The following is a 72,089-nucleotide window of genomic DNA, read 5'->3' on the forward strand; positions in this document are numbered from 1 at the left end:
TGTTTTTTTACAATAAATATTTTATGAATTTTTACGTTCTGGTGATACTTGGCTGCTTCGTTGTTATTACTACTTGCTTCTACACTAAACTTACAATGCTCAGAGTTTTTGCCAATAAAAACATGAAAGTAAAAACTTCTGAGGCTTCAGATTTTTACCAAATCTTCTCCAGCTTTATCTGTGTAGATTAGCACTTTCATCAAGCAGACTTCATCGGATATTAATTTTTAGGCTTGCAAATCTCATCTTTATACAATTTGTAACTTAGCCCCAAGGGGCTAGGAGGCACTACAGCAGCAATTTGGAGGAGGGTGTGAATTTGAACCAGCAGGAGTAAACAGTGGTTGAGCCCAAGCTGATTAGGGATGGGGGGGGGCAGGATCATCCTTGTTTGCCTAATTAAATTGGATAGGTGAAGAGTTGATGTAAAATCAAAACTATAAAATAGCTGCTGCTGCAGTCTTCCAATCCCCATGGTACAAAATGATCTCCAATAACTCACAAAAGTGTAAGACCAAAGTTATAAATCTCATTTTTGTACAAATCCAACAAATAGCTGGGTCCCTATTAGATTATCGAAAAGACTGTTTAGCGTACGGCATTTTCAGTGCTCTTACATCAAACATGTCATTCACCAAACTGTTTATAGTGAGATCGTGCTTCAGGGAAGATTGGGAAATTTGCGTTTTCCTCACTCTAGTACGATCTCAGAGTCGGTATATGTAATTATTGGGGGGTGTGGAGCAGAAATCCATGAACGACGTATTCGATAAAATGCCATTCGTTAACGGGAGCATTCGATAATTTAATATAGACCTCAAATAGCTGCAGTGCCACACAATGTATTTTTTGAAAATATATATATATATATATATATATATATATATATATATATATATATATATACTTGAGTGTAACCATCTAAATGATTCCTCTATGGAGTCCTTAGAAGTGCCACAGAAAGTATAAAAATGACCTTAAAAGATTTTATGGAACTCTAATGAAAAATATGTATACAGTATTAAAAACTGCATTTGTTTAAAACGTTTTAATTTGGAGCCCACTTTCATGGGCTGTGTATACTAAGGCATAATCTTTGATCTTACATCCACCAAATAAGCAAATTCCTCATGATTATTTCTGCTGAATACCTGAATATTTGAGCCGTTTGGTTAGCTGTTATATACCTACATCAACTTTATTACAAGCTGAGATAAGTGCAAACTTGCAGTGTTATAAGATAGTACTGCATTTTATTTTTTCTGTTTATTTGTTTCGTTGAATATTGTGTTAAAGGTAGTACTGCATTTTACTTTTCTGTGTATTTATTTGCTTCACTGAATATTGTGATCTCTCTCTCTTTCTCTCTGCAGTAAGTTGGGGGGTTATTATTCTCACATCATTGATATTCAGTGTTGAACTCTTAGACTAAAGGGTTTCTCTGTGCTTATAAGTCTTAGTCACTTATCTCTCAATTTGTTTCTGCTGAATAGCTAAATATTTGATCTGTTTGGTTAGCTGTTATATACCTACATCAGCTTTATTACAGCTAAGTACAAACTTGCAGTGTTATAAGATAGTACTGCATTTTATTTTTTCTGCTTATTTATTTTTCATTGAATATTGTGTTTAAAGATAGTACTGCATTTTATTTTTCTGTGTATTTGCTTCACTGAATATTGTGATCTCTCTGTCTCTCTGTAGTTAGTTTCCCGCTGTCCCTCCCTGTTCTTGTTGTGGTATTAATATTGGTGGCTTTGGAATTGCCTGCTTCTCCTATAAATTTGTGTTCAAACACTCCTCCTGGGTCCATATAATTTGCTCATTTAGCCGAGTACAATTAAATGAAATTTTGATTTCAGACACTCCTACCAGTCCCATCTGTTCAGCTCTATCCCAACTCTATCCCAGTCTAGCGTCATTAGCTCATTCTACCTAATACAGAGAGAACATTTGAGTAGGCCAACCCACCTAGGCCCTTAACCTTGAATTATCTTCTGTTTCTCCTTTCTCCCTTTCCACTTTACTTTGTGTTCTGACTGATTGTGCTTCTCAGCTGATAAGTATATTTTTTGGCACTTTTTAACTGTTCAGGGTTGCATTAAACAATAATTAAATTTAGTTCAGAATACAGTTTGAATAAATTGCTTTAATATTGCTACACACTCAAGTGTGCTAGCTTGCACTGCACTTGAATTGTTTTTAGTGTTGTTTTAGCTGCTTTTCTGTAACCAACAATAAATAAATAAATAAATAATTCTAAGCTTGTTTCTCACCGTTCCTGTAACTAGTCTAGTCCAGTTACAGATTTGCTATATCCAGGACTGTTTGCAAGCTTCTGAGCCCCACAAGCCTTTCTGTGTTGGAGGGAAGCCTTCTAGCCTATCAGTGGGAGTGGTAAGCAAAAGGTAGCCTGTCTACCACAAGAGTGGTTTCTGGCCCAGAAATTGTAGTTTATTGACCGTTTGGGCAGTTTTTCAATCTCTTTCAACTTTCTGGTCTAAAAGCCTGCGTTTGCGCTTGTTTACCGCCTTTCCTGTAGCTAGTCTAGTCGAGATACAGTTTTGCTGGATCCAGGACTGTTTGTAAACTTCTGAGACCCCAAGCCTTTCTGTATTGAGGGAAGCCTTCTAGCGTATCAGTGGGAGGGGTAAGCACTAGGTAGCCTATCTACCACAACAGAAGTGGTTTATGGCCCAGAAATTGTAGTTTATAGGCCATTTGACCACTTTTTCCATCTCCTTCAACTATCTGGTTTAAAAGCCCGCATTTGCACTTGTTTCCCACCTTTTCTATAACTAGTCTAGTCCAGTCCAGATACAAGTTTGCTGTATCCAAGACTGTTTGTAAGCTTCTTAGCCCCCCAAGTGTCTGTGTTGGAGGGAAGCCTTCTAGCTTGTCAGTGGGAGTGATAAGCACTAGATAGCCTATCTACCACAAGAGGAGTGGTTTCTGGTCCAGAACTTTTAGTTTATTGGCCATTTGGGCAGTTTTTTCCATCTCTGTCTACTTTCTGGTCTAATAGCCCATGTTTGCACTTTTCCCACCTTTCCTGTAACTAGTCTAGTCCAGATACAGACTTGCTGTATCCAGGACTGCATATAAGCTTCTGAGCCCCCCAAGTCTTTCTGTGATGAGGGAAGCCTTCTAGCTTATCAGTGGGAGTGGTAAGCACTAAGTAGCCTATCTACTACAAGAGGAGTGGTTTCTGGCCCAGAAATTATAGTTTACTGGCTGTTTGAGCACTTTTTTGCATCTCCTTCAACTTTCTGGCTTAAAAGCCCGCATGTGCGCTTGTTTCCCACCTTTCCTATAACTAGTCTATTCCAGATACAGATTTTCTGTATCCAAGACTCTTTGCAAGCTTCTGAGCCCCCCAAGCCTTTCTGTGTTGAAGGGAAGCCTTCTAGCTTGTCAGTGGGAGTGGTAAGCACTAGATAGCCTATCTACCACAAGAAGAGCAGTTTCTGGCCCAGATATTGTAGTTTATTGGCCGTTTGGGCAGTTTTTTTCCATCTCCTTCAACTTTCTGGTCTAAAAGCCGGTGTTTGTGCTTTTACCACCTTTCCTGTAACTAGTCTAGTCTAGATACAGATTTGCTGTATCCAGGACTGTATGTAAGCTTCTGAGCCCCTGCAAGACTGTCTGTATTGGAAGGAAGCCTTCTAGCTTATTAGTGTTAGTGGTAAGCACTAGGTAGCCTATCTACCACAAGAGGAGTGGTTTCTGGCCCAGAATTTGTAGTTTATTAGCCATTTGGGAATTTTTCCATCTCTTTCAACTTTCTGGTTTTAAAGCCCACTTTGCGCTTGTTTCCCGACTTTCCTGTAACTAGTCTAGTCCAGATACGGATTTTCTGTATCCATGACTGTTTGTAAGCTTCTGAGAGATGGCAAAATCTGCTCTTCAATTTTTCCCTTAGATCTGCTCATTCTCTCCTCTCCTACACATTTACTAGCTTATTAGTCTAGCACTTTACCATACTAGACTTCTTGTAGCAATTATTGTAGCACACAAAAGTGCTAAAAGCACTAAACGTTCTACAAGGAAACAGCTCCAGTACTTATTATTAATGCCCACCCCTCCAGGCATGTCTAAAGGTCAGTTTCCTGTGCATTCTCCTGTTAGCCTGGTGAACTTGGGCATCCTGAGGCAATGTAGCAACTGCCTCATGTACACTGACAACCCTCTCCTCTTTCCTCTCAACACTGAGAGATGCACTTATATATCCAAATTGGAAACCATGCACTCTCCAGCCAAGACGGGAATAGCTGGTCAAGATGAGAAGGTCAACACTTGCACCAAACCACATGGAACACATAGCCCTCCAGAACACACACCAGCACTGCTTTCACATAAAAACACAAACCACACACCCATCTTCATGGAGGCTCTCAATAAAAATCTACCCAAACAGCAGAGACCTCCAAGGCAGAAATGCACTCGACCACCACAACACAACACTAATCATAAGACACATAACTCTCTTAAACAGTATGACACTCAACCAAAGCCCCTAAGGCAAAATAGCATGCCCAGCACACTACTCATAGGTGACTCGATAGTGAGGCACACTGATGTCCCACTCACTATTATAAATAGGGAGAAAGTAAAAGTCAGCTGCCTGTCAGGTGCCAAGATCCACCATATAACACATGCACTCAGGTCCCTCAACAACAGGTACAAATATGATTCATTGTATATGTGGGTGCGAATGACGTGAGATGTACCTTCCTGGACTACATGAAAAGAGACAAGGAGGAGCTCTCGGATTATGTAGCCCAGGTGGGTAAGATCCTAGCCCTGAGCAGCATCCTACCATCACCCAGTATGATACCACAGTACAAGCAGAAAATGATTGATTTCAACAATTGGCTAAGTTTCTGGTGTCATTCTAAGGGGATCCAATATCTGTATGCCTGATGTGACATGACTGACAGACCTCGATGCTTTGCCAGAGATGGCCTGCATCTGTCATTCCTGCACTTTTGGATACTGGCCAAGGCTCTTGCCACCCCATATAGTGCCTTTTTTAGGTGGTGTCCCAAAGGCCAAATTACCATGGTGACAGCTACAAACAAATGCAATATGAGGGTCATGTTGCTCAATGCTAGAAGTCTAAATCTCAAAATGCACTCGTTCGAATCACTCCTTAAAATGGAGAACACTGACATTTGTGCTGTAACAGAGACCTGGTTCAAGGCAGCAGAATGCACCCCTGCACTACCAGGCTATAACTCATTCGACACCTTTCGGCCACAGAACTTGGACCAAAGCTCCAAAGGTGGTGGTGTTTCCATATTCATAAAGGATGTGCACACCTCCAGACTGGTAGCCCAACTTAATGCATCAGAGATACTTCAGGTGCAGCTAACATTGGATGAGACAGAGATTCAGGCCATAGCCTGTTACAGGTCCCCAACCATGTCCCAAGACACTCACTCCACATTCCTAAGCACCCTGGAGAATATTAGGGTCCAAACTAATACACTCATACTGGGTGACTTCAACTGCCCCTCCATTAACTGGGAAAACTACTCATATACCAATAGACTTGCCCAACATTTCCTGGAATTCATTAATTCCAATGCCCTGGACCAGCTCATTCTTACCCCCACTAGAGGTAGCAACATCCTTGACCTGGTCATTACTAACATGGGTGACTCTTGCTCTACACCAATAGTCAACTCCTCCCTGGTTAGATCCAACCACAAACTAATCACCTTGGAAATCCACATCCCTCCCACCCCCTGGAAAGGTAACCACCATAAAAAAGCTTCTCCAAAGCTAACTTTGGGCTCCTATGAACCGAGGTGGCTAACTTCACGGCACCCATGCAAATGGAGAATAGTTGCATGGCTGCCGAATCATACACCAATGCACTATACAAACACGTACACAAATACATGGATCTCGCCATACCCAATAGAACCAAGACGCTCTCCTCCAAAAAAAGGAAGCCAGTCTGGTGATCCCCTGCCATAAACAAACTCTACAACAGAAGGAGAAAAGTGATGCGGAATAAGGTGAGGTCCCAGGACCGAAAAAACTCTCTTCTCAGCCTCAACAAAAAGTTGAGATCCCTCATCATATCCTCTAAAGCTAACTATGAAAACAGAATTGCAGCAGATAGTAAAGACAACCACAAGGCCTTCTATAGTTATGTAAAGAACCTCCACGGCAATACCCAGATTTGCTCTGAGCTACTGCACAATGGTACCTCCTATACCAAGCCAACAGATATTGCCAATATACTGGGCGACAGATTCAGTGCCAGTTCTCCCCCCAAAGGACCAATCACAATACCAGTAGATTGCCAGGCACCTAGTATTACTGCTGCACAGGTTAAAACAGCACTGTCCAAGGCCAAGAATACAGCTTCTATGGGACCTGACAATATCCCTGGCTGTGTTCTACATGAACTACAGAGTGAACTGGTACCTCACCTGTGTGCCCTGTTCAATCACAGCCTCACCTCAGGCTTTGTCCCTACCCCAGGGTGCACTGCTATAGTCAACCCTTTCCACAAAGGAGGAGCGACTACAGACCCTGGGAACTATCGCCCTATTAGCCTGATATGTCTGATATGCAAACCTATGGAAAGCATCATCATGGAGCTAATAAACAAGGATATAGGGAATCTCCAAACTTTGGATCCTACACAGTTTGATTTTGTGAAAGGTAGATCATGCCTTCTCAACTTGATTGACTTCTTTGAGTCAGTCACCCAGGGTGTGGATGAAGGCAAGGTGGTTCATACAGCCTACCTTGATCTGGCCAAGGCCTTTGATACCATTCCCCACTCAGGCATCATAGAAAAACTCACTAAGCTAGGCATCAACCCCTATATCACTAGGTGCGTTGCAAACTGGCTCACAGATAGAACCCACAGTGTGATAGTAGCTGACTCCAAGTCAGACTGTCGACCAGTCATGAGTGGAGTCCCACAGGTATCTGTCCTGGGTCCTCCCCTGTTTGGTATCTACTTCTCAGAAGTCCAGTCCAGCATGAAGGGACTCTGGCTGACAAGGTTCGCAGACGATTGCAAGTTGGGAGCCATTATTAACTCCCCAAGTGATGTTGACATCCTACAGAAAGGCCTCACTGAGACCAACGACTGGTGTCAGAACCATGGCCTTAAACTCAATGCCAAAAAATGTGCCGTCATCCCCTTTGGGAAAAACCCAGTTCCCATGAACTACCACATGGATGGTAGTCCACTGAACAGTGAAGGCGTTATAAGAGATCTGGGAACACAGGTTGACAGCAACCTCTCTTTTGACCACCACACTGCCATTGTGTTCAGAAGGTCCTTCTGTGTGACACATCTCATTACTAAGGCTTTTGCATCCAGGAAGAAAGAGGTCATTGTCGCCTTCTACTCTTCCCTCATCAGGCCAGTCATCAAGTACAATGCCCTATTTGGCATGTAGTTCACTAGACACCTGCAACAACTGGAGAGGCTGCAAAAGCACCTCACAAAGAGGATCCTAGGCCTTAAACACTTGTCCTATAGGGACAGACTCAAAAACCTCCAACTATTCTCTGTCTCATATCACCTACTTAGAGGCAATCTCTGCTTGACTTATAAAGCCATGTCTGACCCAGCTCTGTTAGAAATGCTACATCTAAAAAAATCCCAATCCCTCCACACCACGCGGGCCAGAGACCTCAACCTCCTTACCACAATCAACAGAATGTGCTGGAGGGACAGGTTCATAACCCAGAGATTGCCCATGCTATGGAATAGGTTCATGGGTAGTTTCATAGGTAGGTACTAGGCTATTGGCCCTAGGGCTTATATAAGCCTAGCAAAACAGTACCCTGACTTTTGCCACCCAAAAAAATGATTCTCCTGTGCCCCTGTCAAGCAGAGCCACAGAAGTGATCCCCGGGGTGAATTTCCTATCTCCCATCCAATCATCAAGATTTTTCTTGAAGAGTGCTAATGAGGAGCTTTGTTTGATATAGATAGGTAGTTTGTTCCAGAGTATGGGAAGTCTCTGGGACAGGAATCTATCCCCCCAGCATGTTCTGTTTATTGTAGTGACAAGGTTTAGGTCCCTAGAGCATGTAGCCTGGAGGGATTGGGATTTCTTTAAGTGGAGCATGTCCAACAGCTCTGGGTTTGACATAGCTTTGTATGTTAGGTAGAGATCGCCTCTAAGTCGGTGATATGTGACAGATTAAAGCTGAAGTTTTTTGAGACAGTCTGCATAGGGCATCTGTTTGCGGCCGGTAATCCTCTTTGTGAGGTATTTCTGTGGCCTTTCCAGTTGTTGTAGATGTCTTGTGAGGTACATACCAAAAGGGGCATTGTACTCTGTAATGGGTCTAATGATTGATGAGTAGAGGGGAACAATGACCTCTTTTTTACTGGATGAGAAACCTTTTGTGATGAGATGTGCCATGTAGAAGGACTTCCTGACTACTGTGGTGATGTGATTATCAAAGGAGAGACTACTGTCCACCTGTGTCCCAAGGTCTCTTATCACAATTTCGGTGTTAAGTAGACTACCACCTATGGGGTAGTTCATGGGTACAGAGTTTTTACCAAAAGGGATGACAATGCACTTTTTGGCATTGAGCTTGAGGCCATGGCATTGACACCAGGCATCTGCCTCAGTGAGGCCCTTTTGTAGGATGTCCACATCATTAGGAGTTTCGGTTATGGTTCCTAGTTGCTATGATTGAACATGGTACTTAGGTGGGGTGCCATTCGTTTTGTAGTTCATGTAGAACGCAGCCTGGGATGTTGTCAGGTCCCATGGATGCTGTGTTCTTGGCTTTGGAGAGTGTGTTTTTTACCTGTGCAGCTGTGATTACAGGAACTTTGCATTCTTCCGGTATAGAGATGGGCCCTTTAGGGGATGAGAGAGGGGTAAAGTTAGCACTGAACCTATCTGCCAGGATGTTGGCAATATCAGTTGGTTCTGTATATTTTGTGCCATTGTGCTGTAACTCAGAGCAGATCTGAGTGTTGCCATTGAGACTCTTGACATAGCTATAGAATGCTTTGTGGTTGTCTTTAGAATCTGTGGCTATTTTGTTTTCGTAACTAGCTTTGGAGGATTTTATGAGGCATCTCAGCTTCTTACTGAGGCTGACCATGGAGTTCCTCCAATCATGGGATTTTACTCTTTTTTGCAACAGTTTCTTTCTTCTGTTGTAGAATTTGTTTATGGCAGGGGACCACCAGATTGGCTTCCTTTTTTGGAGGATAGCATCTTGGTTCTGTTAGGGATTGCATGATCCATGCACTCATTTAAGTGCTTATAAAGTGCAATTGTATAGGATACAGCAGTCGTACCTCTATTGTCCATCAGCATGGGTGTCCTGAAGTTTGCCACTTCTGTCTTAAGAAGTGCGAAGTTGACTTTGGAGAAATTTTTTTTATGGTGGTTTCCCCACTGGGGGGTGTGATGTGGATGTCTAGAGTGATTTGCTTGTGGTTAGATCTGACCAACGAGGAAATGACCTCTGGTGTGGAACACCAGTTGCCCATGTTGGTAATGACCAGGTCTAGGATATTGCTGCCCCTGGTGGGGGTGTGGATAAGTTGATCCAAGGCATTGGAATTTATGAATTCCAGAAAATGTTGAGCACAAGAGTTGGTACATGAGTAGTTTTCCCAGTTAATGGTGGGGTAGTTGAAATCACCCATTATTAGGGTGTTAGGTTGTACCCTAATATTTTCCAGTGTATCAAGAAATGAGGAGTGGGAATCCTGGGGCATGGTGGGGGATCTGTAGCAAGCTACAATTTGAACTGCGGTCTTGCCCAGAGTTAGTTGCACTTGGATAATCTCGGATGCATTATGCTGAGCAATAGACTTCCCATACACGTCAAACAGAGCACCTCACTGGCCCTCTTCAAGAGAACTCTTGATGAGTGGATGGGAAATAGAAAGTTCACCCCAGGGATCACTCCAGTGGCCCTACTCGACAGAGACACTGGAAACTAAGGTCGGGTGGCATGTTGCCAGGGTAATCCTATGGGCTAAGCTTGTAAAGGCTCCCTGGCCATTAGCCTAGTACACACCTATGAACCTATGAACCTATATCTGTGAAACTCAACTTTAGCAGCCATAAACTGACTGCTCAGTGCCACCTTGTGGCCCGCTTTTACAGGGTTACTTAGGACTAACCATACTTAATGAAGCAGGCATGTTAGTAATTATCTTTTTTTTTTTTTTTGAATTGCAAACCCCTCTAAATGGTGTGGTACTATAAATAAGAGGCAAGTCCAGACGTTGTTGGTCAGCATCATATATGCCCATATCCAGAACATGTTGTGGGCTAGAAATCACTCTAATCATGACATCCTTTCATCAAATTTTATATGCAGTCATTGTATTTTCCAGGGTGACATTCACAAAGATAAGGCATATAGCACAATGCTAATTACCGTGTGGGTCAAATTTTCTTCTTTTGTAGTGTACAGGAATGTAACTATATAAACATCTAAAATAAATCTTTCTACACTAACATTCATTTGAGATGTATATACAGCCACATTTCTTTAGACTACTTGTTGTTGTTGTTGTTTTGTCTTTCGGCTTTTCCCGGTTAGGGGTCTAAAGAAGAAAAAATAGCATGTTGAACACTACACCATGTAAAATTGTAGAAAATCTAAACAAAATTCATCCTCAGACCCAAATTCTCAGCATCCTAAGTAGTTACATGGACTGGGCAAATCTAATTGAAGGAAGTTAAGAAGGCCCTAAATTAAGTCCTCATGGGTAAAGCTCCTGGCACTCCCAGCACTGACTGCGTATCTCCCAAACTGAGCGAGGCTGTACATGGTTTAGATTTGTATCTACTGATCACATGTGTAAATAGGATTTGTTATGGACTATTGACAGTCTTTTGAGTGAAGCCAATATAATCTCTGGCTATAGTATAATGGAGCTTTTAGAGACTACTAGTATGATTCACAATTGAGATGTCTGGTAGGTTTACAGCAGGGCATCTTTGTGAATTGCACTACTACCTGATGTTTTGCACTACAGTAACACAGTGGGGCAGATTTCAAAAGACTTGCTGTCAGTGTAAGTGACCACTTATACTGAGACCAGGCTGAGAGCAGCTGTTTTGGAATCTGGTCCCTGATGTAAATCATTTTATAGGTAGGCGTTACACGAAAGTAGGCCACTTACACTGAGAGTAAGCCTTTCAAATCAGGCAGACTTACACTGAGTGCAACTCTTTTGGAATCTGGCCCAATATATTTTTATTAATATTGTTACATGCTAGCCTGCTTAAGAGACACATTATGCACAACCCATTTATAGGTTTGCATAGCATGTTTGTGATTCTGCTAGTGCTACTTCAAAATGCTTAATAAGTAACATATATCTATTAGGCAAGGTCTAAACTCCACAATGGTTGCAAAGTGAATTCTCTGAAAACTCTGTGTGCCACACAAAGTACTAATCACTATAGATATCTCATTAGCAGTTAAAAGTATTTGATCCTTACCTACATTAAGCATGACATATATAGCTAGTTCATATGTTAGTAAAATTAATAGGAATGTACAGGCAAGTTTTTAGTGAGAACAGCACACATAAACATGAGTGATGTAAGTGGTATATAAGCTTGAGAGACCTACACAAGATTAAAAGAGTGCTTCTAGTGCATAAGTGATACAAATTAAATTGCATTACTAAAATAAAGTATTGTAGCTTGTCTGAGTGTTTATCTAGGCATATGGATGGTTAATCAGAGATTCACTCGTTGTCTGGCTCCTATGTCTCTGATGGACAGAGGCAGTCAGTAAATCATTCTCTATAAATCAAATATGAATCAAATTTGCGGGTCATATTTGGGTTGCACGGCTAGGCTTTTAAGGGCCTAGTGGTCATTAGCCAAGTTTACACCTATGAACCATATACATATATATATATATATATATATATATATATATATATATATATATATATATATATATATATATATATATATATATATATATCGTATTGGTTGAACAAACAAAAGATAAAAAAGCAGCTATACCAAGACGCTTGCTGCCTCCTCTCACAGCACAGTTCAGCTAAAAGAAACGGAGTCCTTTAGTAAAATCCACAGATTTATTAAACCACAGTTGAGCGCTTTAAATACTAAAAATGGCGCCAAATTACAGCTATTATCCAATTACTATATTTAAACAAACACTGCTTGTTCGCATTACATAGATATACACTATTCATAAGTCACAATACATGTTATATTAAAATATTAAAATACATTTAAATTGAAAAAATGCATACACCATTTTATTCTAAAAGAAGAAGTGGTTTGATAGACAGAAAATCATTTATCCCAGGATATGTGGTCGCATCTGTGTAAATTTGCCACCACAATTCTCTGTATGCCAGATAGTTCTTAAAATTTCCTCCCCTGGGATTAATCCTAACTGTTTCTAAAATTGAAAACTTAAAAGAATGATCTGTGCCATAGTCTAAGATGTGTCTGCAAAGGGCATTTTTTGTGTCCTTCCTTCTTATACTGTATATATGTGAATATATTCTTTGTCTTAATTTTCTCTCTGTTTTCCCTATATAATAGGCCTGACAGAGAGAACAGACCGCTATATATACTATATATATGTTTAAATATAGTAATTGGATAATAGCTGTAATTATTTGAATTTGGCGCCATTTTTAGTATTTAAACTTTGTCACATTATGAATAGTTTGTTCTGAAGAAGCTCAACTGTGGTTTAATAAATCTGTGGATTTTACTAAAGGACTCCGTTTCTTTTAGCTGAACTGTGCTGTGAGAGGAGGCAGCAAGCGTCTTGGTATAGCTGCTTTTTTATCTTTTATATATATATATATATGGGTGTCCATCAGTGTTCATCAGTGTCATCAGTGTGCCAAATAACAATTTGCTTGACAATGGTTCGGATTTATAAACTTACCATGACAATGTTTTTGTATTCAGGAAGCACCCCTACATAGTGCTCCATGGTCCTCCAATATGAAGACATGCAGCACTGCTAAGGGCTTGCCTGTGGCCATGTGGAATGTTAATGAGGAATTCCAAGGGGAAAGGTATATGCAATTAGCCATGTGTTCCCTCCGTGGAACTACTCACAGGAAGCCATCTGCATGCTGAGCAATTCAAGAAAGTGCTCAGCTGTGTAAGCAGCATGGCCATCCCAACCATGTCACACTAGTGAACACAGGCAAGTGGCCATGTTTAACCATGAACACAAATGCAGTAGGGTTGAACCACTAGACATCAGGGCTTACTGTAAATTTGCTATAACAGCACAATCATCAAAAGGGGATCAGGTTGGGGGGCCACCATACACTAGAAAGAATAATATGGAAAAGTGCCTTACTGGCACCACTGTTACTGCAAGGAGAGGGGGTTTGGGGGATACACACTCTACAGTGTTGTATCAGCACCACCTTTACTATGGGGATGGTAGGATACACTGGACAACAGGGAAGAGTACCCTAAGGCAGAGAACAGCAGGTTAGGGATGGGAAAGGAACACCAGACACACTCTTAAGTGGGTTAATGGCACTGACTGCAGTATGGAGCTCAGGGGTGGGGGGCATTGAACACGATGGATTAGTCTGTAAAGTACCATAATGGAACCAACATTACCATGGGGAAAGGGATTGGGGGATACACTAGACATCAGGGAATGCTCCTTAAATTCCGTTGAAGCACCAGTGTTATTTACAGGCATTGGGTGGTGGATAACTCACCGGACACCATGGCTAACACCTAAGTGCCATAATGGTACCAACATCAGTATGAGGATGGGGGGGTAACTACCGGGGCTGATTCTTTAAAGTGCCGTAATGGCATTTACATTGTAATGGAGATCAGAGAGTAGGGGATACACTAGACCACCAGTGCTGAGTGTTGTAAAGTGCTATAAAGGCATTAAAGTATTACAGGGGGTGGGAGAGACCATGGGACAGTAGGGATGGGTACAGGGCCTATAGTGTGTGTGTGTGTGTGTGTGTGTGTGTGTGTGTGTGTGTGTGTGTGTGTGTGTGTGTGTGTGTGTGTGTGTGTGTGTGTGTGTGTGTGTGTGTGTGTGTGTGTGTGTGTGTGTGTGTGTGTGTGTGCTTGTGTGTGTGTGTGTGTGTGTGTGTGTGTGTGTGTGTGTGTGTGTGTGTGTGTGTGTGTGTGTCTGCATGCATGCATGTGCTTTGAAATGTGTATGTGAGTTTTTGCTAGTTAGGATTAGAGTAAGGACTAAGTTATGTGATAAATGTCATGTTTTGCATGTGTAGTGGGACATTTTTTTCTAGAAATGTGAGATTTTGCAGGACAGTCCATACCCACAGCTAGTGCAAAGGACAGAACTTAATTTTTTTTTGTCAAAATAAAATTTTATTCTTGTAGGATTTGAGTTGCTTATGTTGTTTCATATAACATTTAGGTGTTTAAGATACAAAATAATTGTTCATAGGTTCATAGGTAGGTACTAGGCTATCGGCCCTAGGGCCCATACAAGCCTAGCCAAAAAATATACCCTGGCTTTCGCCACCTAAGAAAATTATTTTCCTGTGCCCCTGTCGAGCAGAGCCACAGAAGTGATCCCCGGGGTGAATTTCCCATTTCCCATCCAATCATCAAGATTTTTCTTGAAGAGTGCTAATGAGGAGCTCTGTTTGACATAGATAGGTAGTCTGTTTCAGAGTATGGGAAGTCTCTGGGACAGGAATCTATCCCGCCAGCATGTTCTGTTTATTGTGGTGACAAGGTTAAGGTCCCTAGAGCATGTAGCTCGGAGGGATTGGGATTTCTTTAAGTGGAGCATGTCCAACAGCTCTGGGTTTGACATAGCTTTGTATGTTAGGCAGAGATCGCCCCTGAGTAGGCAATATGCGATGGAGTAAAGCTGTAGTTTTTTGAGACAGTCTGCAAAGGGCATCTGTTTGAGGCCAGTAATCCTCTTTGTGAGGTATTTCTGTGGTCTTTCCAGTTGTTGTAGATGTCTTGTGTGGTACATACCAAAAGGGGCGTTGTACTCTATAATGGGTCTAATGAGTGATGAGTAGAGGGGAACAATGACTTCTTTTTTTCTGGAAGAAAATCCTTTTGTGATGAGATGAGCCATGTAGAAGGATTTCCTGACCACTGTGGCGATGTGATTATCAAAGGAGAGACTACTGTCCACCTGTGTCCCAAGGTCTCTTATCACATTTTCGGCATTAAGTAGACTACCAACTATGTGGTAGTTCATGGGTACAGAGTTTTTACCAAAGGGGATGACAATACACTTTTTGGCATTGAGCTTCAGGCCATGGTTTTGACACCAGGTATCTGTCTCAGTGAGGCCCTTTTGTAGTTTGTCCACATCGTTAGGAGTTTATGGCTCCTAGTTTGTTTTTTATACATCTATTAAAGAAAACTTAGCAAATATTTTTTGTCCTAAAATCTCAGGACATTTGCCATTTTTTACTTTTTTTTCTCAGAACACAACTGCCCAAACAGGGGCTGTCCTGTGCAAAGAGGGGCAGATGGTAAGTGTAGTGTACAGTGCTGTATGTGATATGTGTCTTAGTGTATTCTTTACTGGCAGTGCTAGGGAAAGAATTTTTTATTAGGTAAGGTGTAGGGCTGTATGTGATATATGTCTTAGTGTATTCTTTAGTGGCAGTGCTAGGGAAAGGACTTTTTATTAGATAAGCTGTATGGCTGTATGTGATATGTGTCTTAGTGTATTCTTTAGTGGCAGTGCTAGGGAAAGAATTTTTTATTAGGTAAGGTGTAGGGCTGTATGTGATATGTGTCTTAGTGTATTCTTTACTGGCAGTGTTAGGGAAAGAATTTTTTATTAGGTAAGGTGTAGGGCTGTATGTGATATGTGTCTTAGTGTATTCTTTAGTGGCAGTGCTAGGGAAAGGACTTTTTATTAGATAAGCTGTATGGCTGTATGTGATATGTGTCTTAGTGTATTCTTTAGTGACAGTGCTAGGGAAAGGACTTTTTATTAGATAAGGTGTATGGCTGTATGTGATATGTGTCTTGGTGTATTCTTTAGTGGCAGTGCTGGGGAAAGGACTTTTTATTAGATAAGGTGTATGGCTGTATGTGATATGTGTCTTAGTGTATTCTTTAGTGGCAGTGCTAGGGAAAGGAGTTTTTATTAGATAAGGTGTATGGCTGTATGTGATATGTGTCTTAGTGTATTCTTTAGTGACAGTGCTAGGGAAAGGACTTTTTATTAGATAAGGTGTATGGCTGTATGTGATATGTGTCTTAGTGTATTCTTTAGTGGCAGTGCTGGGGAAAGGACTTTTATTAGATAAGCTGTATGGCTGTATGTGATATATGTCTTAGTGTATTCTTTAGTGGCAGTGCTAGGGAAAGGAGTTTTTATTAGATAAGCTGTATGGCTGTATGTGATATGTGTCTTAGTGTATTGTTTAGTGACAGTGCTAGGGAAAGGACTTTTTATTAGATAAGGTGTAGGGCTGGGGTTGGGGTACAGCAGAGTTAAGGTTAGGCTTAGCACACATTACATTAGTAAGGCTGGGCAGAGGTGTAATAGCCCTGTTCCAAGTCTGTAGCACTGCATCATGAATTATATCATGATGAATATCCTAGCTGTGCTTTCTACTCTCACTGCATCAAAGTTAGCCTGCTGTACCACCTTTTTGTAGTTCACCTAAAAAAATACCTGACAACATGGATGGGCACTTCCCCAATTTGTCAGTCATCAGCTTGGTAGGTATGGGAATCCTGAGACAATTTAGGAATTACCTCATGCTCACTAACTGAAGCCTTAAAGAAAGGGATACAGTATGTGAGAGATGTAATGACACACTGGAGGTATGTTTTTCACACAAAAACACTCAAAATAACAATCAAGTTGTCATTAACTTAAGCATTACACCCACCACACATAGTACTGACCCAACACATAGGCCAACAAATGCTGAGGCACTTAAAATAAGCCTTTCTAAACCCCCAAACCTCCTAGAGATTCATCCTACAAAAAGAATCGTTAGCAACTCCAAAAGCACTCCACTAAAACAACATCCAACAAAACCCATACAGCTACACCCTTTGGAGCCTCAATTGCAAATCCCATAAGGCAAGCAAACACATTACTCAATATTTTAATCATAGGAGAATTCATTATGAGACATACAGATGTCCCGCTCACCAGGCTGAATAAGGAGAAAAATCTTGGTCAGTTGTCTGTCTGGTGCCAGGATCCATCAAATCACCCAAGCACTCAAGTTATTAGACCACAAGTATTAGTATGATTCAGTCAAAGTCCATGTGGGTGTAAATGACCTGAGACATACCTCCCTGTACTATTTGAAAAGAGCCATTATGGAGTTCAAGGACTATCTGTCCCAGGCTGTTATCTGTCTAATATTGAACATAATTCTACCTTCTGGTAAAACATAAAATCCAAGAGGCACCAAAACCAAAACAAATCCAAGGCAGAAGGTCATGAGCAACAACTGCTTTATTTGGTAAAACCACATAAAACCAAAACAAAAAAATTACATATATATTAAGTGCTGTCGTCCCTTATCAGAGCTTCATCAGAATTATACTTCTGGAGGATCTGCACAAATGTCAGTGCATCGACATGGCCAAAAAGATTTCCAGCGATCCAACGCATCCTGCCAGTGGTCTATACACTCACCTGTCCTCAGGCAGGAGATAGAGAAGCCTGCATTGTAAGACCACCAGACTAAAAAACAGTTCCTTTCCACTCTCCATTAGACTGTTGAACTCGGGAAAAATGAACCATGACATCTGTTACATAACTAGCCTATCAAGAGGCTTATTTTATGGATCTGTAATAACTAAGTGCAATGCTAAGGTAGCTCACCTACACGCTGAAGGACTGTAAAGTGCAATATACAACCTGTGCAATAATTCAGTCTAATGATAGATATGCTGCTATTATTTCAATTTTACTTTGACAATATTACCTTCATAGTGTTCCTTGTCTTCCTTGTCTCCTGTTCTGAGATGGGTGTGGGTCACAGCTGTCCTACTTTACTCACTAATTGCTACTTATTAAAATTCTACTGAGATATTTTATTAATTTTTCTCTGTCTATATGTGCAACTGTTTCCTGCATTGAGAATGAAGCATTGCAATTTTGTTCAGCTACACTGCTGTGTAGTTCTGAATGACAATAAAGTTTTCTTTGACTTTGACTTTAAAAAACAGTTAAGTTACAAAACGTTTATACACATCCATAAGCAATAACAGCACTTCATTTGATGTTTCAATTACCTGTTTAACTGTTGTAGACTACATACTCAAGTGTGATAGCCATCTCTGTGCATTTAAAGTGTTTTTTGACTGTATCTGCTTTATTTTCTGAAAAAAAAAAACAAAACAAAAAAACAAAAACTGTTTTCCCACCTTTCTAAGCTAGTATAGTCCAGGTTTTAGGTTAGCGCTGAATTCAGGGCTTTGTTACAAGTTTCTGTGTTTGCCCATACCTTACTTGGATAGAAGGAAGTTTCTCTGCTCAGCTGTGAGAGAGGGGAGCTTTGAGCAGCCTATCTGTCCCTTGAGGAGTGGTTTCAGCCCAGAAATTAGTAGTTTATTGGCCATATTGGGCTAATTTCTATCTCTTTTATTTCCTTGCGATAAAAAAACGCATTTGCACAGTTTTGCACGCCGGACAGCACTGGTTAGCTAGGGTATAACTATTACCGGCTCCACAAAGTCTACTTTTCAATTTTTCCCTTGGAACTAGACAAACGTTCAACTTAAGCACTCAAACCATTCACTTCTCAGCCCAGCACTTGCTCAAAACTCATAGCAAGCACTAATAAAACTTAGCACTAGACCCCCCTATACTGTACAGAAGGACAAGGCTCTCTAGTCGACCTTACCAACCAATCAGTAAAACAGTCACTGTACCTATCCAGGCATGTCCAAAGGGCAGTTTCAGGTGTACTCTCCAGTCCAAACTGGTGAATATGGGCATTTTGAGGCAATGTTACAATTGCCTCATGTACACAGACAACCCTCTCCTCCTACCATCAAACACTAATACATGCAATTATGCAGCCAAACTGGAGGCTAAGCTCTCTCAACCCAAGACTGGATCAGACAGTCAAGAGGAGAAGGGAATTACTTGCATCACACCACCAGTCTCACATAGACCTATGAAACCAGCACCGGCAAAAAACATACATAAATACACGAAAATATACTCGGATGCTCGAAATAAAAATCTGCAAAAGCAACAGAGACCTCCAAAGCAGACATCTAAGCAACCTCCACCCACCAACATCAACCATGAAACACATACTTCACAAAACCAGTGTGCCGCGCAATCACAGCCCTTAAGGCAAAACAATATACCCAACACACTACTAATAGGTGACTCTATAGTGAGGCACACTGACGTCCCACTCACTAGGCTGAACAAGGAGAAGGTTACTGTTAGCTGCCTGTCAGGTGCCAGGATCTGCCACATAACACAAGCACTCAGGTCACTCCAGAACAAGTACAAATACAACTCTGTCATTGTCCATGTTGGTGTGAAAGACCTGAGCCGTACCTCCCTGGACTACATGAAAAGAGACATGGAAGAGCTCTCTGATCACATAGCCCAGGCCGGTATGACCCTGACCCTGAGTAGCATTCTGCCCTCACCAAGAATGATTCCATGGTATAAAGAAAAAATTATCAATTTCAACAATTGGCTAAGCTTCTGGTGTCATTCAAATTGGGATCCAGTGTCTGTCTGCCTGGGATGACATGCTCGACAAGCCATGCTGCTTCGCTAGAGATGGCTTGCACCTGTCAAACTTAGGCTTTCGAATACTGGCCAAGGCTCTTGCCACCCCAATAGTGCCTTTTTAGGCAAGGTTCAAAAGACAAATGCACCACCGTAAATAGCACAAGTAACAAAAAACTGAGGGTAATGCAACTCAATGCCAGAAGTCTAAACCTCAAAATGCAAGCACTCGAGGCACTCCTCAGTTTGGAGAAAATCGATATATGTACAGTGACAGAAACCTGGTTTAAGGCTCCAGAGAGCACCCCAGCACTACTAGGCTACAACTCATACCATACATTTCGGCCACAAAACCCGGACCGAAGTACAAAAGGTGGGAGTGTATCCATATTCATCAAGGATACCCACACCTCCAGGTTAGTGGCACAGCATGATGCTTCAGAGATCATCCATGTGCAACTAACAATGGAAAAAACTGCAATTCAAATTGTAGCTTGCTACAGATCACCCACCATGTCCCAGGACCCCCATTCCGCATTTGTGGAAACACTGGGAAACATTATGGTTCTATCAAACACCCTGATATTGGGTGATTTCAATTGCCCAAACATTAACTGGGAGAACTATTCAAGTACTAACTCCCTTCATAGGTTCATAGGTTCACACTAGGCTATCTGCCCTAGGGCATTTATAAGCCTAGCCAGAGTGTGTTTGGCTTTCGCCACCCATTTTAAATGAATTTTGCTATGCCCTTTTTCGAGGTTAGTATACTGTGCCTCTGTCTAACAGTGACACAGAAGTGATACCCGGGGTAAACCTATGATCTCCCATCCACTCATCAAGATTCCTCTTGAAGAGAGTCAATGAAGGACTCTGCCTAACCTGGACTGGGATTTTATTCCAGAGTGAAGGGAGCCTCTGGGTTATGAATCTGTCCCTCCAGCATGTCCTATTTATTTCAGTGCTGAGGTTCAAGTCTCCCGAGCATGTAGCTTGATGGGATTTGGATTTTCTGAGGTGCAGCATGTCCATTAATTCTGGGTTGGACATGGCTTTATACATCAGGCACAGATTGCCTCTGAGCAGGCGGTATGCCACTGAGTAGAGCTGGAGTTTCTTTAACCGGGCAGCATATGGCATCTGTTTGAGCCCTTTGATCCTCTTGGTGAGGTACTTTTGGGGTCTTTCCAGTTGCTGCAGGTGTCTGGTAAGGTACATCCCAAAAGGGGCATTGTACTCAATTATGGGCCTGATGAGGGATGAGTAAAGAGGCACAATGACCTCCCCTGATCTAGATGTGAATCCCTTCATGATTAGGTGGGCTCTATAAAATGTTTTTCTAACCACTTTGGCCACGTGGTTGTCAAATGAGAGATTGCTATCAACTTGGGTCCCCAGGTCCCTAATTACTTCTTCAGTACTTAATGGATTACCACCTATGAGGTAATTTGTGGGCACTTTGTTTTTGTCAAAGGGGATGACTATACACTTTTTGGCGTTTAGCTTGAGGCCATGACTCTGGCACCAGTTGTCTGTTTCTATGAGGCCCTTTTGGAGGATGCTTGTGTCGGCTGGAGAGTCGATTGTGGCGCCCAGTTTGCAGCCATCTGCGAACTTGGTCAGCCACAGTCCTTCCGTGTTGACCTGTACCTCCGAGAAATATATACCGAACAAGAGAGGTCCCAGGACTGAGCCTTGTGGGATGCCACTTGTAACTGGTTTGGAGTCTGACATGGCTCCAGCAATTCTAACCATGTGGGTTCTGTCCTTGAGCCAGTTTGCAACCCATCTAGTGACATAGGGGTTTATATTTAAGCTGGTGAGCTTATCTATAATGCCCGAGTGGGGTATTGTATCGAAGGCTTTTGCGAGGTCCAGGTAGGCTGTGTGGACCATCTTCACCTCGTCAATGGCCTTGGTGACTGTTTCAAAGAAATTGACCAGGTTTAAGAGGCAGGATCTGCCCTTAACAAAGCCGAACTGGGTAGGATCCAGTGTCTGTAGGGCCCCAATATCTTTATTTATGAGGTCCATGATGATCCTTTCCATAGCTTTGCAGACCAAGCTAGTCAGGCTTATGGGGCAATAGTTTCCAGGATCCATTGAGGCACCACCTTTGTGGAGAGGGACCACTGTTGCTGTACGCCACTCTTTGGGTACATATCCTGTTGTATGGCTGAGGCTGAACAGTAGTTTTATGTTTGAGTTTAGCTCTTCTTGGAGCTCATGTAGGATCCAGTCCAGGACACCATCTGCTCCCATTGATGCTGTGTTTTTTGCTTTGGAGAGGCGGCTCTTACCTGAGCATCTGAGATGTCAGGGGCAGCACTCTGCTGGGATAGATATTTGCCCTTTGGTGGGAGGGGAGAAGTTTGCGCTGAACCTGTCAGCTAGGATGTTGGCAATGTCTGTGGGTTCGGTGTATTTTTTGTCATTTTGGACTAATTCTGAGCATATCTGGGAATTCCCACCCAGGTTCCAAACATAACTAAAGAAAGCCTTGTGATTATCCTTAGTGTCCTGTGCAATTTTTCTCTCGAAGTTGGCCTTAGAAGATTTTATGAGTGCCCGTAGTTTTTTGCTAATACTGATCAGAGATGCCTTCCCTTTTTGGGATTTTGCTCTATCATGTAGTAGCTTCCTCCTTCTATTGTATAGTTTGTTTACGGCTGGGGTCCACCAGACAGGACGTCTGCTTTGGAGGATTGGGTCTTGGTTTTATTTGGGATTGCATGATCCATGCATTCTTGATGGTGTTCATAGAATGCGTTTATAAAGGATTCTGTGGTCTGGGCCATATTTTCCACAGGCCCGGGGGCTTTGAAGGATTCAACCTCGGTTTTGAGGAGTGTGAAATTTGCTTTAGAGAAGTTTTTCACTGTGGTTATTTGGGCAGGGGGTGGGGTTGTGATGTGAATATCCAGTGAGATTAGTTTATGGTCTGATCTTACCAGTGAGGGATACACTTCTGGTCTGGAGCATAGAGTCCCCATGATGGTGATGATCAGGTCTAGTATGTTTTCCCCTCTTGTGGGAGTGGTAACACATTGTTCCATAGCATTTGAGTTTATAAATTCTAGGAACCTTTGGGCTAGGGTGTTGGAGTTAGAGTAATGCTCCCAGTCTACGTTTGGGTAGTTGAAGTCGCCCAATATAATGGTGTTTGGAGAGACCTTCATATTTTCCAGTGTTCTCAGGAAGGCCGAGTGGGGTTCCTGGGTTTGGGAGGGTGGTCTGTAGCAGGTTATAAACTGGAAGGCAGTTTTACCCACTGTTAGTTGCACATGGATAGTCTCTGATGCTTCGTGCTGTGCCACCAACCTGGAGGTGTGGGTATCTTTGACGAATATTGATACGCCCCCTCCTTTTTTGGTTCGGTCCAAGTTTGGTGGCCGAAAAGCATGGTATGAGTTATAACCTGGTAGTGCTGGGGTGCTCTCGGGAGCCTTGAACCAGGTTTCTGTTACTGCACAGATATCGATGTTCTCCATGCTAAGGAGAGTTTCGAGTGCATGCATCTTGAGGTTTAGACTTCTGGCATTGAGTAGCATTACTCTTAGTTTCTTATCCCTTGTGATACCTATGGAGTTAGGTTTGTTTTTTGAGCCTTGCCTAAAAAAGGCACTATGGGGCTAGCAAGAGCCTTTGCCAATATCCGAAAACCCAGGGGTGACAGGTGCAAGCCGTCCCTAGCGAAGCATCGTGGCTTGTCGAGCATGTCATCCCAGGCTGACAGGCATTGGATCCCCTTTAAATGACACCAATACTTAAGCCAATTGTTGAAATTGATCATCTTGTCTTCATATTGTGGCATCATTCTTGGTGAGGGTAAGATGCTACTCAAGGTCAGGGTCATACCGGCCTGGGCTACATGCTCAGAGAGATCCTCTATGTCTCTTTTCATGTAATCCAGGGAGGTACGTCTCAGGTCATTCACACCAGCATGGACAATGACTGAGTCATATTTGTACTTGCCTTGGATGACCTGAGTGCTTGTGTTATGTGGTGGATCCTAGCGCCTGACAGGCAACTCACCGTGACCTTCTCCTTGTTCAGCCTGGTGAGCGGGACGTCAGTGTGCCTGATGATAGAGTCACCTATTACAAGTGTATCAGGTGTGTTGTTTAGCCTTAATGGCTGTGACTGTTCAGCACACTGGCTTTGTGAGCTATGTGTTGCATGTGTTTTGTTTTGGGGTAGCGGTTGCTTGGGTATCTGCTTTGGAGGTCTCTGCTGCTTAGGCAGATTTTTATTTAGAGCCTCCGAGTATGTTTTTGTGTGTTTATGTGTTTGGTTTGATGTCGTGGTAGGTCTATGTGAGACTGGAATTGTAGTGAGTGTGGTTTCCTTCTCCTCCTGACTGGTTACGCCAGTACTGAGTTGAGAGAGCTTAGCCTCCAGTTTGGCTATATGGTTGCATCTCTCACATGTGTTGGAATTTGTTGGGAGGAGGAGAGGGTTGTCTGTGTACATGAGGCAGTTGTAACATTGCCTCAAGATTCCCAGATTCACCAGCTGGACCGGAGAGGAGATTGACAACTGACCTTTGGACATGCTAGAATAGTATTGGAAATTCCTTTATAATTGAAAAAAGGGCCAATGAGGAACAAGGTACTCAAGGGGAGCTTGTGAGGGTGTAGTGCTTTTAATTTTTTAGTGCTGACTTAAGTGAGCAAGTGCCAGGTAACTTAAATGCAATGTGTTACAGGTAACTTAAATGCAAAAACGACAAACAGTAACTTTCTTTCAAGTGAAACAAGGAAATAAGTACAGTAAGCAATGCAGATATCACTAGGGATCCACAGAAGCGCTGAAAAGCCGCATTTTAGGTGGAATTAGCATTTCAGGGAAATAACAAGCAAACAAACAACAAGCATACAAACAAAGCTAGATTCAGCAGGCCTGGATCTAGTCTATGCTACAGCAAACAAGGTGTACCAATTTCAGTAAGAAACAGTTCAAATATGCAGGCACTATAAGCCATTAACCAGAAATTCCCAGCTCAGAAGGGCAGAGTCCAGCCTCTCCTCCCACAAGAGTGCAGACCACAAACCTTCTTAATGTAAAATAACTGGCCTGAAGCCCAAGTGCTTAAACCAGAACTAATACACTTTTAGAATAACAGACACTGAGCCCTCAATCAGCAGTTCCCAACTTAGAAGGATGTAAGCTACCTGTCCTGCCACCACAGTGCAGGCCACAAACCTTCCTAATGTAAAACAACTAGTCTGAAGCCCAAGTGCTTGATCCAAAATACTTAGAATGATAGCTACACTTTAATCAAGTTACTACCAAGCAGTAATAAATACAATTGAATACTTTAAAGAATGCCTGGATTAGTGCTCAAGTTATACAAACAAAGCTAGATTCAGCAGGCCTGGATCTAGTCTATGCTACAGCAAACAAGGTGTACCAATTTCAGTAAGAAGCAGTTCAAATATGCAGGCACTATAAGCCTTTAATCAGAAATTCCCAGCTCAGAAGGGCAGAGTCCAGCCTCTCCTCCCACAAGAGTGCAGACCACGAACCCTCTTAATGTAAAATAACTGGCCTGAAGCCCAAGTGCTTAAACCAGAATTAATACACTTTTAGAATAACAGACACTGAGCCCTCAGTCAGCAGTTCCCAACTTAGAAGGATGTAAGCTACCTGTTCTGCCACTGCAGTGCAGACCACAAACCTTCTTAATGTAAAACAACTGGTCTGAAGCCCAAGTGCTTAAACTAAAAGGCTTAGAATGAGTTACACCAAGCAGTAATAAATACAACTGAGTACTTTTAAGATGACGCAAAAGCAAAATAAAGTAGGAAGAAACACAAATACAGTAAAAGCAGATACATTTTTTTTTTTTGAGTGAGCAAATGAGATGGGCCCAGGAGTTACAGGACAGAAACAAGTGCAAATGCAGGCCTTCAAATCAGAAAGTTGAGAGAGATGGAAGACTGCCCAAATGGCCAATAACTACAAATTCTGGGCCAGAACCACACCTTATGTGGTAGACAGGTTACCTAATGCTTACCACTCCCACTGATAAGCTAGAAGGCTTCCCTCCAACACAGAAAGGCTTGGGGGCTCAGAAGCTTACAAGCAGTCCTGGATACAGCAAATCTGTATCTGGAACACTAATTACAGGAAAGGTAGGAAACAGGCTTACAATTTTTTTTTTCAGAAAACTAGCAAAAACAGTAGTAAAAACAATTCACATACAGTGCAAGCTGGCACACTTGGGTATGTAGCAATATTAGTCCACACACAGTTTGAAAAAATGTAATTAAATTAAAAAGGACTAAAAGCAAGTGCAGAAAGGGTTTATTAGGTAGAATGCGGTAAAGAGATGGGACTGGGGGAGTGTCCTAGATCAAATCTATAGTGGGGCGGGCACTGCAAAAGCCACCAAATTTAAACTACAACAAAAAACAGGGAGGGGTGGGGAAGACAGTTTCAACAGAGATGTGGGTTTTTGGGGGATTTTTTGGGGGGGAATTTATGGCGCCCAGTTTGCAGCCATCTGCGAACTTGGTCAGCCACAGTCCTTCCGTGTTGACCTGTACCTCCGAGAAATATATACCGAACAAGAGAGGTCCCAGGACTGAGCCTTGTGGGATGCCACTTGTAACTGGTTTGAGTCTGACATGGCTCCAGCAATTCTAACCATGTGGGTTCTGTCCTTGAGCCAGTTTGCAACCCATCTAGTGACATAGGGGTTTATATTTAAGCTGGTGAGCTTATCTATAATGCCCGAGTGGGGTATTGTATCGAAGGCTTTTGCGAGGTCCAGGTAGGCTGTGTGGACCATCTTCCCCTCGTCAATGGCCTTGGTGACTGTTTCAAAGAAATTGACCAGGTTTAAGAGGCAGGATCTGCCCTTAACAAAGCCGAACTGGGTAGGATCCAGTGTGTGTAGGGCCCCAATATCTTTATTTATGAGGTCCATGATGATCCTTTCCATAGCTTTGCAGACCAAGCTAGTCAGGCTTATGGGGCAATAGTTTCCAGGATCCATTGAGGCACCACCTTTGTGGAGAGGGACCACTGTTGCTGTACGCCACTCTTTGGGTACATATCCTGTTGTATGGCTGAGGCTGAACAGTAGTTTTATGTTTGAGTTTAGCTCTTCTTGGAGTTCATGTAGGATGCAGCCCAGGACACCGTCTGCTCCCATTGATGCTGTGTTTTTTGCTTTGGAGAGGGCGGCTCTTACCTGAGCATCTGAGATGTCAGGGGGGCAGCACTCTGCTGGGATAGATATTTGCCCTTTTGGTGGGGAGGGGGGAGAAGTTTGCGCTGAACCTGTCAGCTAGGATGTTGGCAATGTCTGTGGGTTCGGTGTATTTTTTGTCATTTTGGACTAATTCTGAGCATATCTGGGAATTCCCACCCAGGTTCCAAACATAACTAAAGAAAGCCTTGTGATTATCCTTAGTGTCCTGTGCAATTTTTCTCTCGAAGTTGGCCTTAGAAGATTTTATGAGTGCCCGTAGTTTTTTGCTAATACTGATCAGAGATGCCTTCCCTTTTGGGATTTTGCTCTATCATGTAGTAGCTTCCTCCTTCTATTGTATAGTTTGTTTACGGCTGGGGTCCACCAGACAGGACGTCTGCTTTGGAGGATTGGGTCTTGGTTTTATTTGGGATTGCATGATCCATGCATTCTTGATGGTGTTCATAGAATGCGTTTATAAAGGATTCTGTGGTCTGGGCCATATTTTCCACAGGCCCGGGGGCTTTGAAGGATTCAACCTCGGTTTTGAGGAGTGTGAAATTTGCTTTAGAGAAGTTTTTCACTGTGGTTATTTGGGCAGGGGGTGGGGTGTGATGTGAATATCCAGTGAGATTAGTTTATGGTCTGATCTTACCAGTGAGGGATACACTTCTGGTCTGGAGCATAGAGTCCCCATGATGGTGATGATCAGGTCTAGTATGTTTTCCCCTCTTGTGGGAGTGGTAACACATTGTTCCATAGCATTTGAGTTTATAAATTCTAGGAACCTTTGGGCTAGGGTGTTGGAGTTAGAGTAATGCTCCCAGTCTATGTTTGGGTAGTTGAAGTCGCCCAATATAATGGTGTTTGGAGAGACCTTCATATTTTCCAGTGTTCTCAGGAAGGCGAAAGTGGGGTTTCTGGGTTTGGGAGGGTGGTCTGTAGCAGGCTATAAACTGGAAGGCAGTTTTACCCACTGTTAGTTGCACATGGATAGTCTCTGATGCTTCGTGCTGTGCCACCAACCTGGAGGTGTGTGTATCTTTGACTAACATCGATACACCTCCTTTTTGGTTCTGTCCAAGTTTTGGGGCGAAAAGCATGGTATGAGTTATAACCTGGTAGTGCTGGGGTGCTCTCGGGAGCCTTGAACCAGGTTTCTGTTACTGCACAGATATCGATGTTCTCCATGCTAAGGAGAGTTTCGAGTGCATGCATCTTGAGGTTTAGACTTCTGGCATTGAGTAGCATTACTCTTAGTTTCTTATCCCTTGTGATACCTATGGAGTTAGGTTTGTTTTTTGAGCCTTGCCTAAAAAAGGCACTATGGGAGTAGCAAGAGCCTTTGCCAATATCCGAAAACCCAGGGGTGACAGGTGCAAGCCGTCCCTAGCGAAGCATCGTGGCTTGTCGAGCATGTCATCCCAGGCTGACAGGCATTGGATCCCCTTTAAATGACACCAATACTTAAGCCAATTGTTGAAATTGATCATCTTGTCTTCATATTGTGGCATCATTCTTGGTGAGGGTAAGATGCTACTCAAGGTCAGGGTCATACCGGCCTGGGCTACATGCTCAGAGAGATCCTCTATGTCTCTTTTCATGTAATCCAGGGAGGTACGTCTCAGGTCATTCACACCAGCATGGACAATGACTGAGTCATATTTGTACTTGCCTTGGATGACCTGAGTGCTTGTGTTATGTGGTGGATCCTAGCGCCTGACAGGCAACTCACCGTGACCTTCTCCTTGTTCAGCCTGGTGAGCGGGACGTCAGTGTGCCTGATGATAGAGTCACCTATTACAAGTGTATCAGGTGTGTTGTTTAGCCTTAATGGCTGTGACTGTTTGGCACACTGGCTTTGTGAGCTATGTGTTGCATATGTTTTGTTTTGGGGTAGCGGTTGCTTGGGTGTCTGCTTTGGAGGTCTCTGCTGCTTAGGCAGATTTTATTTAGAGCCTCAGTATGTTTTTGTGTGTTTATGTGTTTGGTTTGCTGTCGTGGTAGGTCTATGTGAGACTGGAATTGTAGTGAGTGTGGTTTCCTTCTCCTCCTGACTGGTTACGCCAGTACTGAGTTGAGAGAGCTTAGCCTCCAGTTTGGCTATATGGTTGCATCTCTCACATGTGTTGGAATTTGTTGGGAGGAGGAGAGGGTTGCTGTGTACATGAGGCAGTTGTAACATTGCCTCAAGATTCCCAGATTCACCAGCTGGACCGAGAGGAGATTGACAACTGACCTTTGGACATGCTAGAATAGTATTGGAAATTCCTTTATAATTGAAAAAGGGCCAATGGGGAACAAGGTACTCAAGGGGAGTTTGTGAGGGTGTAGTGCTTTTAATTTTTTAGTGCTGACTTAGTGAGCAAGTGCCAGGTAACTTAAATGCAATGTGTTACAGGTAACTTAAATGCAAAAACGACAAACAGTAACTTTCTTTCAAGTGAAACAAGGAAATAAGTACAGTAAGCAATGCAGATATCACTAGGGATCCACAGAAGCGCTGAAAAGCCGCATTTTAGGTGGAATTACCATTTCAGGGAAATAACAAGCAAACAAACAACAAGCATACAAACAAATCTAGATTCAGCAGGCCTGGATCTAGTCTATGCTACAGCAAACAAGGTGTACCAATTTCAGTAAGAAACAGTTCAAATATGCAGGCACTATAAGCCATTAACCAGAAATTCCCAGCTCAGAAGGGCAGAGTCCAGCCTCTCCTCCCACAAGAGTGCAGACCACGAACCTTCTTAATGTAAAATAACTGGCCTGAAGCCCAAGTGCTTAAACCAGAACTAATACACTTTTAGAATAACAGACACTGAGCCCTCAATCAGCAGTTCCCAACTTAGAAGGATGTAAGCTACCTGTCCTGCCACCACAGTGCAGGCCACAAACCTTCCTAATGTAAAACAACTAGTCTGAAGCCCAAGTGCTTGATCCAAAATACTTAGAATGATAGCTACACTTTAATCAAGTTACTACCAAACAGTAATAAATACAATTGAATACTTTAAAGAATGCCTGGATTAGTGCTCAAGTTATACAAACAAAGCTAGATTCAGCAGGCCTGGATCTAGTCTATGCTACAGCAAACAAGGTGTACCAATTTCAGTAAGAAGCAGTTCAAATATGTAGGCACTATAAGCCTTTAATCAGAAATTCCCAGCTCAGAAGGGCAGAGTCCAGCCTCTCCTCCCACAAGAGTGCAGACCACGAACCCTCTTAATGTAAAATAACTGGCCTGAAGCCCAAGTGCTTAAACCAGAATTAATACACTTTTAGAATAACAGACACTGAGCCCTCAGTCAGCAGTTCCCAACTTAGAAGGATGTAAGCTACCTGTTCTGCCACTGCAGTGCAGACCACAAACCTTCTTAATGTAAAACAACTGGTCTGAAGCCCAAGTGCTTAAACTAAAAGGCTTAGAATGAGTTACACCAAGCAGTAATAAATACAACTGAGTACTTTTAAGATGACGCAAAAGCAAAATAAAGTAGGAAGAAACACAAATACAGTAAAAGCAGATACATTTTTTTTTTTTTGAGTGAGCAAATGAGATGGGCCCAGGAGTTACAGGACAGAAACAAGTGCAAATGCAGGCCTTCAAATCAGAAAGTTGAGAGAGATGGAAGACTGCCCAAATGGCCAATAACTACAAATTCTGGGCCAGAACCACACCTTATGTGGTAGACAGGTTACCTAATGCTTACCACTCCCACTGATAAGCTAGAAGGCTTCCCTCCAACACAGAAAGGCTTGGGGGCTCAGAAGCTTACAAACAGTCCTGGATACAGCAAATCTGTATCTGGAACACTAATTACAGGAAAGGTAGGAAACAGGCTTACAATTTTTTTTCAGAAAACTAGCAAAAACAGTAGTAAAAACAATTCACATACAGTGCAAGCTGGCACACTTGGGTATGTAGCAATATTAGTCCACACACAGTTTGAAAAAATGTAATTAAATTAAAAAGGACTAAAAGCAAGTGCAGAAAGGGTTTATTAGGTAGAATGCGGTAAAGAGATGGGACTGGGGGAGTGTCCTAGATCAAATCTATAGTGGGGCGGGCACTGCAAAAGCCACCAAATTTAAACTACAACAAAAAACAGGGAGGGGGGGGTGGGGAAGACAGTTTCAACAGAGATGTGAGGAATCACAGTGCAAATTATAAAACCAAAAAAAATATACTGATCCCTTGCTCAACATTTCCTAGAATTTATAAACTCAAATGCCCTGGATCAACTGGTCAATACCCACACCAGAGGTGATAACATATTGGACCTGGTCATCACCAACATAGGCGACCGGTGTGCCACACCGGAGGTCAATCCCTCGCTGGTTAGATCTGACCATAAACTAATCACTCTGTATATCCACATCCCGCCCCCACCCCCAGTCAAGAAAACCACTGTGAAAAACTTTTCAAAAGCAAACTTCACGTTACTTAAGACCGAGGTGGAAAGTTTCAAATCCCCCATGCTAAAGGATAATGCTGCCCAAGCTGCAAAATCCTTTACTAATGCACTCTACGGGCACCTACAAGAATGCATGGATTGTGCTATCCCAAGCAAAACCAAGACTCACTCCTCCAAGAAAAGGAAACCAGTCTGGTGGACCCCTGCCATAAACAAGATATACAATAGAAGGAGGACACTAGTACAGAAAAAAGTAAAATCCCAAGAAGGGAAGATATCCCTGATCAGTATCAGCAAGAAACTACGATCCCTCATAAAATCATCTAAGGCTAGCTTCAAAAGAAAAATTGCCAAGGACTCCAAAGATAACCACAAGGCATTCTTTAGCTATGTCAAGAATCTATGCGGTAATTCTCAGATCTGCTCGGAGTTAGTGCAGAATGGTACAAAATACACTGAACCGACAGATATCGCCAACATCCTGGCAGACAGGTTCAGTGCAAACTTCACCCCCAAAAGGGGTCATAATCATACCAGAAGAATGTAGTGCCCCTGAAATCACAGACACTTCGGTTAAAACAGCCCTCTCCAAAGCCAAAAACACAGCATCAATGGGATTGGATGGTGTCCCAGGTTGCGTCCTACACGAGCTCAAAGATGAACTAATCCTCACCTAAACACACTGTTCAAACTCAGTCTGTCCACAGGCTACATACCCATAGAGTGGTGCACAGCAACGGTTATTCCACTCCACCAAAGGTGGAGCCACAACAAACCCCCAGGAACTATTGCCCTATCAGCCTGACTAGCTTGGTCTGCAAGGCTATGGAGAGCATCATCATGGATCTCATTAACAGAGACATTGGAAACCTCCAAACATTGGACCCTACCCAGTTCGGCTTTGTTAAGGGCAGATCCTGCCTCCTAAACCTGGTGGACTTCTTTGAGACCATTAAGAAGGCTATAGATGAGGGAATGGTGGTCCACACAGCCTACCTGGGCCTCACAAAGGCCTTCGACACCATTCCCCATTCTGGTATTATAGACAAGCTCACCAGTCTGAACATAAACCCCTATGTCATGAGATGGGCTGCCAACTGGCTCACAGACAGAATCCACATAGTAAGAGTTGGGGGAGCTAGGTCTGACTCTAAACCGGTAACAAGTGACATTCCCCAGGGCTCAGTCCCAGGACCCCTCCTTTTCGGCATATACTTCTCAGAGGTACAGGTAATCACAGGAATACTATGGCTGACCAAGTTCACAGATGACTGCAAACTGGGGGCTGTAATTGACTCTCCGGCTGACACAGACATCCTCCAAAAGGGTCTCACTGAGACAGATACCTGGTGTCAAAACCATGGTCTCAAGCTAAATGCCAAAAAGTGCATAGTCATCCCCTTTGGAAAAAACAAAGTACCCATAAACTACCACATAGGTGGTAGTCCCCTAAATATGGAAGATGTAATAAGGGATCTGGGGACCCCAGTAGATAGTAATCTCTCCTTTGATAATCACATTGCCAAAGTAGTTAGAACAGCCTTCTATGTGGCCTACCTAATCACGAAAAGGGTTTGCATCCAGATCAAGAGAGGTCATTGTGCCCCTTTACTCATCACTTATCAGACCCATCATAGAGTACAACGCCCCATTTGGGATGCACCTTACAAGACACCTGCAACAGCTGGAAAGACCACAAAAGTACCTCACCAAGAGGATCACTGGCCTCAAACAGATGCCCTATGCAACTCGACTGAAGAAACTCCAGCTGTACTCAGTTGCATACAGCCTATTCAGAGGTGATCTCTGCCTGACATACAAGGCCATGTCCAACCCAGAATTGATGGACATGCTCCACCTAAAGAAACCATATCCCCTCAAGCCACACGCTCTAGGCATCTAAACATCACCACAACAATAAATAGGATGTGCTGGAGGGATAGATTCCTGTCCCAGAGACTTCCCATGCTTTGGAACAAGTTTCCAGTCTACATTAGGCAGAGCTCCTCGCTACCACTCTTCAAGAGAAACCTTGACGAGTGGATGGGAAACAGAAAGTTTACCCCGGGGATCACTTCAGTGGCTCTGCTGGACAGAGGCACAGGGAATTAATCTAAGGGGGGCGGCGAAAGCCAATACATTCTGGCTAGACTTATAAATGCCTTCAGGAAGATAGCTTAGTACCTACCTATGAACCTATAACGAGTGTCTCCAACCATTCCTAGGAAAAGTAGTATCACAATGCCATCTAGTGTTCGGCTGATTTAAGTGCACTTCATCTTGACAGTGTGTAATCTTTCAAACCATCTAAAAAACGATGAACTTTTTGTATCAAACAAATTATGTTTTTATATGTATTAGTTTCAGTGAAAAATCTTAGCTAAAAATAAATAAAAATCAAACTCACATTAAAATGAGAAGTTAAAATCATATACATAAAAATCACTCCAAAAACCTAATACCTAAAAATAACTCAACACTCAATGCATGCAATGAGATGGTAAACAATATTAAAACCACTTGTAATGGGCAATAGGGCATTCAATTAATGAGTTATACATGATTTCCTTGCAGGGGCTTGAACAGGAGGAACCGTGTGTTAAATATAAAGTTCACATAAATAGTTTTATTATATAAAAAGGGTACTTAAAGTGTGAACCTGTAGCAAACTGGCCAGAGGTCAGCTTTAAATTTCAAAAGGGGTGCAATGGAACAAGACTCATTGAGTCCAGGCCAACCATGGGCATTCATAGTCAATTGCTAATATAATTCCCTTAGTTCCAATAACTGTACCCATGGACCTCCCATCATTCTACCTTCACCAAGGATCTTGCCATAATATGAATAAAAGAAGATTGACTTCAATAATTTGACTTAGTTTCTGGTGTCATCCCAAGGGTGTACAAGCATGGGAGAATATAGGTAACAGACAATATTGCTGTGCCAAGAATGGTTTGCACCTGTCCCTGCTAGTTTTTCAAGTGCTGACTAAAACATTGTCCTCACCCATTATGTCTGTTTTAGGCAATGACAAAATGACAAACCTTCCAACCTAGCAAAACCAACTTAAGGGAACCTAAAAGTGCTACTGCTCAATGCTAGGAGCCTAGCAAGAAACTCTACTCCCTCCATTGTCTCCTAAACCTGGAGAATGTGGACATCTGTGCAGTTATTGAGAAATGTTTTAAAACTATACAGAGCCTCCAGCAGTGCATGGTTACAACGCCTTCCACACATTCAGGCCAGCTACTGTATAGACAGGGACCAAACCTGGAGGTGTCTCAATCTATACCAACAACAAACTCACATATCACATAGCCAGATATCGTTAGCTGTAATAATAGAATTTATTTAACCCACACACCTAAATACTTCATCTTTTCATGCCATCATAAATATGGTTATTGCTGAACCAGTTCATTTGTATGTTTATAGTCTGTTTTATCTTCACTTATTGTATAACTTGAAAAGACTTTAAACTGTCTCAGAATGTTCTACAACACTGAACTATCCTTCACTGGATTTGTGAAATACACAATATCTGTGAATAAAGATAACTTTTTTTGATTGCCATAACAGTTATATCCTAACCAAATAAACAGAGGGGAAAGATGGCAACCCTGTTCCTCTGATAAACCCAGCTTGTCAGAGAGGAACCCTCCCACCTTAATTCTTGCCTCTGACCCTTTATATATCCTTCTTTATTAATTCTATAATTCTGTCAGGTAACACAAGTGTTACCATAGCCCACCACTTAAAATTCCAGTTGACTCTATCAGATGCCTTTTCTGTATAAAGACCTGTCAACAATAGCAATGCTTTCTTTTACTCTGCTTCCCTCTGGATTATCATTGTTCTATTAATATTAAATACATACTTTCCCTTCAAAAACCCACATTAATCCATTTCTATCAATATCTTTGCCAGTCTCTTAAATAGAATAGACAGAAACACTTTATAAACATGTTTTAAAATAGAACTTAGTCTATATGAAGCTGTGTCTGATGGATCTTTACCCTGTTTGGGTAATAAAGCCAGCACAGCTTTATTCTAAGATGCTGATACCCTCTTTAAATATTGTTAAACAAATCCTTTCATATCATTATTCCTTTATTCCTTCCCAACTTTCAAACTTCCACATGAATAACATCTGTTCCTGGTGACTTCAATGCTGATTGATTATACTTCACCATTTTATATCATCTCATCCTATCCTAGCTATTAATTGTTGAGCCTCATCCATTTCTAACATTGACATAATTAAGTCTTCCTTAAATATTTCCATTTGTGCCTTTTCTTGGTGTCTGTATTCCTCTGCTTTATACAAATGTTCATACAATTTTTGAAATATCTAATATCTCTATGGGATCACTCATTATTTTCTTGTAACAGGTTGCCTACGTTTGGCAACAATCCTTTCTAATTCCTGTTGCCTAAGTCATTGGGCTAACAGTTTTCTGCTCTGCGGTTATCAAAAAAAGTTGCTTAGTAGCAACCTTTCTAAACTCATGCATATTATCCAAATACTTCATTATTTCCCTTTATCACGCTACCCAACCATGGGGAGGACATGCAGACTCCACACAGAAGGCACTCCCAAGCCACGCCGAGAATCGAACGGGAGAACCTCTTGCTGTGAGGTAACAACGCTACTGCCATACCACTGCGGCTACCTCTTCTGAAGAAATTAGTATTTTCCCTAATAGGTTTCATATAATATCATAGGTTCATAGGTTCATACTAGGCTATCTGCCCAAGGGCATTTATAAGCCTAGCCCATAGTTATGTGGCTTTCGCCACCCCTTTAGTTTGAATAAAAACTATGCCTATCATTTTTCTGTGCCTCTGTCAAGCAGTGACACTGAAGTAATCCCTGGGGTATATCTGCGATCTCCCATCCATTGGTCAAGATTCCTCTTGATCAAGGCCAGCGAGGTGCTCTGCCTCACATGTACCGGGATTTTGTTCCACAGCATAGGGAGTCTCTGGGTGATGAATCTGTCCCTCCAGCACGTTCTATTTATAACCGTGTCAAGGTTTAAGTCTCCCGCCCTTGTGGTTCTGAGGGATCTAGATTTTTTGAGGTGAAGCATATTCATCAAATCTGGGTTTGACATGGCCTTATATGTCAGGCACAGGTCACCTCTGAGCAAGCGGTATGAGACTGAATAGAGCTGGAGTTCTTTCAGTCGGGCAGCATAAGACATATTTTTGAGACCCTTTATCCTTTTGGTGAGGAACTTTTGGGGCCTTTCAAGCTGCAGCAGGTGTCTGGTCAGATACATTCCAAACGGGCATTGTACTCAATCATAGGTCTAATGAGTGATGAGTACAGGGGACGATGACCTCCCTTGATCTAGATGTGAATCCCTTCATGATCAGGTGGGCGATATAGAAGCTCTTCCTAACTACTTTAGCAACATGAGTGTCAAGCGTAAGGCTACTGTCAACTTGGGTCCCCAGATCCCTGATGACTTTTCTGTGCTCAGTGGATTGCCACCTATATGGTAGCTAGGGTAACCTTGTTTTTCCTGAAGGGTATGACTATGCATTTTGGCGCTTAACTTCAGGCCATGGCTCTGGCACCAGTTATCCATTTCTGTGAGGCCCTTCTGGAGGATATCCGTGTCAGATGTGTTTCGACTATGGCGCCCAGTTTGCAGTCATCTGCAAACTTTGTCAGCCATAACCCTCCTGTGTTTGCTTGTACTTCAGAAAAGTAGATGCCGAACAAGAGTGGACCCAGGACTGAGCCCTGTGGGACACCACTTGTGACAGGCTTTGAGTCTGACATGGCTCCAGCAACTCTGACCCTGTGGGTTCTGTCACTTAGCCAGTTTGCAACCCATCTTGTGATGTATGGGTTTACATTCAAGCTGATGAGTTTTTCGATGATACCTGAGTGGGGTATTGTGTCAAGGCCTTTGCCAGGTCGAGGTAGGCTGTATGGACTGCCTTTCCTCATCAATGGCCTTGGTGACTGTCTCGAAAAGTCAACTGAGTTTAAGAGGCAGGATCTGCCTTTGACAAAGCCAAACTGGGTTGGATCCAAAGTCTGCAAGTTCCCTATGTCTTTATTTATGAGTTCCATTATGATCCTCTCCATGGCTTTGCAGATAAGGCTTGTCAAGCTAATGGGGCGGTAATTTCCAGGGTCTGTGGAGGCACCGCCCTTATGAAGTGGGACCACAGTCGCCGTGCACCACTCCTTGGGTACGTATCCTGAGGTGAGGCTAAGATTAAACAGCTGTCCTAACTGTGGGTTTAATTCCTCGTTGAGTTCATGAAGCACACAGCCGGGGACACCATCCAGTCCCATGGATGCTGTGTTTTTTGCCTTAGTGAGGGCAGTTCTCACCTGGGCGTTGGAGATGTTTGGGGGCTACAATCCTCTGGAATAGATATCTCTCCTTTTGGGGAGGGGGAGAAGTTTGCACTGAACCTGTCAGCCAGTATGTTAGCAATGTGTGTAGGTTCAGTAATTTTCACATCATTTTGAACTAATTCTGAGCATATCTGGGAGTTTCCTCCTAGGTTTCTAACATAGCTAAAGAAGGCCTTATGATTGTCTTTAGAGTCCTTGGCGATTTTTCTCTCAAAATTTGCCTTGGATGATTTTATGAGAGCTCTTAGTTTTTACTTATAATGATCAAAGGTGTCTTACCTTTCAAGGATTTTGCTCTATCTTGTAGTAGCTTCCTCCTTTTGTTGTAGAGCTTGTTTATGGCTGGAGTCCACCAGACTGGACGCTTGCCTTTGGTACAGAGAGTCTTAGTTTTTTGGGATTGCCTGATCCATGCAGTCCTGTAGGTGCTGGTAGAAGGCATTTGTAAGTGATTCAGCGGTTTGAGTAATGTTTACCACTGGCTCAGGGGCCTTAAAGGAGACCACACTAGTTTTTAGAAGTGTGAAATCGGCTTTTGAGAAGTTTTTACTGTGGTCTTTTTGTTTCAGGTGGGGGCGGGATGAGGACCTCCAGCGAGATTAGTTTATGATCTGATCTCACCAGTGAGGGGTATACTTCGGTGTTGAACATTTTGATCCCATGTTCGTGATGATGAGATCAAGTATGTTTTCTCCTCTTGTGGGGATGGTGACTAGTTGTTCCATGGCATTTGAGTTTATGAACTCCAGGAATCTTTGGGTTAGAGTGTTCGGGCTTGAGTAGTGTTCCCAGTCTATATTAGGGTAGTTGAAGTCACCTAGTATGATGGTGTTTGGAGATACATTTATCCTCCAATGTTTTCAGGAAGGCCATGTGAGGTTCCTGAGTTTGAGAGGGTGGCCTGTAACATGCTACAAATTGCAGAGAAGTCTTGCCTATGGTTAATTGCACCTGGATGGTCTCCGATGCATCGTGCGTTGCCACCAACTTTGAGGTGTGGGTGTCCTTTATGAATATGGACACCCCCCCTCCTTTCTTGGTGTTGTCCGGATTTTGGGGCCGGAACGCATGATATGAGGTGAAACCTGTTAGTGCTGGGGTACTCTCAGGAGCCTTGAACCAGGTTTCTGTCACAGCACAGACATCGATGTTCTCCATATTGAGAAGGGCTTCGAGTGCGTGCATCTTGAGAGTGAGACTTCTGGCATTGAGCAGCATTACCCTTAGTTTTTTCCTTTTGGTGTTCTAGGGTGGTAGGTTTAGAATTTGAGCCTTGCCTAAAAAGGCACTATGGGGTGGCAAGAGCCTTTGCCAATATCCGAAGCCCAGGGTGACAGGTGCAAGCCGTCCCTTGCGGCAGCGTGGCTTGTCCAGCATGTCATCCCAGGCAGACAGACATTGATCCCCTTTGAATGACACCAGAATTTAAGCCAATTATTAAAGCTGATCATCTTATCACTGTATTGTGGCATCATTCTAGGTGAAGGTAGGATACTTCTCAAGGTCAGGGTCATACCTGCCTGGGCTACATAATCAGAGAGCTCCTCGATGTCCCTTTTCATGTAGTCCAAGGAGGTACGTCTCAGGTCGTTGACACCAGCGTGGACAATGACTGTGTCGTACTTGTACCTGCTGTTGAGAGACCTGAGTGCTTGCGTTATGTGGCGGATTCTAGCGCCCGACAGGCAGCTTACTGTGACCTTCTCCTTACTCAGTCTGGTGAGCGGGACGTCAGTGTGTCTGACTATGGAATCACCAATGACAAGTGTGTCTGGCATTTTGTTTGGCCTTAAGGGCTGTGACTGTTTGACACTCTGACTGTGTGGTCTATGTGTTGCATGTGTTGGGTCGTGAGGTGGTAGTTGTTTGGGTGTCTGCTTTGGTGGCCTCTGCTGTTTTGGTAAATTTTTGATCAGAGCCTCCGAGTATGTCTTTGTGTGACTTTGTGTGACTTCAAATTCCTTACAATTCTGTCTTTTTAACAGATTTAGTTTTTATTGTTAAATGATCTGAAATAGTTATTTGATGTGTTTCAAAGCTATGAATGAAAAAAAAAACATATTCCAGTGAAATATACTTTATATCTAGTCTAGCCCAGTTGTTGTACCTTGTGGAATAATATATACATTTTGTTGGGGTCCCCATCAGTCAATTCACATCTTCCACACCAGACAGTCTCATATATTGCACACATTTCTTTAGATAAGTTTCATATAATATCCACTTCAAATTCCTTACAATTCTGTCTTTTTAACAGATTTAGTTTTTATTGTTACATGATCTGAAATAGTTATTTGATGTGTTTCAAAGCTATGAATGAAAAAAAAAACATATTCCAGTGAAATATACTTTATATCCAGTCTAGACCAGTTGTTGTACCTTGTGGAATAATATATAAATTTTGTTGGGTTCCCCATTAGTCAATTCACATCTTCCACACCAGACAGTCTTATATATTGCATACATTTCTTTAGAAATGTAACCTCATTTGTTATATTTTCCCTTCTATGCCCCACTTATACATCCTCACTATTATAAATCAGGTTCTAGTCCCCACCCATAAATAATATTCCCTGCTGAAAACTTACTATTTCTCCCCAAATTTTCTTAAGCTCCATAATAACAGATTTAAGTAGCATATAAATGCATGCCAGTGTAAACCTCCTTACCCGCCAGTAACCCTTTACTACCATAAATGACCATTATTGTCTTTTTCTTCTTCTAACTGGAACCCCTCTAGCAACTAATATTATTGCCTCTCATTTCCTTTGTCCTTGATATTCTGCTGAATGCCCACTCTGAAATCCTTTATCTGTCACATTCCAGTGGCCATTTCTATCCAAATACGTCTTGCTCCACATAATACTTCATATAATTCAATACTCTTTGATTTCTGCCTATACCTTTAAGGCCATTTACATTCCATGAATATATGGACAGAGTAGCCATCATGGTAGAAAGCTATTGCTCCCACCTATTATACATGATATTCCCTTTGAATATATATATCACACTTTTAGATTGCATGCATGCATTAAAGTTTGGAAGGCTGCTCTCATATGCAGTTACGTCTTCTCATCTCCATTTGAACCTATGTCTCATGTTTTAAGACTTTTTGCTTCAATGAAAACACTCAAAGAACTAAATAGTTTTCAAACCACCATCCTATTTCAACTTAGAAAAGCATACAACTATGTACATTTTTAGGAAATGAAGTTCAGCTTTCAGATAGTAGTAGACAACTGCACCCACAGGCATTACCTAATCTAAAATTAAGGCTGCCCATGCTAAGGTGCATGTTGTAGCCTGTGTTCCCAATTACATTAATTGCTACCTGTTTTTTACATCTATTTTCCTCCCAAATGTTAAAAACAACTTACATTATTTCAGTAAACATTAACTTTTAACCCAAAGTAAAAGTGCACTGACTACCTTTAAATAAATAAACCAAATTGTGCAGTGTTATATTAAATGCATTAAAGTACTAAAGCTGCTGGGGATGCAACTACTTGTATAACGTATTACTTTCCTACAGATTCAAACCTCATTTATTTTTCACTGAACTGCTTGCCTATGTTCCTTTATATGTTAATTACTCTGTACTGTGTAAAATTCATTCAGCAGACAATGTTCAGTCCTCTTATGGTTAATTGCTTTCTGCTGCAGACTTCTCATCTCCAAGTCAGTAATGGAAAAACAGCTATTGACTTTGCAGATGCATGAAAGATTTTTTGTAAGTTTCACTCAGAACATACTGTTCAGCCCTCTCATCATTAATTGCTTGCACCTTAGACTTCATGTCTCCCAGTAAAAGCCATTCTCATAAAAATAGCTATTTGCTTTGCAAATACAAGAAAATGCTATCTTTTTGAACGTCTTTCATCATTTTTTCTTATTGTTTTTCAAAAACTGTGTCTATAGCGTAAACTAAAGCCATTAATCTTAGTATCCACCTTTATAAAAAAACAAGGGAAATTATTGTCTTAGTTCTACATATAATATGATCAGTACACTTTTACATTCCCCATCCCAGCAGCACAAGATCACAATATTATATTAACTTTTACTTGCCTCTATCTAGCATCATGCCGCGGTTGTACAGCGGTAGCATTGTTACCTCACAGCAAGAGGTTCTCCCATTCAATTCTTGGCTGGGCTTGGGAGTGCCTTCTGTGTGGAGTCTGCATGTCCTCCCCGCAGTTGGGTAGCATTTGAAAGACATGCATGCATAAATGGGCATGCCTTTGTTGAAGGTTGAGCATCGAGCTGGCACCTCGGCGTTTCGTAAAAATCTACTGCCAATCATTAGCGGACCGGAGTTCAGCTGTGGCGACCCCTTACCGGGAAAAGCCGAAAGACAAACAAACAAACAAACTTGCCTCTATCTAGCCTTTCTTGCCTTGATACAGTATACATAAAGTCCAGATACCTTATAACTAAGAAAAATGTACTTTCTTTATTTAATATCTTTAACAGATACAACAGTCACTAATAAGACTCCCCAATGTCACATTTAAAATATTACTGACTACACATTATACAAAACTACTTTATAATATCACATGCAATTTACATTATTACTTTTTATGCAAATATTAGTAAGAACAAAAATGTTTTACTTACATTTACTTTTCCAGTCAATTTAGTGTCCTTTTAAACATTAATAATATAAAGTGGGGCATATGATTTTCAGTTCACCCCCAAGTTTAACACAGTCAACAAAATGTCAGTCTTTCACAACCACTTCTTGCAAAGCTGCATTTCACATCTGCTCCTTTTTATAATTGGATTGATGAGTTATGGCCTCCCATTTATTCCATTTCACATATATTGCTGGCGTTCTTCCTGGTCCTTTTTATCCCCCAACACCAGTCTCTTTTTCAAGTCCAAGATACTCATGATTGTTCTAGTCAACCTTTGTGGTTTTTCTGTAGTTTAGGCATTTTCCTTTGGAACACTGGAAAATGTTTCACTGGTAAAGTTGTACCCTCCTTGTGCTTGGTGGTTCATCTTTTGGCTAAACTTTTTATTTCATCCTTAGCCTGTTATACAGCCATAACATCTTTGATCTTCGAGTAAAAAAACTATCTTGAAGAGAGATGGATATAACAGCTTGAATCTCACACCTGCCTCACAATATCCACTAATTGCTTGGATATACCTGCTTCTTTGCTGTCCCCAGTTTTTAATACTTTTCCTTCTGGCACAATTTTGTCAGGAGCAGCTCTTTCTGCTGGTGTGATTCATCTGTAATAATATAAGTACTGGATGCTTTCTTGTGAAAAGATTTGGAGCATGCTAATGATGTGTCCTGTCAGTTAACAAACCTTGCTATGGAACACTAGTGCATTTGCTTATATGTACTTTCAATAAACTAAAGTAGTCTGTTCTATCTAGTTTCTTTAGTACAGCAGAAAAATCTCATTTTTTCACTGTATTTTTTAAATAGCTTTTCTTGACAATCCGCATTTTCAGTCAGACTTCTGAGTTTTGCAGTTTTATCAGTTCACCTGAATAGCTAGTCAAAGCTTCTCCTATATTTCCAGCCTTTTATTATTTGGCTTTATATATTCATTCAGTTTTTCATTTATTTTAAACATGTTTGAGTGTGTCTGATTTATTTTGTGCTCTAAATCACTGGATTCTACCTTCTGTATGAAATGTGAAACGTGAACTGCTTTTTGCTGAACTGCAAGATGCTTCCCAACAATACATGTTCTCTCTTTATCTTTTTGAGTTTTCTCTTACTGATGTAAGCTGTCTTATTTGCTGACATTCAGACAGTGTAATTAGTAGCTAGTAGTTGAATTTTAACTAGATCAATAACTTGTATTGGCTTTTTTCTGAGCTTTGATTTTTCATATACACTCTGGCTGAGATTCAGCCTGTCTTTCCACATGGGGCATTGGATGTATGTGAGATCTCCCATGTTAGTGTTGCTGACAGTGACATTATGTCATCAGACTGTGCCATGTGTATGTTAGCATCATTGTGAGCTACAGGTGGACTGACATTACACCTGTAATGCCCCATTCTGCTAGATGTTCCACTAGTAGAACCTGTGACAGTATAAGGACAAAATACCTGTAGCAGCACTTAACCATATGACTAACACACCCTAGCCCCCATGGCAAGCATACTGGTATATGACACTGTATGTAAATAGCATATTAGTACATCCATACCTTGTTGTACAGTGTGTTGCAACTGTAGTCCTGAGGTACCAGGAGGACAGATATGCAAACGCCTTTTCATGAATAAGTCATGCCATACAACCAGTGACATACCTCTCAATTTCTTTACTCAAGAATTCTTGATAAAGTGAAAAAAATGGTAGAACACATGACCAAAATCAAGAGCAATTTTAAATATTACTCTCATTCACTTAAAAAGTTAATAGAATAGCAGGAAATTGGAAAGGAAATTGGAAACATATTTTATGGGAATTTGTGTCATTATCCAAGTTTAAGGTCTCCCTACAGAATGTATTGAAATAGTGGTTGGGAAACATATTATATTAACTAAGGTTATGATAGTATGGAGTTGGTAATTAGGTATAGAACACTTTAAACATAGTAAGGCGTTATTAGGTTTAATGTTATTAAAAACAAAAAAGCAATTACACAAAAGTGGAACTCAAAGATTAAACCAGTTGTAAATGAAATACTGAATACTGTGAAGGAAATAAAACATCTGCAGTTGGGCTCATTAAAAGATGGTAGTAATTTTTATAGAGACATGAAAGATGCATTTGGGAACCTTATATACAAAATAATAATCAAAAAGATGACTAAAATAAGTAGTTTGGCAGGAACTGAAATGTTGTAATGCACAATATTAAAATAATAGAGCTATGATGAAAACTGTAGGTATAATGCATGTGTTCAGTACTAGAAAGTGTTACTGTAATCCTTTTTCATTGTTATTAATGTATCTAAGTTCATGTTACAAGCTAACAATGAGAGAAATAAATAATTAAAGTTCTTTATTTACAAAAAAATCTTATTTACCTCGACTGTTAACAGTTTGGTTTTGTTAAAGTGAGAAAATGTCTAGAAGGTCACAGAGTTTGTGGATAATGTCACTTGCTCCACACAGCCTATCTGTATCTGGCTAAGGCATTTGGCACCAACTCCCATTCTGGTATTGTAAATATACTAAGACACCTAAATATGGACCATACATGGTAAGGTGGATAGTAAGATGGTTAAAAGATAGAACCCACAAAGTTAAAGTAACAGGTGCTGTCCAAAAAACAAAAATGTAACTATCACTGTACTTCAAGAATCAATGTTGAAATGCTAATCCAACCTCCAAGCCATAAATGCAGACCTATGTCTAATAAAGTTTGCTGATGACTGCAAGTTGAATGTCATTATCTGATCACTTCTTGATCCAGTGTCATTACAGAGAAAGAACTAATCCTCAGTAACCAACGATGTACTGACAATATGTTAAAATGGGTCTATATCATATGAGCGAATGTTAAGAATATCGAACGCTCCAAAAAGCGAAAATGGCGGACCTGGAAGTGCTTCTTGTGGGATCACAGTACAGTGAAAGTCGGAATATTTGCCCTTTCCTTACTGTAGTATGATCCTGGAGCTGGAATATATATTTAGCAGGGGGTGTGGGGGTGCAGCCCCCACAATAAAGAGTTTGAGGTCCGGCATTTTTGCTCTTTAGAGCGTTCGATATTCTTAACATTTGCTCACATGACATAGACCCATTAAAATTAAATGCAAAAAAATGTAGTATTGTTGCATTTAGCAAAAATCCAAAAATCTTCTTGTATCTAACTTACAATATAGTTATCATCCTACACCAACCTGATACAGTAATCTGTGACCTGGGCAACTTGGTTGACAACTCCCTCTCTTTTGACAATCATGTAGCATTAGCATTCAATACATTATTCTATTTAGCAGAGCTGATATCTACAAGTATTTAATTTGTGTTGAAAGATATTATTATTCTTCTGTACTTTGCTCTAATTAGACCAGTTATAGAGTGTATGCTCCTATTGGTAAGTACCAGTCTAGACACATCACATAGCTAGAAAGGCCACACCATTTACTAATGAAAAAGACTGCTGTTCTGAAAACACTTTGTTACCAAAATGGGCTTGAAAACCTATTACCATAAATTGCATATTATAGACTCTTATGTGGGGATCTATGCCTTGCATTCCTTTCCATTAAGGACCCATCCCTTTTTCATCTCCATAAGACAAACAGCTCCACAAGCACTATATCAAAGGATATGAATCTCCATAAACATAATAGGAAAATATACTAGAGAAACAAGCATATTACCAAATGCACCCCCTATTATATGTTAAACAGAGCAACACCTTCACATCCTTTAAGCACTTTAAGACTAAACTTGATGAGTCAACGGGCATCTGCAAACTCATCCCTGACTTGACCTGCTTTGCCCTTTCAGAAGTACGAGGTACACCATGAGTATGGGTATTGGCAAGGCACAAACAGTCTTGCAACTTGTTTTTCCTTACATTTCCTATAATCCTAAATCTTATCTCCAATTTTAATAACCAAATGTTATGTCCCCTTTCCCAAGGAAACTGACTGGTCCATTGTACATTTGTTTATAAAAAGCATGATAAAATATAGTTATGAATTAGTTTCATCAATCCTCTTTTAACATTCTTGATTGCAATTACCTAAGTAAGATTCTTGGGCTTACCAGGCACTGCAAGCTTATCATAGTGGGAGATCTGAGCTTTGACTGGATGGATCCTAACAAAACTCAATTAAACAGATTATTACATACAGCATAACTCATTGAATCACTGAAGGAATTAAACTGGAATGCTTTCTACAATTCCAGTTACCCAACAACAGCACATTTAACTTTTTACAACCTGCTTACCCCAATACAGGAAAAGTTGTGTCCCCTCAAAAAACTAGGAATGCAAGCACTCCAGGAGTCATGCACGGTGTTAAACAAATAAGAAAAACTAGAAACAAGGTTTGGGTGAATGGAAGTATTCTGCTAATTCAGACAAATGTAATAAATATCATCAACTAAAGCATGGCATAAGGATAAACACCAACAATGCTAAAGATACATATTTCAGATAGCTGCAAGCTATGTATGTGGCCATCCCAAACAGTTTTGGCTGGCAGTAAAAGACCTCAAATATTCCTAAAAGCCTAGTCACATGTCCGTATGGTTCCAAGTATATTAATTATTATCTTCTTACATTAATTATTATCATCTCACAAAGGCTATGGCGATATATCTTAATGTTTTTGAAATCATGTAAAATTTTAAGTAAAACTCTAAGTAACTGTGCATTCTTAAGCTTTAATCTGTTTGTGATATATGTTGTAAAGTCTCAACTATCATTGTGTTGTAAAACTTGTAATCTATATGTGTATGGACTTAAATATCTAAATGTGGAGCTTTTCTCCCCTGTCCTTCTCAGAAAATGGGTTACGTGACCCAGTTTGAGTGTCCCAGTTAACAAATGTCAAATAAATAAATAAATAAATGAAAACTGCAACAGGATACATTCTTAGTACTAGGCTAATCAAATAACACAAGGAAGATATCTGCAACCCACCATTCAATAATAAACTGCTACTCAACAACCCCCACCCCCCAGGACAACTCCTGTTTCTTGCTTCATAAATTCCTTGATAATCCCCTATTCTACTTTAAAATTACAACTGTCACATTTTAAAAAACTTTGAAAATTGATGATGTGGATTCAATACTGATTTCCATTCAATACATCTGAAAAATTTTAAAACTTACCAGTCACACTCTTAGTTAGGCCCTGTCCTATCTTTTTTGTCTGACATTCACTAGCAAAATCTTGTTGTATCTCTTCAGACATGGTCTAGTCATACCCCTTGCCAAGTACCCCTCTCCTTTGGCTGCTAATGACTTCCACTTAATCACCAGTCCTCCCCCAGCCAAAATACTTGGAAAAGCTTATCTGCTAACGGGTTCCAAAATATATTATAAAACTAATATTTTCACTGTTAAACAGAATGGCTTTTGTCCCAACTTTAAAACCCGGGTCTACTTCACCTTGTCAAAGGCTGACAATATCGAAGCTGATATTGTCAGCACTAAAATGTCAAAAGTGAAAGCATCATGCGTGTAAATGGAAATCTCTGTATATTTTTTAAAGGAAAGTTGGATTATTTTTTTTTAATTAGGATCACATGGTTGTTTAAATGAATGTATTTAAAGAAGTGTTAATTGAAAAGAAACAGTTCTGATGAAGTCCTGGTTGTAAGGATGAAAGCACTTGACCGTTTTTCTTTGTGTTTTACCGTATTAAAGGTTTTATGTTTTACCTGGTCGTTATCAATGCCAGAAGTCCAAATCAGGCCCTGCCTTTCGGGAGGCCGCCTCAGTATGGAAACGCCGATGTCTGTGACAGATGCCCTGAGCAATTTTAGCCATTGAAACCATATAGCTATCAGGTTTTACCCATCCGACAATAACAAGAACCCCATAGGGACAATACCAAGAAGCAAGGACACCCTCGTAAGTGCACTGGTGGCAAGACATTCCATCGCCATACGATCATAGGCATGTGGTTAGGTGCAATCATTCACAAACGAACTGTCTGCAAGAAACAAACCTATTCACAAAGACCTCACAAACTCATGAAACCTCACAAAATAACTTAGCACCTAAACTCATCAAATACACCATCCACCAAACACACACCCGCCATCCCTATATTCAATTGCACCATTATAAATGCCTCAAACACTCCTCAAGCCCAAGTTCCTTCCATCCATAAGTCAAATGCCATGGAACACCACGTCACCGCAACCTAGGAGATCACACCACATACTTGATCTCATCATCATGTCTCATGATCACGAATCACACCGACAATATTAGAGGGTCAGAGATCCACCATCAACTGAATCAAGATCACAAACTCCCAGAGCTGGAGGAAACAAAACTCACAAAAAACCACCTCTAAGAAGCACCACTTCCGACTTCTAAAGACTGAAGTGGTCTGGTTTAAGGCCCCACCCCTGAAGAAAAAGGAAATGCCGGCACATCATCATCAACACCAACAAAATTTGCCAGCAAGCCACTGACTGCATGGATACTCAAGCAGCAAAACAAAACAAAAGACTCTTTGTACCAAATCCAAGCTCCCAGCCCCAAGAGAAATAAAGCATATACACAAAAAAAACAACAAAAAGACCCCAAGACACTACAAAAGCAAAAAAAAGAGCATAAAAAATCAGCCTACGAATGCTCAGAGAAAGTAAAACTAAGATTTCAAAAAAAATCATCCGAAAAATACCAAGAAAACAAAATAAAGAGGATAAGACAATCATATATGCCAAAAACTTTAGCTATGTTAGAAACCCAGGGAGAAACTCCCAAATAATCAATAAACTTGAGTTCTAAATGATGTGAATTATACTGATACTAGACCCCAGAAACATTCTAAACTGACAGAACCCCCAAAACTTTCTCCCCAAACCCAAACAGGAGAGAGATATCGATTGCAGCCCCATTGCAAGACAGCCTCCTTCTGACCCACCCCCAAAGCAAAGCAAAACACTCCATCAAACACTGATGGTCCCTGACCTATGTGTGCTCCCAGCGAACTCATCAAGGCAATAAACCCCAGCTAGGACACAGCTTTAATCCAAAGTCTTACTGTTCCACTGCACAAAGCGGCACACTGCAGCACCCCAAAAACCCACCGCCCGGTGAACACACTACCCTGCCCCAGACCGCTGAGGAGCCTGACATGCAAAGCCTCTTAACAAATGGATAATGATCATAAATACCAGAATAAGAATTTTTGACTTTGATCCACAGCAGAGTGTTTTTTTAAAGGCAGATCATGCTTTTAAACTTGGTTGACTTTTGATCAAACAGTCACCAAAGCCGTGATGAGGAAGGCGGTTGGCTACAGCCGCCTGAGGCTCTGGCAAAGCCTCCAGATCACCCCTGCCTTTCTCGGGTATCATTCAAACCATCCTTATTGCTTAAGCATGAAAAACACATAACCCATACAAAAACTGCATAGGACAGAACCCACCGAGGTCAGAGTCCAACCCGCCAGGTCAGGGTCAAACCACCACACTCAAACAAGTGGCCCACCACTGTTTCAGTCTCAGTCTCTCCTTACATTTGGCATCTACTTTCCAGTACAAGGCAACAAAGGGTCATGAAAGCAAGCTGACACAGACAGCGAAAATTTTCAAACTAGGCGCCATATTAAGAAACAACTCTGACACAGATATCCTTCAGAAGGTTCTGGAAAGCGGATAACTGGTGCCAGAGCCAATGTATAGCCAGAATGCCAAAAAAAGTTAAATGCCAAAAATGGATAGTCAAGGAAGAGTTCCCTCACAGCTACCACTGTAGTGGCAATCCAGGTGGCACAGAAGACAGGCTGGATAGTCAGACCTGTGGGGACGGATCATGTAGTAAAAGTGCCATACGACACCCATGTAGCTAAAGCAGTTAGGAAGACCCTTCGCATTTCCACTTAGATCACGGGAGGATTCCTAGATCAATGTCTCAATCACAGTCCTTTACTCATTTACTCATCAGACCAATGATTGATTACTGCCCCTGCCCCTCATTGAGACAATTGGACTGCAGCAGCTGGAGGGGCCACCAAAAAGTTCTCCCCAGGAAGGATAAAGGGTCTCAAAATCTCAAAATATATGAACTGAAACTAGAGAACCAGTTTTACTATTCAGTCGCTTACATGCTCAAGAGGTGACCTTTGATAAAAATAAAGGCCACCTCAAACCCAGATTTGATGAATTAATATCTTCACCTCAATCACTCAAAATCCAAGCCCACGGGAGCTAGAGACTGACCTAAACCGCGGCTATTAAACGGCAAGAAGGATAGGCATGATCACCAAAAAAAGACTCATGCTGTGGAACAAAAATCCCCGGTACATGTGAGGCAGGAGTACCTGCTGGCTTTTGTTCAGAAATCATGACCAATGGATGGGAGAGACTTAGATATACCCCAGGGGATTACCTCAGTGTCACTGCCGAGCGAGTAGAGGCACAGCAAAATAATGGCCCCATACTTAAAGGGCGGGGTGGCGTAAGCCACAAAACGATGGGCTAGGCTTGTAAATGCCCTCGGGCAGATAGCCTAGTATGAACCTATGAACCTTGGATTCGTATATTTTGACAGTGCCACACCACTACATGGACTTTGTTGTTTCTATGTTTTATATGTGCTTTTCAGGAGTCTGAAGCCTAATACTTTTGGGAGAGGAGTCCATAGCTTGGACCTCCATAAATGACCCAGCACATCCTCCCTCAATAGGACCTGTGGTATGCTATCATGCTCTCAGGCAGTATAAAACATGGTCTTTCATTCCCAGAGATGTCTGCTAATGTATGGTCTGAGCAGGCTTGTGATGTTCTCAGGCCTTAGCAGCTTTTGCAGAAGACACACCATACAGATCAGGAGATGTAGATTGATGGTTCAAGAGCTGTGAAGAAGCTTCACAGAGTCATCACTGCCAAACCACAGACAAGCCATGGATGTATACATTTCTTAGAAAAGCTGCTTTTTTTTTTTTTTTTTTTTGATGAATGAGGAGGTCCACTGACAAGGAGTCTAATGCTATGGCCACATGCACCAAAGAAACTCTGAGGCATTTATTTTCAGGGACGATTTTCAACAAATATAACCTTTCTCCTTATGGTTTTAGGAGTAAAACAAGGCAGAATTGTTTGGACCTGACATTATGCTGTTCTCCTGGACAAAATACACAAGAGTTGTTGATATATTTATAGGGGATTTGTCTATCAGAAGAATGTTTGCCCTTTCTGACAGGCATAAAAAACTTTGGAATAACTTTTACAGAGAAAAAGAAAGCTTCCCCAAATGGGGATACTTATCTACCTGAAACTGAAGGCAACCACAGATACTTGCATCACTAAGCTGAAGTGAAATATGTATAAGCTTATTATATACAGCAAGAAAGTTCTGAATTCTGGCATTCCCATACATTTTTCTTATATAAGCACATACTGTCATGCTAAGAGTTAATGTATGGTGTGTGAAGAAGGAACCAAAGCTTTGCATACTGGCTGGATGTCTGATACCCTTGGCAAGATACACCCCATATAGTCATGGCTGCTGCAATAGCGATCTCAGGAAGAACATCATTAATGAATCCAGATGATATTATTTTGCATCTCTACCTCTCCATCTAGCCATGAATGGAGATTTGTTGTAAGGGTGTGTAGGTTATGAGCTCTGATGGTAGACCCCTTAGCATAAAATAGACTTGTTACCATAAAGCTACATGCATTACCATGAAATCTATGCTAGTAAATATTATTTCTGAACAGAAAGCAACTTTTTAGATTGGATTTATTGAAGCTTGTTATGCAGAGATGAGTACATGACATGCAGTTTCAGTGTATCTATGAAATACCAGTTTTACTGTTGAACAGAAGACATTTGGAAGTGATTACAGGACTAATAATTGTCAGATTGTCCAGTCTGTTTTATGTGGGATGAGGTAAGTGAAAAATATATGTAGGTACTTACAACAGGTAAATCAGCTAAGATGTGGGAGCTTTGAATTCTCTAGCCCAAGCCTGTGTCTTCTCTAGTTAAAAACTCTTCCTTTTGTTCCTCTCACAGAAAGGTACTACACAGTGGTGCTCGTTTTTCCTTGCTCTTTTTTTACTAACGATAGAGCCATTGGCTCATTAAATACCAACAAACCTCAGGCTAGTAATATGGCAGCATGTACATTAAAGTATTTTTGCAGATGACTGTCATCTACTAACTGCAACCCCGGTCTGTGACATTCCCATCCTCACTGGTTTGATTAATTTTGCTAGTTTTTCAGGATTAAAATCATCCAATAGAAGAATTACAATTTTCCTGATAGTGCTGTACTGATCCCTCTGAAGGACCAAAACATGCAGCTTGTATTTAGGTAACATAAATGAAACATGAGATGCTGTGGTATTTGCTTACATTGAGATCATTGCTGGACATGCATCCTTTATGTAATAAGCTTAGATTCATAGGTTTATAGATTAGTGCTAGGCTAGCTGCCATTGTGGGTCATTTCATGCCTAGCCAGTTATCCTATGTGAGAATCAAACCTTGCACCTTGTATCTGTAAGGTAAGTACCTTAACCATTATGCCATCCTCACACCCCTTGTGTAATAAAAATTGAGGTGCTCCGGGGTGATATAAAATTAAGAGGAAATATAAATATATAAATGTGGCTGTTATTCCAGGCTCTGGTGTCACAAATAGAGCTGCAATACACAAACGGAGTGGGTTTAGGGGTGCAGGATTCTCATTTGTCAGATACATACAGGCATTTATACCAACTTCAGCAAATATATGCATTTCATTCTTGCTGGGGCTCTGCTTTGCACTATTTATTTTATTTACTTACTAACTTAGTGTTTGTTAATCATATAGACACATAAATCTAAAATAATCTCTTTTAAGATATTGCAAGAGGCCATAAGGAAAATAGAGCCACTATATACATCAACACTGTTAAGTATGGTTAATATACAGGCTACATAATCAACATAGCAAATTTTCAGTCGTCATCTATTCTATGTATCCTAATAATCCTTCTTACATTGGGTATCATGCCAAGTATTCAGGCTACAGGAGAAGGTAGACTAAAATATGAGGGAAATACATGCAGAAGACAGAAACTGATAGATGCAAATTGCAAATCTACAACAAACATAAATAGCAGAGTCCTGAAGTGGAGATAAGAGCCTGCTGATAATTAATGGCCTGGGAGGCAAGCCCAAGAATAAGCCCCTGATCCCAAGTGGTTGGAGGTTAGTACAATGGTTGAGATGTTTATTTTGCAGACACAAGGTACAAAGTTTGATTCTAATCTTTTGTAGGGAAATTGGCTAGGCTTAAAATGGTCTGTAAGGGCAGCTAGCTTAGTACTTGCCTATGAACAAGTATCCTTATATATGAACTGTTGACTCAAGAGACCTATGGGATTGCTTTGCTTCTCTTTTTTTGTTAAGATCAAGTGTAGATGTCAAAGAATACCCCAGGGAATATTTTACCATGTTTGGTAAGCAATGGAACCTGTGGTTTTGTAGCATTACAAAAAATAAATAAATAAAAATTAAACTTTTCCCTACATTTTGGCAATGACATGATTGCCTATTAAACTTTTTCTCCTTTTCTTGGCAATGACATAGTTGCATATTAACTTCAGGACCCATCAGAACCTCCTGGAAGGGGTTTCCGATCTTTCTTGAAGGTACCGTCACATTACCACACCTCTGAAACTATATTCAGATTGACCAAATCCCAAAACCTTCCCACAGCAAGGTTCTTTGTAATTCAGAGGGTGCATAACAAACTGTAAATATCTAATCATAATCAAACCACCCAAACTGTTAACCCCAACATTTGTAATAAAATGCAGCTCAAAATCCAAATGTTGAACATATACATATTACCTGCATGATAAAGTGCTGGTACATGCAGTCACCTGTCTCTGACATCATTTCCTACTTTAGTCCTTTCCACTTATCATTAAGTTCCAAAACAATGGCCATGCTTGTAAGCAATGGAGCCGGTGGTATTGGAGCATTAAGGGAAAAAAGAAAAAAATTAAGTCCTTTGGGAGCATTAGTTCAACATCATACATTGAATGTTCAGGCTCCCTTTAAGGCAGTATAGGAATGGTCCATGTGTTACACTCACAGTAGTTCCACATGACTGCATTCTCAGGATTATTTGAAGGTGGTATAGAGCTGGTGCATAGGTTACACATTATTCACTGTATTCTCGTGTCCCACAAGAGTGTACTCATCAGGAAAGCAGAGTTCTATCTTTCCTGCAAGAGTACACTCATCTTAATAGCAGACTTCAATGTACTCCTGAAATGTGTGTACTTGTCACTGTTTTCTGACTCTATTTTCTGAAGTGCTGGTACAGATGTGTACATAAAACTAAGGTAACGAGGCAACATCTACCAGTTGACATGATATGATAAACATGCATAGTAAAATGGTTAGCATGGGATGCATAGATCTGGAGCTATTAAGGAGTGCTTGCAAAAAGTTTGAGAAACTTTTCATGTTTATATAAAAACTGCAAAAATGGAGTGTGATACTGTTGTGTTAAGGATGTAAGCAGGTATGGAAGCAGTAATAAAAATAACATTAAAACAGGGTGGGTTTTGTGAAGACATTTTGAGGTATACATGCTTTTTGGTAAAACAGTTATAATTATTACTATATTTTTCAGAATTGCATTCATTTCATAAACGCCATGTGACCTGCAGGTCAAAAAATGGTGACAGCGTACACAAAAAGATTAAGCCACACACTTCTGTCACTAATCCTTGCCATCTAGCAAGATTAATATTGCTTTGAAATATTGTAAAACCATTGTATGAATCATTTGCATAACTTTGCAATATCACAAAACAGCAGAATGCTACATCTTTTTGTCATTTAACCCAGGAAAGGTCTCAAACAAGGGTGTAGCTAGGCATACTCAAATGAATACATTTTTTTCTGAACATCTCTTGGAAATTTTGAGGGACTACACCTATAAAAATACATTTTTAGGAATACAAACAACTGTTGGAAACCACGTCTACTTCCTATCTGTCTGGAGTAGCATTTTGATGATTGAGTACATTTTTAAAATAATAGGTGGGTGGTGGGGACAACAGCATCAGCTTTGAGTACAAAATGTAGACTTTTGGCTAAACCCCTGGTTTTAAGCAGGTGAATAATTCACCCACAGACATCTTGACTCTGATTTACAGAGCTATAACAATGGTTTGTTTGACCACAACAAGTAATTTTTGATATATAAAATATATTTTTTCTTCCTTACAGTATATCTGCAGTATAAAAATTAGCATTAGCAGACAGACCTTTTATACTAACATCAGTGTATAGCCTATTTTCTACTGAAGCAAGTGACTTCTTGGCTTACAAGACCTCAGTAAGCAAGTTGATTAATTAGCCTCTTGACGTTCAGGACTGAATGAGTTAAAGGCACTATAGGACTGAGACATGGTTTTCAATAGTTCTGACTGTATTCTGAGGATTTCCTAAAGGTACCACCATAAGACTAATGCATATATTATGCTAGTTCTGCATTATACATTGTATTCTTGGGATCCCTTAAAGGTTCCTTAGGACTGTTACGTTTCCATTAATTCTCCATTAAACATTGTATTTTTAGGATTCCTTAAAAGCATTATAGGACTTGTAAATGGGGTACACTCACATTAGATATCCTTCCATATCAGTGTTGCCATATTCTTTACATAAGGGATCTCCTGCCAAGGATAACCCAATATTCAGCCAGTATACCAAAGCCTTTAGGTCTATAGGTGCTGTATGTCACACGTATGCTCCTCACGTAAGGCATAGGGGATAAAGGTGGTGTACAGATGCTAACACTCAGAACTTCTTTGCCACCAGTATAAACACCGTTATTGAACTTCAATCTGAATGCCCTTCTGCTGTGCTGGTTACCAAACCATTTTCAGATAAGTGTCCTGTTGTGGTTTCTTCTTTACTTTTTTTCAGTTTTATCTTGTATTTCTGTTCATGTCATCCAGGAAGGTAAAAAGTCATTGTGGGAGGCTGATTCCCCATAAAAACCACCATGACCAGTGTCTTTTTACTCAGGCACTTCCCATGACCATACACAGTGCTCTGTCTGTCAAGTGTTTGTTCGTAAGACCCTAAGTAGTCAATTATCCTCCTTGTCCATATACATTGAGAACCAACGACTTAAGGTTTTGGCTCAGTGTGCTATGGTGGAATCCTCCCATCCTGAGGATCACCCATCTGACAAGAATAAAGCCAAAAAAAAAAACAAGACCTGATCCAGTTGATGTCTAGCCTCTTCTGGATGTCTCTCTAGAAGCTAGTGAAATCCATGAAGACCTTTTGGTTCTTGCCTCTGATTTCTCTGCCATGACTCTGTCGGAGGCTGGTATGTATCCCAGCTCTTGAACATCATTGGAGGCTTTTCCACCATCTGCTCCAGACACTGAAGGGGAATGTCATCTGATTATTTTCAAGGGACCAAGGAGGATTCCTCAGATTTTAATGAGGGAGGAGATCCCTACTACCATTATTGAATCTTACCAAGGGTCTGCACCTCTGAGGGTACCTAGGGCAGACATCACACTCAAGAAAAAGCAGAAAACTAAACTTATTTCCCCTGTTACTATAGATCCCCAGCATGAATGGCAGGATTTTACTTAGGTTCTGTTCAATGCTTTAATGGTGTTAAAGCCTCCTCAAGGGGCATCAGTCCCTGCCCCTCTCTGGTCTTCTACCCCTGTTAAGATGCCTAGAGAATTGGATTCCTAAGATGAAGAATTTGATTCTGGGGAGTACTTCCTTGCTTATTCTTCTCAGATTCCCTCCTCTGTAAACTATGTTTCAGAGGAAGAGGATTCCTAGAGTTCAGATTCCATCTTAGAAGAATTATCCTTTGGGGATACTATTGCCCACATGATGGAGTATTTTAAGTGGGATTGCTCACATGTCTCTGACATCCAATAGAGGTATTATGAGCAACTACAAATGGTGTCTCCCAAGCCATCTGCTGTTCCTCCTGTTTTGGCAACCCTCTCAGACATCTTTACTGCTTCCTCTGTATCTCCTGATTCTCAGACTCTGGCTCCCAAGTAACCGGGCAGGTTCTACAAAGAAAATTCTAAATGTTTGTGTAGGCACTCTTCTGCTGATCCTTCAGTAGTTTCAGTTTCCTTTGATAAACCTTCTAAGCTGTTGTCATCTACTAAGCTCCTTCTTTCAGATTAGGACAGCTGAACTATGGAAAGGTTGGGTAAGAAAGTATATACTGCTGCCACACTGTCTTTTGGGGCTATTAATTGCCAGAGAAACATGACCAGGCATGTTTTGGCTCTTCTTTCTCAGGTAGCTAAGGTGGTCTCTGAACTTCTTGATTCTGATGGGAAATAAACTGCCCTTTCCCCTGCTTGGGTCCACTTCTCAGGTTACCCATCAGTTACAAAAATGAAAGTATGATGCAGCTGATGCCTCTTGTACTGCTGCTGCCTTTGGTTCTGTGATGAGGCATTATTTTTGGCTACATCTTCAGGCTTTACCTGATGATATTAAAGACAAGTTTTTGGATTCACCTCTGGATAACAAAATTCTTTTTGACCAACCAACAAAATCCACCTACAAAACTTGGTAAAACAAAAACAAATGCACTTGTAAGCACCAGGAACTAGTGAAAATTTTAAAAAAAGAATAAGCGCTTTTGATCACTGCTGTAATGTGAAGTTCATCAGATTTAGAACTCCCTCTTCAAACACTTCCTTAAATAATAAAATACTGCCATCTAGTGGCAAAAATTTTGAATATTCCTTCCATCCATCTATCCATCCTCATCCCTTTTTCCCATTTTTGCACATGGGGTTGGGGTGTCACTTCGACAATCATCTCGAGCCAAGGTTTACACCGCTGGGTGGCTAGCCCTGCCATGTTAGTTCATTCATACCATACACTGACACACACAGTCTCACCTACAGCCAATTTAGAGTGCCCATTCCACCTACTGCATGCCTTTGGAATGTGGGAGGAAACCACAACACCTGCAAGAAACCCAAGTGACAGCAGGGAGGAAATGCAGACTCCGCACAGATGGCACCCCAGCTGAGAATGGAAGTGGAGAACCTCTTGCTGTGAGGCAACAATGCTAACCACTGCACCACTGCGGCCACTAGGGTTGCCAACATTTCATGTCATAAATTCTGGACATGTACTTGAAAGCAAAATGTGGTACCCCCCCCCCCCCACGCAGCCATTCCGGTGTCCCATTACTTGGCTATCTCTCCATTTCTCCCCATTTGCCATAAATACTGTTCAAAACTCTGTGTGCATACTGCTTTCTGATTTACTTCTACAATGATTACAGATATATGGATTTCATGTAAAACTTTTATTTCAAATTTTACAGCACAAACACTAATAGATATTTGCTAAACAAAGCAATACAGTATTTCAATAAAAACAGACTTAGCTTTAATACTTCTTTGCCTTTAAAACTCACATTCACTGAAACAGCATTAAAACCTACATTCAAAGAAAATACATCTGGCCAGTGGTGGATTAAGTTTACCTTTGGGCTTTTTCAAATCATAGACCCCTTGCACACATTTTTAAGGCCATGCAAAAGTTCTTTGATTCACCTTCCTGACTGCATTAAATTATAATACATAATTAAATGATATCCCTTGTATAATACAGCACCACTTGTTAGACTGTATGTTAAATGTATAGTTTTAAACATTTTGTTAATAATCATTGAAACAAAACACATGAACCAATAATGACAAAACTGCCCAATTCATAACATTTCAACCATAAAAGGCCACTCAAACATCTGTCATTAGAATCCAGTATATATCAGTCAGTATGCACAATGTCTGCAGAAGTAAAATTCATCTAAATAATTCCACATTAAAGAGATCTGTAACTAAAGAGAAGGTTACTGCTAGCAAACAATTTTATATTTCAGTGTTTCATCTACAAATCAATGCATGCTGCCCTTGAAGATCTGACTGCCTATGTTACATTAAAATGGTAAGCTGGGTAATATTGCAATAGGAAATAGATGGCAAACTGAAAACAGGTTCATAGTTACTAGGCATCTCATCCAAAGGAGGATATACTCAGGACTGCAGCACCCTACCCTATTAAAATACAACACAGTATGAGCAATCCATCTATATGCTGTGGGAGTAGAGCCCACAGCCTTCCAGATCAGTATACAATATACAAGTATGCTACCTGCTGTGCTACTAGCACTGCTTTAAAGTTCCAAACCACAATAGTGATACCATTTGCTAAACGAAACAGTGGCACATTGTAAAAAGACTTAGCATGAGCAGCAGTAATCTTCTTTTCCATTGAAGCTCACAATTCCTTGAAAAGGTACTTGAAACTAAATTCCTTGAAAAATGCACCTGAAACTCAGTTCCTTGAAAAATGCAGCTTGGTAATTGGGGTAGAGGATTCAGGCTCTTGTTTCCTGTAGCTAAGGTACAGGGCTTGAGCCTAAACAAAGTAGTAACCACCTGCTAAGCCTCACTAGGGCATTTCACTCTCTCACACACTCCTCAAACTCAGTGCAAAATGTCTGGACGAAGCCTAAAATCTAGCAATGGCAACCAGTTTTACATTCTACTTTCAAGACTCTTCCAGGCCCAGAGGTTTGATATCATTTTCATTCTGTGTACTGCCACAGGACCATACTCATGTATCCTGCAATGGACTAGCATTCCATCTAGGTCTAATGCTTGCTAATAAAGCCCCCTCCCTTCTGTCCCCCCTCAGGGCAACTACTCATAGATCAATAACAATGAAGTAAAATAAACAAGAGGCAAACAGCTAATCAATTACTCAAAAGTACCAGCAGCCTAGAAGCTTCAGCAAGAACATCCCCAGGGACAAATATCAGTTGAAGTGGTGCACTGTTGTTGTTCTTTGCAAAGTACCAAGTTATTTTTGCTTAGATTTGGAAATGCTACAACATAAGATTGTCTGACAACTCATTTTACTGAAGTTTTAACTTAAAAACTTACAAAATGATGCATTCCCTTTTGTTATTAAAATACCTAAACATTTAAATGAATGTTTATATTTGCATTACTATGTATTCTTCAAAAATGCTAAATGTTGCAGTTCTTTGTGTAGTAACATGCTCTTTTGAGGATTAGCAAACACAAACTGTTAGAAAATATTTCACATATTTACTTACTTACTAGCATAGTGAAACAAGAACTGGCCAAATTTTCTTCATCGGGTGTTACAAGATACACTATTTCAGGGTTCTACTACAAAGTCATCCTAAAAATGAAGCAATTAAACTGCTACCAAACTTGGCATTCTCTCTGATAAGAATGCTGATAATTACACTTGGTTATTACTCAACCCCAGAAAAGGAAATGCAATAAAATCATAAATCTTTGCCAAAGTAACTCAGAAAACAGAGGAGTCTTACTTCAGTTAAAGGTTAAAGCTGAGGGGGAAAAAAACATTGCGTGCGCCACAGTTATGAATGGATTAGAGAAAACTCAGAGCAAACATTTGACTGGGGCTTTTTGGCATACAGACCAAACTTATTCTTTCTAATTCAAATTCTGCACGCGCAGAAGACAGATGTAAACAACAGTCGCAAAGACAGTGTTTTCGTCTTCTGCACCGGGATGTAAAGGGCATTCTTAAAGACGAATGCCTCTAAAAAAATTTAATATTTTTAAACTAAAAGAAAATGTGCACCATTTTTTTCCGGACAATACAGGCATTCTCTGTTTTTCTGGACAGTGTCCCTTAATTCTGGACATTTGGCAACCCTAGCCCGGCCACCCCTTTAAATTAAAAACATTCATTATGCACTAAATAAACATTACCAGTTCTAGCTGAACAAAATAAACATTACAGTAAATAAAACCAATCATTTAAACTCATGAAAAGTTACACATAAAAAATTGTGATGCCCCCATATATTAAGATTTGGCAGAAAAACAAAAACCCTCTAAATGAACTAAATTACAAGAAACTTAGGAATAAAGCTAGAAAACTTGTTATCAATGATAAAAAATCATATTTCTCCACACAGCTATCCAACCAAAAAAATAATCCCCAAAAAATTTTGGAAATTTGTATCTTCACTACTAAATTCAGGAACCTTGCAAAACCCACCACCTTCTCTGACAATGACCCACAGGAAACTGCAAACACATTTAATACTCACTTTATCAATACCATTCTAAAATTAGTCAAAGACTCATATCCTACTGATGACAAAAGCTCAAATAACATAAAAAACTACCCCTTGCCATACCCAGGGCTGTCCCAGCTACTTTACCTGCCCCTCCTCTGAAACTTCTGATAATACTCTATCAGCTCCATCTTTTATTATACAATGCGTATCCACCACCCTAGTTTACAGATTGCTCACCAAACTCAGGCCATTCTCTCTCTCTGCTGACAACCTGCCATCTGAATTCCTAAACATTGCAGCTGAAGCAATCGCCACCTCATCAGTATCCTAATTACTCGTTCTGTCTCTGAATCCACTGTTCCACTTGTCTGAAAACATCTATTATTACACCATTACACAAAGGCAATGATAATAATGACCTCTCTAATTACCACCCTATCTCTAAACTTCCTCCACTCTCTAAAATTCTAGAAAAGTGTATCCACGCTCAGTTACTAAACCACCTCACAGAACACAACCTCCTAGCACCCACCCACCATGGTTTTCGTCCTGCACACACCACCACAGCCCTACTCTCTTTCACATATGCAGTTTACAAATCTCTTGATGCCCGCCTCATGACCTCAGTAATTCTGTTAAATCTGTCCAAAGCATTCAACACAGTATTGCACCCCAAACTATTACAACAGCTAAGAAAAATTGGTTGTTCACCAAACACCTTGGCATGGTTTTCTAGCTATCTTAGTAATAGAAAATAATCCATCAAATGGCAAAGCAAACAATCTGATTTTCTGGACAATAGCATAGGAGTCCCACAAGGCTCTATCTTAGGGCCTCTGCTGTTTAACGTTTTTATCAATGATCTCTACAAGGCATCCCAGCAAAGCACACTCACTAAGTATGCAGATGATTCTACAGTAATCTCTTCTGCTACCAACTTTTCTGACCTAATTAAAATCACACAAAATGCCTTTACATCCATAGAGACATGACTAAACAATACTCAACTCCTGCTAAACTCAAAAAAATCCAAGATCATATTATGCTCAACAAAAACATCTCCACTGGACTTTAAAATTCTCTCACACAACAACACAAGAATTGACACAGTAAAAATTGCAAACGTATTAGGCATAACTATAGATGATAAACTTAACTTTGATAAACATATTCATAATGCAGTAAAAAAGACCCATTTCAAACTTGGCAAATTGTACCATCATAAAGTCTATCTAGACAAACAAACTAAAATCAGCCTTGGTAACAATCTACTTCTCCCTTCCTTCCTCTATGGTAGCCCTCTCTAAACCAACCTTCGCACATCTCTTATCAATAAACTACAAACATGTTATTAAAAAATAGCAACATTTGCCATAGGGGCACCTAACCCCACAAATCACTGTCATTCAATTTCAGAACTAAATTGGCTTGAATGTCCTCACTGCCTGCAGTTCACACAGCTAGGTCTTTCCCATAAATTAAAGGAGACAAATAAATAAATTAAAGAGACGAAGGAGGGGCCATCATAGTGATGGACACCCGAGATTATCACAGAAAGATGTTTATGATGCTTAATGATGTTAAAACCTATCAGAGAATGCCCAAGTGGGAAGTACAGAAGATTACATAAAGGATGAAGGATATGTTGTAAGATCTCTATATGATGAGATGTATTACAGAAGTACTATATGAATATCTGAAGGCTGAACATCCCATAACACCGGTTATTAATGGATTGCCTAAGATACACAAGAACAAGGAGGATCCACCTCTACAAACAATTGTGTCAAGGAGGGGGTGGTTCACTGAGCCAGCCTCCATTTTTGTGGAATACCAGCTAAAGAAATCCTTATCCTGATGATTCTCTTAAAACCTATATTGAAAGGAAGAAAGCTTGGGAGATAGCATCTGATTGGCTGGACTTGATTATTTAACAGGAAGTATTTTTTAGTCTAACAGGATCTGAAGAAGACATATAGCAGAAAGTGCTCATCTTGGTTGTTTTAGCCTTATTTATATTTAGATTGTATGTTTTACAGAATAAATTCTCTCTTCGTACTGGCGGCTCTCTTTTTTTTATGATATTTTACTTTTTTAACAGAGTGAGCCTTCAACGGACTGAAAGTTTTCTGTTTTTTACTGATTGTTTACATTTTGCAGCTATTTGGTCAATCTTTTTACAGTGACCTTCTTTTTCAAAAATCCTTTTTAAATTGGTTCCTGATCTGTAAATCATTACTGGGCTGTCACCTAAAACACTGGACAAACCCTGTGTAGAAATGCAGTTATTCCAATTCCTCTCTAATATTAATTTAACTTCCTTGGAAGCATTACTGAAATCACATGTCGGTGCTCTAGGAAAGTTATTTAAATTTCCAGTGCTGACTTGCTCATTTTGATGGGAAGGTGCTGCTTCACTATACGCAATTCTTGTAATCCCAAGACCATGTTTTAGCACTGGTCTACAAAACTTGGACCAACCTCTAACCACCTCATCCGTTAATCGCTCAACCAACTTTGTAGGTTATTATCTATCAAAAAACATCTTGCTTAAAACTCTGGTTTCATAATGAAACCTACTGTTATCAGTAGTAAGGCATGATATCCTAATAAATTGACTTTTAACGACATTTCTTATCTGCCAGGGTGAGTGATGACTTTTATAATGTAATAAACTGTTTGAATACATTTCTTTCCTGTAAACTGATGAGGTAAACCTCTGTTCAGTGACATCCTTACCAATGATCACATCCAAAAAGTTTATCGCATTTTTGTCGTATTGATCCTTAAATACCAAAAATGAAGTCTTACTGTTAATATACTTCAGAAACTCATTTACCTGCTCCACCATTACCTGACCATAAAATAAAAATGCCATACAAAAATCTCAAAACTTTTTATGTAAATTGCAAAGGGGGTGATAAAACAAAAAGTTTTTCCCACCACCATAAAGCAATGCTAGCAAAACCCGGGATGGCCGAGGCCCCCATTACTAGTCCAGAAATTTGCTTAAAATACTCTGATTCAAAAAAAAAAAATGTTTGACAAAATCAGTTCCATGGCTTCTACAACTAGTTTTATTGTACTTTGGGTTAAAATAGACCCATTAATTAAAGCTTTGTTGAACCATTGCAACCCCTCTTGGTGAGGGATAACTAAAACCAAGTCTTTTGTACTGTGGGTCAAATTAGACCCACTAATTAAAGCTTTCTTGAACCATTGCAACCCATCTTGGTGAGGGATAACTAAAACCAAGTCTTTAATGTCAATAACCAAGAAAAGTAGATCTTTATCAAAAAAACTTTGGTACAACTCATCTAAAAAATGCCATGTATTCTTAAGGAAGTGAGGTTTATTGGCAAAGAAGGATTTCAAAGTAATGTCCACAAATTTAACTAAATCTTTTGGGACAGCTGCTGCTGGCCTTTTTAAGTACCCCCAGGATAAGAGTAAGGCTTTGCAGGAACCCAAACATAATTTTGTCTCCCCATCCCCAAATTCCACATTAACTTTTAAGTCTGCCTTTGTTTAGCACAGACTTGCTTTCCTCCCAAAGACAAGAAGGGATCTAGGTGCATTCTTCCTGCTAAGTCCGCTCAGATGCCTTCTTCTCAGAAGCCTTATTTTCAGGACTAGCCTGTTTCCATTTGATGTTTGGCCTTCCCTTCCCCTTGGCAAGGTTCCCCTGTCTCTCTGCCTTTCTCTGTGTCTTCCAAATTAGCATCAGATCACCTCAGACTCTTGGGTGCTGTCTATTATTTGTCGGGGGTATTTCATGGTTTGGAAATCCCTTCCCCTTTTTCCGGCATTCCTCAATCTCCTCTTGACCAGCTTCTTCATTTTTCAGAAGTTCTACAATCCCTTTTGGATCAAGGCTCCATTCAGCTCGTTCCACCCACCCAGGTGGGAAAGGGATTTTACTCCAGAATGTTTTTGGCTCCTTGGAAGGAGTGTACATGGAGATCAGTTCTGGATCTTTCTCAAATTTTTCTCTGCTCAACACCTTTCTCAAGGTTCCTTCTTTCCAGATGTTGTCTTTTCAGACCTTGTTTCCTCTGCTTCTTCTCCAGACCTTTTAGGCTTCTCTAGGCCTCAAGTATGTATACCTTCACATCCCCATTCACCCTGTTTGGGAAATTTTACATTTCTCTGTTTCTTCTTCACATTTTCAGTTCCCTGCTTTGCCCTCTGGCATTTCTACTGGCCCAAGGGTATTCACTAAGTGCCTTGCTCCTGTCATTGCTTTTTGCAGGCTTTGGGGGATACAGATTTTTCCCTATCTGGATGATCTGCTTATTCAAGCTCTCTGTCCCAGCACACAGTCAGGGGTTCACCATAAATCTTAAAAAATCAGTCCTGACACCCTCCCAGGTTCATGTTTTTTTCAGGTGTAGAATTCAGGCTGTTCCTATGCTGGCATCTTTTCCTGCTCAAACCATGAATGAATACAAAGCACACAAAAAATGAAGACTCTCAAAAGTAAAGTGCAAAAAAACTTTACTGGTGTCTCCTGGTACCTCGGCTAAAAAACCTTCAAGGGATAAATTGCTACACCAACAGCACATTATTTATATTGCATCACATGATGTTAACCAGTTATACACATTACACAAACCCTTTTCATTTAAAGTGACTTTGAACCATTAAAAATGCTTATAACTTCATTCCACAGCCTTACATTCTTTATACGCTGTATTGACTATAATTTATAGTCAACATATATTTATATTTAACTACTATGCCTGTGTTATATCTTATTCATACACATGAATATCAGTGTGAAAGGTCAGTGGTTCAGACCCAGGTTTGTACATTTTGTTTCCCCTGATATCACATATTCTGTTCCTCTGAAATGTATTTTGCAGCCACCTCTTCCATAACTACTCTGGTGAATATATTCTTAGCAAATGCAGAAGTTCAAACACAGGTGCATGCATTTTGTTTCCCCAGATATCACACATTCTATTGGCCTGAAATGTATTCTGTACCCATCTCTTTCATAACTACTCCTTTAGCATGCCTTGATAATACCCTATTTAGGCAAATTAATCCTTGGACAAAGGCATGAGTTCCTACACACGTTTGTGCATTTTGCTTCCCTTCATATCACATATTCTTTTCTCTGAAATGTATTTTGCAGTCATTTCTTTCATGACAAATTTGTTAGCATGCTTTGCTGCTACCCTATTCTGGAGAATGCATCCTTGAACAAAGTTAGAGGAGTTCAAACACAGGTCTCTTGTTTCAACCTGGTATCACTTACTCTGTTCCCATAAAAAGTGTTTTGCATACATCTATTTCATGATGACTTCATTAGCATGCCTTGCTAACAAAAACTGAAAATTGTGTGTGCTGCTGTGGTACAAATAATCTGTTTGCAGGTGTATTACAAGCAAAATCCTTTATTGTCCAACAACATAAATTATAAAAAGAAATGACATTTTCGACCCAGCATTAGGACTTCATCAGAAACTGAACACATTTTCCCTCGATTATTTTTTAGTCTTATGTTAATGACATCACATCCTTAATTAAACTGTTAATGACCTAGTCTCCAAATTAAAAAAAATCCCCTCATTAGAACATCTAAAACAAATGTTCTAAATATGTAAAACTTCCTATCCAAAGTATACATTGTTGAGAATGAATCCTATAAAAATGCTGTAACTATGAAAAGAATGTAATTATAAAAATAGAAAGTAAGCTACTAAAAATGTGAATATGAAGGACTGTGGAGGTAAACACTGTGCTTTGTATTGTAAACACACAGCTATTACATACCATGGTGTTTTTCCACTGGTATTCTGCTCAGTTCACCTCATGAAATACATTTTTTTATTGTTTTCTCCATCATACCAGGAGTGTCTTTCCAGGCAGTGGTAATACTGTTGCTTTGCAACCTATCATCATTCCCTGGTGATCAGGGACTGTGTTGATGTGTTTGTAGGTTGTTGTCCATCATTCACTACTATAGCTTTTCTTCTGAGCTGTAGAATGTAGTCCACTATTCACTTGCTTGTGAATCACAGATTTTACATTGGATCCCCAGGATCCCCATTTGCATACCAAATAGCTGGACTACTTCAGACGGCAGTGGTATATGTTCCTACTGCATTGCACTGTGAGGCCTATTAGGGGATTTTAAGAATTGTGTAGGGCATGGTATGTATCTTTTACTGAGTATCAAAGCCTACTCAGCTGCATCCCATGAGTATGAATACAGACCCTAAGTTGTGTTTTCTCTTTTGCATGTTCTAAAACACTCCCAGAAGACCAAATCCATTGTAGCCTTGTGAAGTACTGTAAGGTCACTTCTAAGTTAGTAACTCTAACAACGTGCCCCCATTGTACTTATCCCATGAGGGTAAATATTGCCATCATACTAAACTTAACCACAATCATGTTCTGTTTTAACATATTAGTGAAAAAAAAACAGGCCAATGCTTCCCTCATCAGCTAACTTTTTAGATAATCATAACTCCACCAATGGTGTGTTCTGGGTTAGATCTGAAGCTGCACTGTAATAATCTAAACAAATTATATGCATCATTATAATAATCAGACTTATAGCTAATCCAGTTGCTACCCAGTGTACTCCAACTCAGAGTTAAGGAGAAAAAAAGGTTAAAAATTTCAAGTAATTTTGGCAATATTACAATGTTTAAATGCTTTGTCTGGACATTACCTAAATAACTCCTTGTATTGATTTGTGTATGTATGTATTACTTTTTTGGCTGGAAAAACAGTGCCCAAGTGCATTTGTGGAACAGTTTTCATTAGGAATTGCATAATCCAAGATTCTTGAAAAATTTGTACAGTCTCAGCTGCTTGACTTTCTCATCACAAATCAAAGTCTGTCTCCTATTCAACATGGGTTCAGACCAGGTCACAGCATGATGATTGCCATCATCTCCTTCATGTACACAATCAGTAAATCTAGGGACTCTGGTAAATTCATCTCATCCATCTTTCTAGACCTTTCCAAAGCCTTCAATACCATGTCTCACCCCTTCTTCTGAGCCAACTCTAACTGGACTGCCCCCCATCACTTAATTGGTTTTCAAGCTATTTAACAAATAGGCAACAAGCTGTTAAATGGAACTCCTTCTCTTCCTATCTCCATAACCCCACAGGGGTACCCCAAGGTTCCATATTATGGACCCCTACTTTTCAGCATCTTCATTAATAGGTTACACTTATCGCTCTTACTCATGATTCTCTTATTCAATATGCTGACGATTCTAAAATCATTTGCTCTGTTGATTCCATTCCCATGCTCCAAAACATTACTCAACTACAATTCTCTTCTATTGAACACTGGCTTATCAAAAATCACTTGCTTCTCAGTCCTAACAAAACCAAGATAGTTTTTAGCCCTAAGTCTCATACCACACTAAACAAAGACCAATTCAAACACCAAATGAAATAGTCTACCATTCCAAACTGCTAGGTGTTATAATAGATGAACACCTCAAATTCGATCATGTCCAACACAACATCAAAAAATCTCATGAAAAATTGGACTTACTATACAGACACAAACACTTTCTTACCACCACTACAAAAAAGACCCTAGCCATCATGTATCTTCTATCTTCTCTGACCTATGGGGTTCCACTACTCACAAACCTACCCTCTAACCTAAAATCCAAACTAGAAACTTGCTACAAAAAAATTGCCCAATTCGCAACAAGCGCCTCCTATTCCACCAACCACTGTGCAGCTTTACATTTTCTAGACTGGTTAGAACTCGTACACTATCTTTCCTACATTCAACTAACAACAGCACACAAAATTATATACAATCCTTCAATATGTCCTGCCCTTTCCTCTCTTTTCACCAATTACCTACTGAAAAGATCACTTAGGTCTGAAAATCAACATGTACTACAGATTTATAAACCAAAACTTCCAGCTGGCCAACTCCTATACTCCTATACTATTGCCACAAAGTGGAACTCTCTCCCTATAACTCTCCGATCTAGCCCAAACATTGCTACTTTCAAACTTTTTATACAGCTACCTATCTTCCATTTGGAGCTGTAACTGACCTCTTCTAATTCCTTAACTCCCTTTCTGCAACCTCTACTCCTTCCTCCATTCTATCACTTAGACTCATTGTCAAAAGTGATCATGATAACTGCCAATAATCATGATTTCTTATGAATGATCCTGTCAGTATTGTAAATTTTTTTATATGTGTATTTTTGAATTTTATCTGTTATAAGTATGGAAATTGTGATGGTTACCTATCTGTTCACTTAAAATTTAATTGTTTAAATTGTTCAAGTTGTATTATGTATTTGAGCTTTTCTCCCCGGGCCTCCACTGAAAATGGGCTCTTCAGCCCAGTGGAGTTTCCCAGTAATCAAATGCCAATAAATAAATAAATAAATAATTGTATGTGTTTAGGGAGCTTCTCTCATTGCAGATAACTGTAAGTAAAAAAATGTCACTAGACAGTATAACATGCATACGTATTATGATACAGTCCCATTTAAAAATAGCAGAACTATAAGACAATGAGCCGCAGGTTCTAAGGAAGCAAAAACAATGCAGTGAGTACTGACAGGTGATGAAGGGAGGCAGAATGCTTTGTAGGAAGGGACTGGAAGGCAGGATCAATGATAACGTCAGTGAAGAGGGTGGAGACAAAGGACGATTCTAAACACTCAGACTGAATTTAGACTTGTAGGGTTATCTCCATAAGATGGTAGGAATAGTCTCTGAAAGTAAATGTCTTTTAGAGTTCTGAAGAACTATTTCCAACCTCCTCTCTCAGGTCCTTTTTCACTCTAGATGATTTCTTCTCCAAGAGCCAATGCACTGGTCACTGAGAGTCTTTCTCAAAAATAAATAAATACATAAATAAATAAATAAACGAGCAATCTTTCTTTTTGGGCTTTTTCCAGCCCTTTTTTTCACTGATCCATAAATACTGTCTGATTCAAAGAGGTTGCTGTCTATCTTAAAGCAACATACATATTAACAGAAGAACAAGCATTACTCCTTAAAAAATAATGACAGCTCAACATAAGAGCTCTTACAGATCATTTAGAATGTTATTTACAGAGGTAGACACTGTTTATACCACTGTTTAAATATAATTGGCTCACTTATATACTTCTAACTGATGAAAACTACTACACTATTCTACAATCCAACCCCTAACATGATAGTGTCAGTTTCATGCCGTCTATATATTCTGTGTGTTTGAAATAAGCCTTCTGCTATGGGGAAAGCTGAGTGAGACCCATTCAGCACTTCACCTTTGGATGACTGTAGCCCACTCAGTCCAGTCAGGAATCTTGTTTTCTCCAGCTTTTCCATCTGTTTCTCTAGTCCATGGTTCATGTCATTGTTTATGACACTGCTCTGCTTCTTAAAACCACAATGAATCTCGCTTGTTCCCTTATGTTTTTGGGCTGATATTAATGGGAAGTTGCATTCATTTTTGGCTCCTCCACTATGTCTATTCCTAGCCACCTCTTTACTGTGTACTGCTTAGCATTTCAGCAAAGCTCTGGCATTTTGTAGGGTTTTACACTAACCTCTTCCCCTGAAATAGTCTTACCAAGGTTTTCCATCAAAGTTATTTGGCCAGGCAGTTCTAACAAAACTTCCTTGCTATCTAAATGAAACTTCCACAGTTCTTGTTTCTCTGAATTAGAGAAGGTGTTGTCTCAACTGCAGACACAGTTACTCTGCTGTAGTTACTATCTGCTGCAAAGCTAACTCAGAGGTTTTTACTTCCTTCCAGGATCTTAAGACATTGATATGACATGTTCACTCTGTCCTTCTTCCATTTTGTCTCACCCTGTACTTTGCCTGGCACACCTTTTCTGTTATTTCTAATGGACCCTTTCCTGTAGTCAAAATTTTGTTTTTTTACTAAGGGAATTAAAACTGCCATCTAGTCTCCAACTTTAAATTTCCTGGCCCTTGTATTTTTATTATATACCTTTTGCTGCTTACTTGGAATACAGCTTACTTGACATGATGGGACTGCCTTGCCTTCCTGAAACTGAGAACTTCCCTGTTCACTTGGAAATATGGTAGGCATTTCTGGTTGATTTCTGCTGCCCATTAACAGTTTCAGATTTCATACAGGTATCAGAATTCTTAACCTCAACACTTCCTTGCTTGATTCCACAAATGTCATTCTGCACAACTGATTTATCCACACTGTCTAAAATTTCTTAATCCTTTGTGCAACCCGCTTTTTTTTGAATGTCTTGTTTTATTGTAGGCTGTAGGTACATTGTTGATGCATGTGGTTTATGTACTAAACTTCATGTCATTTAGAATTTTCAGGTTTGATCCACCACATGTCAAAGGGGTTTTACTAGTTTTAGATTCATTAGCCTTCTGATTCTCTACTGTCTTTCTGACTCTGGCTTACTGCAATGATGAATATGTTCCCCTGACTGCATAAGTTGTTTGCCTTTTCTGTTCCTTAGTCAAACATTTAAGCCCATTTAAAACCCTGATGTGATCTGAAGGTTTACTGTATCTTTCATCTGTCCATATTTTACCAGGGTGTCCAGATATTTGCCTCATATTTTTGGCTTGATCCCCATAAATTTGTGTTTTTTGGCAAATCACTGAGAA

The sequence above is a fragment of the Protopterus annectens genome, chromosome 3.part1 (assembly GCF_019279795.1).
Source record: "Protopterus annectens isolate FY-2018-M chromosome 3.part1, PAN1.0, whole genome shotgun sequence".
In the NCBI taxonomy this organism is placed as follows: domain Eukaryota; kingdom Metazoa; phylum Chordata; order Ceratodontiformes; family Protopteridae; genus Protopterus; species Protopterus annectens.